The 55,000-nt window shown below is 33.0% G+C and overlaps 8 protein-coding genes across 10 annotated transcripts; 4 read left to right on the plus strand and 4 right to left on the minus strand.

Annotated features, from left to right (window-relative positions):
- Nucleotides 1-1,979: 1,979 nt before the first annotated feature.
- LOC105974199 (mannose-6-phosphate isomerase 1) lies at nt 1,980-4,886 on the plus strand. Of its 2 annotated transcripts, none has more exons than XM_012999267.2 (5): nt 1,980-2,438; nt 2,577-2,744; nt 3,596-3,808; nt 3,896-4,156; nt 4,365-4,886. In XM_012999267.2, exons 1-5 carry the CDS (start codon nt 2,094-2,096, stop codon nt 4,695-4,697), a joined length of 1,320 nt encoding a protein of 439 aa, XP_012854721.2. In that variant the 5' UTR covers nt 1,980-2,093; the 3' UTR covers nt 4,698-4,886. The 2 variants fall into 2 exon arrangements, with proteins under 2 accessions (XP_012854721.2, XP_012854729.2); XM_012999275.2 differs by having other exon boundaries at nt 2,001-2,438; nt 3,899-4,156.
- Nucleotides 4,887-5,121: 235 nt separating this feature from the next.
- Nucleotides 5,122-6,848, minus strand: LOC105976053 (small ribosomal subunit protein eS7-like). Its single transcript, XM_088821712.1, has 6 exons — nt 6,782-6,848; nt 6,197-6,282; nt 6,015-6,088; nt 5,799-5,922; nt 5,537-5,719; nt 5,122-5,434 (listed from the first exon to the last, which is right to left on the minus strand). The coding sequence occupies exons 2-6, from the start codon at nt 6,269-6,271 to the stop codon at nt 5,315-5,317; spliced, it is 576 nt and encodes a 191-aa protein (XP_088677838.1). The 5' UTR covers nt 6,272-6,282; nt 6,782-6,848; the 3' UTR covers nt 5,122-5,314.
- Nucleotides 6,849-14,287: 7,439 nt separating this feature from the next.
- LOC105974232 (zinc transporter) lies at nt 14,288-19,169 on the plus strand. Of its 2 annotated transcripts, none has more exons than XM_012999310.2 (11): nt 14,288-14,510; nt 15,205-15,397; nt 15,510-15,595; nt 15,890-15,971; nt 16,645-16,723; nt 16,844-16,974; nt 17,063-17,149; nt 17,336-17,439; nt 18,226-18,356; nt 18,569-18,710; nt 18,893-19,169. In XM_012999310.2, the coding sequence occupies exons 1-10, from the start codon at nt 14,452-14,454 to the stop codon at nt 18,679-18,681; spliced, it is 1,065 nt and encodes a 354-aa protein (XP_012854764.1). In that variant the 5' UTR covers nt 14,288-14,451; the 3' UTR covers nt 18,682-18,710; nt 18,893-19,169. The 2 variants fall into 2 exon arrangements, with proteins under 2 accessions (XP_012854764.1, XP_012854756.1); XM_012999302.2 differs by having other exon boundaries at nt 18,896-19,169.
- Nucleotides 19,170-19,272: 103 nt separating this feature from the next.
- On the minus strand, nt 19,273-21,296 carry LOC105974249 (protein ABA DEFICIENT 4, chloroplastic). Its single transcript, XM_012999321.2, has 6 exons — nt 20,934-21,296; nt 20,326-20,515; nt 20,105-20,205; nt 19,852-19,980; nt 19,641-19,729; nt 19,273-19,534 (listed from the first exon to the last, which is right to left on the minus strand). Exons 1-6 carry the CDS (start codon nt 20,970-20,972, stop codon nt 19,408-19,410), a joined length of 675 nt encoding a protein of 224 aa, XP_012854775.1. The 5' UTR covers nt 20,973-21,296; the 3' UTR covers nt 19,273-19,407.
- A 1,598-nt stretch (nt 21,297-22,894) lies between these two features.
- LOC105974221 (caffeoylshikimate esterase) lies at nt 22,895-25,426 on the minus strand. Its single transcript, XM_088821713.1, has 9 exons — nt 25,254-25,426; nt 24,905-25,110; nt 24,798-24,827; nt 24,532-24,658; nt 24,302-24,448; nt 23,941-24,071; nt 23,663-23,800; nt 23,469-23,567; nt 22,895-23,326 (listed from the first exon to the last, which is right to left on the minus strand). The coding sequence occupies exons 1-9, from the start codon at nt 25,288-25,290 to the stop codon at nt 23,117-23,119; spliced, it is 1,125 nt and encodes a 374-aa protein (XP_088677839.1). The 5' UTR covers nt 25,291-25,426; the 3' UTR covers nt 22,895-23,116.
- Nucleotides 25,427-29,209: 3,783 nt separating this feature from the next.
- LOC105974260 (uncharacterized) lies at nt 29,210-30,910 on the plus strand. The gene is made up of 3 exons (XM_012999328.2): nt 29,210-29,470; nt 29,600-29,654; nt 30,353-30,910. Exons 1-3 carry the CDS (start codon nt 29,355-29,357, stop codon nt 30,608-30,610), a joined length of 429 nt encoding a protein of 142 aa, XP_012854782.2. The 5' UTR covers nt 29,210-29,354; the 3' UTR covers nt 30,611-30,910.
- Nucleotides 30,911-31,140: 230 nt separating this feature from the next.
- On the minus strand, nt 31,141-32,745 carry LOC105975325 (ribulose bisphosphate carboxylase small subunit, chloroplastic 2). The gene is made up of 3 exons (XM_088821714.1): nt 32,384-32,745; nt 31,681-31,815; nt 31,141-31,587 (listed from the first exon to the last, which is right to left on the minus strand). The coding sequence occupies exons 1-3, from the start codon at nt 32,564-32,566 to the stop codon at nt 31,564-31,566; spliced, it is 342 nt and encodes a 113-aa protein (XP_088677840.1). The 5' UTR covers nt 32,567-32,745; the 3' UTR covers nt 31,141-31,563.
- Nucleotides 32,746-40,892: 8,147 nt separating this feature from the next.
- Nucleotides 40,893-42,288, plus strand: LOC105976066 (LOB domain-containing protein 41). Its single transcript, XM_013001353.2, has 2 exons — nt 40,893-41,340; nt 41,442-42,288. Exons 1-2 carry the CDS (start codon nt 41,151-41,153, stop codon nt 42,095-42,097), a joined length of 846 nt encoding a protein of 281 aa, XP_012856807.2. The 5' UTR covers nt 40,893-41,150; the 3' UTR covers nt 42,098-42,288.
- The last annotated feature ends 12,712 nt before the right edge of the window (nt 42,289-55,000 follow it).

A 55,000-nucleotide genomic window follows, 5' to 3' on the forward strand; every position in this document is an offset into this window, starting at 1 on the left:
TCAAACTCGGCTCACGCATTTTTTCGGGCTTCGGGTTTATATCGGGCTTATATCGAGCAATAAACAAATTACATATTTTACAACTTTGCAGTCGACATATTAAAGAAAAACAAAAAAAAAACTTCGCAGTCTAAGCGAAAAATCTAGACTATTCATTGAAAATCAAAATAAGCTTAAAAAATAAATAAATAAATAAAAAATCATAGTCTGTTCATTAAAACAAATAAAGCTTAATATTGCAAATATTTAATCCTTAATTAATTATACTAAAAAATGCATCTGAGGCCAAAATGAAAAAAACAAATCATAAAATAAAATAACTAGAAGCAATTCTAAATGTCCTTAACTCTTTTCGAAAATCTTGAGACCTAAAATAAAAAAAAGGACAACAAATATATATATATATATATATATATATATAGTCGGGCTTTATTCGGGTCGAGCCATGGTAAGCTCAGACTCGGCTCATAATTTAATCGGGCTTAATAAAACGGCTCAAACTCGGCCCGGCTCACAATTAATGAGGCTCGGCTCAAATAAAATCGGGCCGAGCTATCGGGCTTCGGGTAGGCCCGGCTCAATTGCCGGTCCTAGATATGAGTAATGAACTTGTTTCCATGGCGTGTGAGATTGAGTCAACCCAAACTCAACATACATGGCCCGATTGACAGCCTTATATAATTACACCTACGAAAAAAATTAGAAATTATTATTTAAATTTGCTCTGCTTGATTAATTTATTAACACGCATGGTTCCGTAACGACTTACATAAAGATTCGAGAATAATTTAGTGAAGAAATATTATATAAATCTAAGAATTATATATCTCTGCTAGAAGGCGGCTGTATGGAAGGAATCAATTATTATTATTATTATTATTATTATTATTATTATTATTATTATTATTATTATTATTTTTTATTATAAAATTTGTTATAAAATTAAAGAAGGTTCACAACATGCAGGATAATACAATAATAAATTGAAGGTGCGATATTGAAATTTATGACACCTTGGTATGATCAATATGGATGATATTTTTCTACCAACGTTTATGAATTATGACGAATTATTTATTATTAGGGTAACTTATAAAAATATCATTTTTTTTATACTTTAATTACTTATTTAACTATAATTTTTTAATAAGAAATACTTAATATTTTTTTTTTCTAAAAACAACAATCAGTCACAATTTGTAAAATGTAACATTTATAATAAATAGATAATTCTAATTTATTCGACTGTGTAATTGTACATCTCTTGTGTAAAACTAGCATGTATTTCATGTAGCACACATAAGACCCTTTGTTGCAAATAAAAATTAAAATAAAACATTTAATGAAAATATATAAAAGTACCAAAATGCCAACAGAAATAACCATCGAGGACCAAATAATAAAAAAAAAATGGAGCCAAATTAATATCAATCCACAAGTTGCTTACGGGGGGGACCACGCTGACATTGCCTAGAAATGTAGACCCGAAACTGTCAAACGCCGTTACAGTAATTCTTGACTGACTAACCCCACCGAGTCACCGACTCACCGAGTCATTGCCCACCGTTACCGTTAACCATTATCCACCATAATTACCCACCGTTGACACCTCATTGACACGTAGGACATAAATCCACCGCATGGATCTTAATTGACATTTTTCGGAAGCGAAAATTTACGGAATAAAAAAAATTGAATCGAATCAAAGGAAATTAGAAAATCTGTTCTTAATACACACTATATATAAGATATACAATAAATCTGATATTGTAAAATGTAATTTTCATAAAAAAAGTTTGATAACTTTGGAATTAATAATTATTTTCCAAAACAAAAATTAGATTGAAAAATCATAAAATGGAAAGTCAAAATTTTTAACGTTAACGTCAAAACAGTATATTCGTCTTCCGTCGTCTTTCTCTCTCTCTCTCTCTCTCTCTCTCTCTTCTTTCTCTCTCTAGCAATTTCCCTCTCAATCGTTGCCTTCAAAAGGCCAACTCCGCTCTCTTTTTCCAATGGACTCAAACTCTCTTTTCCTCTTCTACTCTTCATCATCTTCATCTTCTTCTCTGTGATATCTGAATTCGATTCCGATGGGGGCTGACAAACCAGGACTCGTCAAACTGAAGTGCGCCGTCAAAAACTACGACTGGGGCAAGGTTGGGGAAAAATCCTCCGTCTCGCGCCTCTACGCCAACAACAGCCGCGCCGAGGTGGACGCCGATTCCCCCTACGCCGAGTTCTGGATGGGGACTCACGACTCAGGCCCCTCCTACGCCGCCGTACCAAACGGCGATTTGGACGAGAGGAGAGACAACGGCTTCAAGCGCGAAAAATCCAACTCAGTGAGTTTGAAGGATTGGATTGACCGAAACCCTGCTGTGCTTGGGGATAGGGTTTTGGAAAAATGGGGCCCCAATCTCCCCTTCCTCTTTAAGGTAACAACAATCGATAATCTTCGTCCTTAATTTTTTTTTTGAATTGTTCGTAAAAAATTTCTGCGAATTTATTGAAATGATTGATGAATTTAAGATACCAAAAAAAAAATAAAAATTACATGCTGTTTTTTTTTTAAGGTACTTTCTGTGGCGAAGGCGCTTTCGATACAGGCCCATCCAGATAAGGAATTGGCGGTGATTCTGCACAAGCAACAGCCTGGGGTTTATAAAGACGATAACCACAAGCCGGAGATGGCGTTGGCGCTCACGGAATTCGAGGCTTTGTGCGGGTTTATTGGTCTTGAGGTAGTCTTATTACCTTTCCATCTCGCTAATTATTTCGTTAATTTTTTCGGTTTCTTTTTTGTTTCGAAAAATGTGTTCGAAGAACCTGCAATTTTGAATCTCTTGAAGATTTCCCGATATGGCTGATCGTTGATTTTATCGCGTGTTTGTATATATTATGTTTATTGGTTTTGAGGTAGTCTAGGTACCTTTTCATCTCGTTAATTTTTTCGGTTTTTTTTTCTTTTTTTGGAAAAAATGTGTTTGAAGAACCTGCAATTTTGAATCTCTTGAAGATTTCCCGATATGGATGATCGTTGATTTTATCGTGTGTTTGTATATATTGTGTGTCGAAAAAAAAATCTGTAATAAAATTTGTTGAAGACTTGTCTGGAAGATGAGAATTCTGATGTATGAAATTGTTTTATGATCATGATTTATTTTAATGCTTTGATGAAAATACGGAGAAAAATGAGCAGTCGGTGCGGATGGATTTTTTCTCCTTCCATACCGCGTGACGTCTTTCGGTTACTTATTCGCCGATCACGACAAAAGTTTCACGTGTTGGATTCCGTTCTTGAATAGACGTATAAAATTTTACATCGTCAATCAATGATGTCAGTTAAACCAATTCATTTTAGAGTCTTTATCTGTAAAATTATTTTCATGCCTCATAGGGTCGTCATTGATGATGTTTCTAGATGCTGAATTGAAAACAGAAATTAGAAACGAGAAGATAAATTAAAAGAGTACAAGCTGTTCCGAATATGGGAGTAATAAGTGGTTTTGAAGCTATATTTAAATGTGGACTTCATTGTAATTTTGGAAAATTTAAAAGCATTTATTTAAATGTTTTCTCTTTAATCTTTTAGGAACTCAAGTCTGTTATTCAAAGTGTACCCGAGATCGTTGAAATAGTCGGGAGTTCACGTGCAGACCAAGTGTTGCAAATAACCGAAAATGATGGGGAAAAGAAACTGAAAGAGGTCTTCAAATCTCTGTTTACTGACCTCATCTCAGTTAGCAACTCTGTAATATCCGAAATAATTCCAAAGTTGATAAGGCGATTGAATTCGAAACGAGAGGTAAATGTGAGAATTATACATTTTTTTTTCATATTTGTTTCTCATTCACGTTTCGTATGTTCGATTAATGTCGTCTTTTTCATGCAGAAGCTAACAGAGAAGGAGGAGCTGGTTTTGAGGCTCGAGAGGCAATACCCTGGAGACATTGGAGTTATAGCAGCGTTTTTATTTAACTATGTGAAACTGAATCCGGGTGAAGCTTTGTACTTGGGAGCAAACGAACCTCATGCTTATATACACGGTGAATGTATCGAGTGCATGGCAACTTCAGACAACGTTGTACGAGCTGGACTTACTCCGAAGCATCGGGATGTACAAACTCTCTGCTCGATGCTCACATACAAACAGGTGATGACTGGATCTTGATACCCTTGTCATATCTTGGAAACGGGACGAGGCTTTGAAATTCTCGATTACCTTCAAATATTATATTCCCCAAAAAAATAATATTAGGACTAACAATTGGCAGAAGCGACCATGCAAACTTTAGCTCTCTTGAATCTTGATACCTAATCGGCTAATCCCTTTGTCTCAATTTGCTTTCTTTCTTTTGCAGGGTTTTCCAGAGATACTTAATGGAGTTCCTTCGAACCCTTATACGGTGAAATATATCCCTCCATTTGATGAATTTGAGGTCGATCGATGTAATCTTCCGGAAGAAGCGTCTACCATTTTTCCTGCAGTTAACGGTCCTTCTGTCTTCGTGGTCACATCTGGTGAGGGAACAATGGGTGTGGTTTCTTGTAAGGAGTTGGTTAGGGAAGGTGATGTGCTGTTCACGCCTGCAAATTCCGAGATCACGGTAGAAACTATATCGGGTTTGAATTTGTTCAGAGCTGGAGTGAATAGTAGGTTCTTGGAGGATTCGGATACTTCGAAGACGTACTGAAAGCAGTAATAATGGGAGCCTTGCGTATTGCTGCCTTTCGATGTAATATTAGCACCCCAAATATAAATAAATAAATATATGCACTAGTCACATAAGAGGAATAAGGATATGTATATACATACAAGTGTGGCAAAATGGGGATACACAGTCGAATAAAGAAATAAAGTTTCGGTGCTCGATTTTTATCAAGTAGTTTTCATACATTTTATAAATGGAACTATGTCTTGATTTCTTCAATTCTTACAGCACTATCAAAACCTTAAGGCAATTTTCAAAATTACATAGTCGAATGTTGGAAGCTCCGAAATAAGATTTTCAACAAAGCATTTGGAAAATTTCGACTTTCGCTGAAAACACAAAATCGTGTTACAACAATTCAAACTATGTGCAATCTCAGCAAAGAAAATTTCTGCAAAAAATAGTATAAAATAAAGAAAAGATAAATAATTTGAATTTCAACAAAAGATAACCAGTTTGTTCCAACATTTCTCAACAAAAATGAGCATACATCTAGATTTCTCCAGAGTCAAAACTTCAGACAGCTCATAATATAAAAAAAGTGAATCTTTTAACAAATACGAGCACTAAAAATAAATCTAGAAGCGTTAAAGAGTTCTTCAAGCCTCAGTTATCGGAAATTCAAAGACGACATCTTTCCCTGAAAGCTTCCTGTATACCCCAGAAAAAGTCTCCAGCTTATTCTCGGTATCGTTCTTTGCCTTTGGGTCCAAGAAAATCTGGATTCAGACAAAATTAACATTAGTCCCATAAACATGCATACAGGATTATAAAGTACAGACAAAAAATACAACGGCAAAACAATAAAGCAATTCGTTTACCTTCATAATCTTTGTTCCATCAAGTCTGTATCGGATTCTTTTGCCAACAATCTCAGCAGGATAAACAATATCTTCGAGCATGGCATCATGCACGGCAGTAAGTGTGCGAGATCGAGGCCTTTGAGCAGCAGAGCCCTTCTTCGGTGGTCGCACGATCCTTCTTGTGGCAATCACAACAACTTCCTACATATTCCCGTATTCAAAAAATAAACGGCACTTCTCGATAGAATTTCTGTAATTATTATGTTCTGTAGTTATTTACCTTTCCGCTGAACTTCTTCTCGAGCTCCCTCACAAGCCTGAGGTGAATCTTGCGGAAAGATTTCCTTAATCTGTAAGGAACATGGATCACAACAGCCTTCTTGCTTCCAGAAACATCAATTTGCCTGCCCAAAAAATCGAAACCGAAATAGATCATTATCTATCGTGCTACGAAAGCGCATGCGGAAAACATAAAAAAATTGCGACGACGGCTTACAACGCAGAGTTGATGTAGAGGTCTTTCAGATCACTCTTGATTTCTTGATTTGTGTTTTCCAAATCAAACAGAGCCTAAAAACAAATACAGAAAAAAACATATTTATGTAATTATACAGAATTACTGCAGCACAAAAACAAGTTAATCCCATTAATTAAATTAGATTCGGTATATATATATACCTGGGCAACATTCTCCTCAAATTCAGTGGGCTCAGCATTCAGGTCCTTGTGAATCTTTTGTGCGGCGGTATACATCTTGAAATGCTGCAAATGAAAAAAATAAATCAATACACAGTTAAACCTCCATAAATTAATAAATTAATAGAGTCGGTATTAGAGAAATTCTATTAATTTAGCGAAATATTGAACTATCAAAGTTCATAATTTAGCATGTTCACAGCGAGTTGGGACCAGAAAAATTTATTAATTTATCGAGTATAAACAACAGACACATATAATTTTCTCACTAATAAAAAAAACATCACTATAAAAATAGTTAAATCATACATAAATTTATTGAAATGAAACTACTGATTAAAACTGAAGATCAAAAATTGAAGTGCAACAGAAGAATATAATCACTATCTAGTACAATAGATCCGCATCTCTTAACATCAACAGGTTTAACAATGAACAATGCGCTAGCGGCGAAACAATTCAGAGTACTGTGGTTGAAAATTTCTTCGGAAAAAAATCGAATTTAGGCTAAGTTTAACGACATATGGGAGAATTAAAATAAACCCATTTTCTCTCAGAGAGCGTACCTTTTGCAGCAGCAAAATGAAGTGAAACGAGAAACCGCAGGCAGGAATGAATCACAAAAAAAAAAAAGAACGGCTGTATGAACCCTAGTGTTTGGGACATTTTATATTCGAACAAAATTAATAGATTCACGGGCCCGTTCAAATGGGCCTAACCCATATGAGAAGGTTCAAATAAAAGCCCAATTGTACTTTTTTTTTTTTTTTGAGAGCATAAAAGCCCAATTGTACTTGGTTCTTTAGTTTATAGATACATTTAGGGTAAATAACATTTAACCCCCTTGTGGTTTCGACATGTTGCACATGACCTCCTTATAGTATGAAATTAGGTAAATAAACCCCTTGTGGTTTTGACATTTTGCACATGACCCCCTTATGGTATGAAATTAGGCAAATAAGCCCCTTGTGGTTTTGACATTTTGCACATGATCCCCTTATGGTATGAAATTAGCCACATAACCCCCTTGAATAGAAAACTGAAATAGACTAAATTTACCCATAAGAATAAAGGCTTTGTTTCTTAAAAAATTACGATAACAACATAATATAATATATTATATAGAAAATAGTAAATAATAATATTAAAACATTGAAATAAGTTGAATTATTTTACCTAATTATAATTGAACAAATAAATTAATAATTCATAATAATATACCGAGTTTAATCTTTTTATACTTGATTTGTAGCATATGAGATTTTCAAATTCATTTCTAAAATTGAATAAATTGTCAATCGTACAATACCTAGTATTATATACCTTTTGTGTTGTAAAATTTAAAAAGAAAAACACAATAATATAATATATTTATCGGTTTACAAAAAAAGTACATGAAGCTTTTCATTTTATAGAATAATTATCTCTAAATTTAAACAAGAAATTTTGACTTGGTAGGGGTACTTTAGTCTTTTACAGTTTTCTATTCAAGGGATTATGTGCTAATTTCATACAATAAGGGGGTTATGTGCAAAATTTATGGAATATTTATTTTGCACATGACCCCCTTATGGTATGAATTTAGGCACATAACCCCCTTGTGGTTTCGACATTTTGTACATGAACCCCTTATGGTATGAAATTAGGCACATAACCCCCTTGTAGTGTTGAAATTTTGCACATAACCCCCTTATTGTATGAAATTAGCACATAATCCCTTGAATAGAAAACTGTAAAAGACTAAAGTACCCCTACCAAGTCAAAATTCTTGTTTTAATTTAAAAATAATTATTCTATAAAATAAAAAGCTTAATGTACATTTTTGTAAAATGTGAAATATAATATATTATTGTGTTTTTTTTTTTAATTTTACAACACAAAAGGTATATAATACTAGTTACTGTACGATTGACAATTTATTCGATTTTAAAAATCAATTTGAAAATCTTTAACATTATCATTAATTATGATTATTATATTATTATGTTCTATATAATATATTATATTATAGCTGTTATCGAACATTAATTTTTTTAAGAAACAAAGTCTTTATTTTTTTATTTTTTTGGAAAAATCTAAAAAAAATATTTCTCTAAAGTTGAAATGAAAATTAAATTTACAAAAAAAAATATGTGCGGTAAAATAGAAAAAAACACAATAATATATTATATTTCTCATTTTACAAAAAAATACATTAAACTTTTCATTTTATAGAATAATTACTTTTAAATTAAAACACGAATTTTTGATTTGATAGGGTTAATTTAGTCTTTACCAGTTTTCTATTCAAGGGGGTTATGTGCTAATTTCATACCATAAGGGGGTCATGTGCAAAATTTCAAAACCACAAGGGAGTTATGTGCCTAATTTCATATCATAAGGGGGTCATGTGCAAAATATCAAAACCACAAGGGAGTTATGTGCCTAAATTCATACCATAAAGGAGTCATGTGCAAAATATCCAAACTACAAGGGGGTTAAGTGCTATTTACCCCTAGTTATATTATGAATCCTTTAAAAATATATGAAATCGGAAAAAAATGTGTAGAATATTCATGGAAAACTCTAGAGAGTCACTCTCTACCATAAAATTAAATTAATCACCCTCATTCATTCATTAGGATGTGAATTAGTATAAATAGAAATGAGTGGGCAGCATTCAGGTCCTTGTGAATCTTCTGGGCGGCGGTGTACATCTTGAAATGCTGCAAATAAAAAAAAAAATCAATATATATATATATATATATATATATATATATATATATATATATATATATATAAGACATAGTTGATTGATGTGTACATGTTTAAATGCAGCTAATTCATTCGCAGAAGTAAATACACATTATACACACATTAATTTTTTCCATTTTGTGTTGATTCCAACCAACAAACCCATAATTTTCTCACTGATTAAAAGCAAAAATCACGAAAAAATAGCTCATCATACATAAATTTTCTCGAAATGAAATAATTGATTAAAACTGAAGATCAGAAATTGAAGTGCAACAGAAGAATATAATCCTATTTGAGATCCCTTCACATCAACAAGGCAGAAACAATCAAAATTATCGAATGTTGGATAAGAATTAAAATATACCCATTTCTACTGTGAGAGAGAGTACTGATGTTGCAAAACGTATAAACCCTAATGTTGGCAGATTTTTATAACACATCCAAATTAATTGATTCGCGGCCCGTTCAAATGGGCCTAGCCCATATGAGAAGCCCAATTGTACTTGGTTGTTTAGATTTTACATTTTTACCCTTTTCATACATAATTAGGGCTTGTTTTTATTTTTTTTATTAATATTATTATTATTATTATTTTTTTATTATTATTTTTTTTTATTGTGGGTCTTCAGAGCTTCAACTAGTGACTAATCAACAATAGTTATTAATATCCGATCTTTTTTCCTTTTGTCTTTTTTTTTTAGGTTGTTGGGTGGTTGGAGCATTGATTAGCTGACGAAACATTAGATGATATCCGATTCTTTTTTTGTTTACTTTTTTTCTTTCGGTGGCGGAAGTAATTTTAATTACCAATACTACAAGGGGTTGGTAAGTTATACAGTCTTACCTCAGAGGTGCACATAATTTACCCTAATTGTAATACATAGGCGAATTCATTTTGCTATTAATCCACTTACGTACTAAGATTGTTTTCAATTTTATAGCTGTCGATATGTAACGTAAAATTGTATAAATGGCTAGATATGCGGTTGTATTGTTTGAAAAAAATTACACGCGATAGTCCACTACAATGTACTACAAAAATAGTTGACTTACACGTGATCCACTACAATGTAGCGGATTATATAGTTCACTACAATATAGTCGACTACATGTCCACTATAATGTAGTTAGCTACAATATATTTCTGCTAGAAATTGTTTAATTGATTAACATTCGACTTTGCTCAACTTGTTTTCTTTGGCGATATAAAGCCAAATCTGAAACTTTCTTCGAAATCTCGATCAATACTTGCATATATATACATTAGCATCTGCAAATGCTTTTTCGTTGAGGTAACTCATGTCAATTGAAAATTATAAGTGCAATTCTGAAATATGTAAAATGAAGAGGGTTTGTTCCAAGGAAAAATAATATGATGAGTTTGGTTCCACAAAAAGAAAAGATCTAGAGGGTATCTTAAAGGCTCCCATAAAAATAATTCCAACTCATGTAATATACCTATTTATTCTTGTACTAAAATGTGAAATCCTGCGTAACACGAACACGGAAACGACGATACGGAAAAATGGGGAAATGATGCGTCCGGAAAATGGGGATAAGGGAACTTGGGGGGTTTCTGTATATTTCGTACAAATATATTCAAAATTAATATTATAATCAACAATCAATTAGCAGTTGATCAATAAATCATATAAGGCTGCGGCTATATGCAAGACTAATTTTACTTGTGCAAGACCAAATTAAAATTTTCAATGTATAAATACGATAATTAAAAAATAGAAAATTCCAAATGTGCAATACAAAAAACTCAAAAACAAAAAAACCCCTATCATAAAATTACAAGACCAACTCTCATCTTCTCCATCAAAACCTTTCTTCTTCCTCATTTATAAACCCACAAAACCTAAACATTCAAAATCATCAAAACTCAACAAATCTTACAAAGATGGCAAGTATGGAGTCATAAGACATCAAAATAGAAGAATCTACGGTGGAATAATCCAAGAAATTATGCATTCATGTGTTTTTTTGGCTAGAATATCGTTTTTCCAAAAACAATTCCGCGCAGACGCAGTTGACATGTACATGTCGAATTTTAAGGCAAAAATCGACATTGAGATACCGATTTTTTAGTACAAAATCGACACCTTAGTGTCGAAATTTAATTGTTAGTAAATTAGTCCAAATATACTAAATTTCGACATTAAGGTGTCGAATTTATGGACATATATTCGACACCTTAATGTCGAAATTTAGTTGTTTCATATTTCGACATGTACATGTCGGATTTTATAGGTAAAAATCGACCTTGAGATGTCGATTTTGGAGTACGAAATCGACACCTTAATGTCGAAATTCAACTGTTAGCAAATTAGTCCAAAATTTACTAACTTTAGACATTAAGGTGTCGAATTTATGGACATATATTCAACACCTTAATGTCGAAATTTAGTTGTTTCATATTTTTTTATTATTTGTTATTTGGTCTTGCATGAGCAAATAAAAGTCAATTTATTTTATGGGTATATTTGTCATTTCATCTTAATAAAATGGAATCTTTTTAAATCTTTCTTTAATTTGATCTTGTACAAGTGGAATTAGTATTGCATATAGCCGCAACCATCATATAATTAATTAGAAAAGTAACAAAAATATTTAAACATATGCTATTCAAACATGTTTTTTAATTTTAACTCTCTAGAAATTGCAAAATGGACCATAAAATGCCCAACATATATCCTTTAAATTTATTAAATCAAAACTCAACAAATTTATTTAATATTATTTTTTATAGAAATAACACTTAGCTGACAAAAGCATTTATCAATGAGTGAGAAATTTGAGCTTGCCCTTATCTATAGAAACTATTTTAAAATTTATTTAAAAAAAAAACGATTCGATTTTTTCTAACATAATAAATATTTATGTTTTTCATTGATTTAAATCATTTCAAAGTTCACACATTTCTCATACTTAGGAGTATATTAGAATTTCCACGTATCATTTTTCATACAAGTTATGCTATCTTACACATATTTGAAATTTTAATGGATTTTATCATAATCTCTATATGTTGATGTTTTATTTTCGATATTATCTAAAATTTTAATCCATTCACATGTGTTTCAGTAATTTCGAATTCTCCGATAACTAAAATAGATTAGTGTCATTAGCTTAATTTGAGCCCGATATAAAAATAAAGTCAAAATATAGATGAGTCAATTTTGAACCTACGATTATCAAATTAAAAGTATATGAGTTTGAACTTGTAACCGTGAAGTTCGATAATATTTAAGTTTTATGTTACCAAAACTCTGTTCAGGTGACCCAATTGTCATCCTACTTATAGATGAAAAAAAATCTTGTACTAATGAATCTTGTAAAAATATATGAAGTCGAGAAAATATGTGTAGAATATCCATGGAGAACTCAATAGAGTGACTCTCAACCATAAAATTAAATCAATCACCCTCATTCATTAGGATGTGAATTAGTATAAATAGAAATAAAATGTCACTTATGAATTCACCCAACAATGTAAGCATTTGTGCAATATAAAAGCATTTGAATTAGTTGTGTTGTCTTATCCACAAATTCCACTTTATGCTCCACAATTCTAAGACAACAAGACAACTAATATAAAAAAACTAAAACACCACAACTAATACATGAAGAGGACTTATGGTTGCAATATCAACCAAATCCCGGGATCTAAGTTTTTCTACAATCATCAAAACCGAATTTCATGCTCTCAAATAAGATATCAGCTCCAAAATGGACTAATAATTTCTTGGCCTTTTTCATTAGTCATTTACTCGGTAGAGTATAAATATCATTCTAACACTTTTGCTCAATTATAAATTTCGCAACTTAAAGACTAAAAACAAAATTACAATCTACAGTTCTTGACCAAAGTAAAAAAAACGATCTACTCAACCCGCTGTCGGCTTACGATCTACTCAACCGTTGTCGGCTTAAATGAAAGGAAGCGAAGAGAATTTTACAAAAATCTAAGAAACTCGCTGATGTTTCACCAAAACTCTCCTAGATTCTCGTGGACAATATGTCAGTAGAAGTTATTTACTCTACATTTTGAGAGAGGGCACCGTGTATTACAAATAATAATAAATATGTTTAATATAATGAAAAATTTTCTGCCCTTAGTTCAAATTACCTTTGATAGCAGCGCATTCTTATTCTCTCAATTTAATAAAAGTCATTTAATATTTTATTGACATATTTACCTTTCCCAGTTTTCTTGGAATGCTTTGGCCTAGATGAGGAATCTATTAAGCGTAGAACACCAATGTTGAGGGATGTTGCGACTTGCGATATCACCGTTCAAAAATCCCATGACTCGTGGCTTTCGGAATAATATCTACAAAAGAAAAATATCTGCAAAAGAAGGTATCTGCAAAAGAAGGTAACGGGATTTGAGAAAGAATGGTTGTAGAGAAAAACTTGTAGTCAAGTCCCTAAGCTCTCAAGAACCAATGAACTTTATCCATGTTTGCCAGTAGGACGACCAATAGCTGGTAGATGATCACAAATGCCTTTACAAAGTCGAGATAACTCAGCCACGAATTTTGAGCCTCGCTGCATTAGTTGAAGCTCGTCCTTGAGTTGGAGTTCTCGAGTCTTAGATATATGAGAAAATGAGGCATCAAGCAGGGGCGAGTCCACCCTTGGGCAAGGGTGGCCTCAAGCCCACCCTCATTTTTTTAATTTTCCCCCTATATTATATCATATTTCTATTTACCCCACCCAAATTTTATTAACTAGCCCACCCAAAATTTCAATTAATGCAAAAGAAGCCCCATATTTTATTAATTAGCCTACCCAAAATTTAAATTAATACAAAAAAGCCCAAATTTTATTAATTAGCCCACCCAAAATCCAAAAAATCTCGGGGGCGCTGCCCTCGAACCTCTGAAAATTGAAGCCCCATGTACCGAATTCCTGGACTCGCCACTGGCATCAAGAGTGGTCCTGGCCTCATGAGCATGACATAGAACCCAAGTATTTTGCTCGTAGACTCCTCGGTACGAGAAGTATATTCCGCCTCAAAACCGTCCAACTCTTCTCAGCGGTTTGTCACACATGTCTTATGTTTAGTGTGGTTTAAACCTCATACGTGGTTTATTATTGCACGAGAATGGAGATTTACGCATTACGTCCATGTGGTTAGTTGGAGATTCATCAATTAGGGGTGAAAAAAAAAAAAAAAGTTTCCAAGCTCTTTTCTAATTGGCCCAACCGGATTCAGCCCAACAAGTCTACAGCCGGTGTTAAAAGTTAAAACCGAAGCCCAACAAGGCCCGACCCGACCCGACCCGACCCGATCCACAAAATCTGAAATCGGCCGAATTTTCTTGAAATTCAACTCCGGTTCGTGCAGTTCTACTCCATCGCAGCAAACAAAAGAACACATTTCCGCCATTGATCCTTTTGTTTTTCCCACCCAATATTTATGAATCAAACCAGTTTCCAATTCCATTAGCTTCATCCCTGCTCATAAATTGAAGGAGAAATCTGAAAAGATGATGTCCCCAAATCAAATCTCCGAAAATCGGGGCCTTTCTCGCCCCCCTACTTTCAGGTGAGCCGATTGCAACAAGTCTTGTGCGCTAATTAATGATTATTCGTTGATAATTAATCATCCTCATTCTTCATTTGTAGTAGCTTAATTTAATTTTTGGCGAGTTGATTGAAAATTCCTCGGTTCTTAGTTTTCGGGTTGGTGGAAATTTATTCTCACTGACTGAGTCTCCTGCGCTAATTAGTGATTATTCGTTGATAATTTTGCTAATTAAATCATCCGCATTCTTCATTTGTAGTAGCTTATTTTTTGTGAGTTGATTGAAATTTCACAGTTCTTAGTTTTGCGGGTTGTGGGAAATTTATTCTCACTGACTGAGTTTCCTACTGTATGAAACACACAAATATCACTACTGGTTGATTTAGGTAGCTACAGTTATATCAATTGCATGTACATGGATTTGAGAGACTGCATTTTGTTATAAGAAGGACTATTTGGTTATAAAATCAAGTTTAGAGTGTGTATTAGGGTTTAGAACGTCGTCGCTAAAGAACTCGAGAACAATTTTGGTTCAGTTTTTAGGGTTCTTGTTTTAATAAAAGACTAGTTTTTTCGAGATACGGTACCCACCAGAGTTGGATTCTGTTCTAGAGTCATTTCTGATAATGGGGGTGTGAAAATATATTTAAATGGGAACTGTGTCGATCCTTTTCATGTTTCTCATTTGATTAATCGGATTGTGGTTTGGACGCAGGCAAACCCCATTGCAGGTCATTCATTTTATCGGTAACCTCATGAGAATTTGGTCGGTCTACTCTGTGCATCGCTATTTGTCTCAAACGGGGGCTTCGGTTGTTTTGTTTATCTTCAGCTGTCTTGTTCCATCATCTATTATATTTTTACTTTTGCAAAGACCTTGGAAGGGCAGGCCTCTTTCTACTAATCAGGTCATTACGGAGCGTTATTTTTCGCTATTTCTCTCCTTGCTTGTTCGAACATGAGAGAAATTTGACGTGAATATTTTTGCTTACATGGTGTATCATCTTATCCTTTGTGTAGGTAGTGCCTTCTGTGATAAACGGGGGTATAACAGCCCTATACTTCATCCTGTGGGGAAAGGGGCTTAAAACTTGCGGTCCTCTCAGGTGAACTTTTAAATTCAAATTCATTTACAGTTGTTTGAATGCGTTTCTTCTGCTTCTATCACTACCGAAAGAAGATGAATACAGGAGATACTTGAAAATAATTTGTCATCTAACTTGCAATTATATCTAGTTTAAGTGAACTTCGAAGTCTGGATTTTCTGTATGCCAACAACTGAGCACAATGGGGCATGACCACCTTAATATAGTTAAATGATTTCTCTGAAGTCACAACGTATGCAAGATTTAAATGAGTTTAAAGACTGCCACTGAAGAACTTAGTGATTTTAATGTCAGGATCATATTGGCCGAGTACTCTGGTGCTGTTCTTGGAGTGTTATCCGCAGTCGTGTACAGGAGAGGCAATGTTTGGAAAAAGGTACTTTTTCGACATATGTATATTTCCATGTTTTACCCGATTTCACTAAAAACTCAAAAATTCAGTAGGAGATACACATGACATTATTTGTATCTTATTTTCAATTGCTAGGTTATTACTCCCTCCTTCCCTTAATATTTGTCACTTTGGCCAATTTTTCATATTTCAAATTATTTGTCATTTCACTATTCCAATGAATAATTAATTGCAATTTTTTCAATTTTGCCCTTTCTCACTCATAATTAATTGAAATATAATTATTTTAAAATCAATTAATGGCATGGGCATTTTAGTGATTTACTATACTTTTTGCTACTATCTATGCATATTTATTGAGTTTCTTAATATGTGTGCAACTAACAAAAGTGACAACTATTGAGGGAAGGAGGGAGTACTTTTCAATTGCATTGACAACTTGACATATATGAAGTGTAGGGACTTCCTTATGGATGCATGTTGAAGTGTCAGTTAAAATACATGCTAAACAGACTTCAATAGCGTGGTTAAAATGTTAAATTAATACCACCAGCTTACCATTAATATTTACCATAGGCCGACTGCTGTCGGAATCAAGAAATGTGGCGTACCATATATTTTTTTGGGAAAAGTGTTGCTCAATCTGTTTACTTGGCCGGCTATTTTAACTCGTTAGAAATTCCTTCTTGTTTGTCAGGTAGGTGGTCTCTTGGCAATGTTGGCATCATTCTACTTCCTGTCTCAAGGATGGGCATTCGCCACGGGATTTCCTTTTTATATCCTTTCCAAATTGAGCTACTCTTAATTTTGTAAAGTTATGTTTAGCTCTCACAATAATACGTTCTTCTGTAATTACAATTTTGACCCAGTTAATGATGAACTTAACTGAAAAATACCATTTAGTGACAGTCAAGATGCAGAGGTTCAGCCGGAAGAAGTTTTAGAAGTTAAAGATATGTTAATTCCACTCTTAGCTGGAATTTTATCTGCGTTAAGAAGAGTGATATCAAGACGTGTCTCTCTTAAGGTATTCACAGTTTTATTTACGGTAAAACTGCAAACCTAGAAAAGAGAAACTAGATTTGACATTTAACTGTCTTATTCTATTATTCCAGAATCAACTTAAAAGGCGGCTTAATGCGATAAGCATTGCTTCTGCTACCTGCTTTCTGTTCCCCGTTGCCATGTGGGACATGATCATTGTGAGTTTGATTTTCTGGCTTGTTTTTTAATTGTAATTGAATAAATACATGTTATTCTTCGTATTACTTGTTTTAATCATTTGTTTCCTTTTATCTCTTAACTCCTCCATTTTCCCATGTGATACAACCATGGCTTGGTCTTAAACCCATCTTTGATTTGCTACTTTTTCGTGTAAAAAAATTCAGGGTTCGACCAGTGTAGAATTGCCATTTTCTGCTTGGGCCTTTTCAAGTTTCGTCCTGTTCGGAATTATCTTGATATTTTATGTGGACAGTATAGCAGAGGAGAGGTAATCCACTGTGTCCTTAAAATGGACTTTCATTTAATTTTTTATTTAATGAATGTAATCTGGTTTATCAACACTAAATGCATAATCGACCTTCTCTGGGATTAATCATTCTCATTGCCTTCTATTCCTTTTGTTTTCCTCCAAAATAATCTGGTGCAAATTTTGCTAGATTAATCTCTGGGGGTTACGCCTTTCGTTTACGAGTCCCAGGATATACCCGGAAGATGGTATGAAGACTATTAACTGCAGAACCCCAAAAGAAAAGGGAAAAAAAACAATCTAATATTACTTTATGACTAATGGCACACTGATTACATGTTGATGAACTTACAATTACACCTGCATGGATGACTACTATCATCCATGCAGTGAGGTTGTATACAATATTAGGTTTCTTGCTTCACTTGAGGTGTGAAGATATTTAGCATCATGCATATCTAAAATATAGACACGTTCTTGTTGTTTTATGAAATTACGTCTGCTGGTCCTTTTCCATTACATCTGCTGATGTTCTCAATCCTTTTCGATGCCCCTCTAGAAAAACAAAGGTTAACAAAATTATTTTAACAAGTGATTACTTACATCTCTCGTTGTCGTTTTTTAGTCACATTCTTCTATATTTTTAGTGAATATAGGCATTGTATATCAGCACAACTGGTAGCATTTGCAGTTACTTATACCTTGACGTGTTATATATATATTTTTTTATTGAATGAAAATATGAGATACTGTAATCGCCAATCTGCACCGGTGCATGACGTATTGATATTAAGTATTTATTTGCAGATTGCATATGGTGTTTTCATCTCAAAGGCATTTACTGGTTGCTGGTGGCTGCGTCATTATCATGGAGATTGTGTACAAAATGGACTTTTCCCTGCTCGGGTTTTTACTTTGTGCAGCCATTTTGGGCTTTGGTATGAATTGCAGATTTTCTTTCAATTTATTTTTCTTTTGCTAATGAAGATACGGCCTTATGTGATGATTTAATTACACGGGTAAAACCAGGTTCATGATTACTGTAATTGGTTTATAATTAGTTTATAAGAGTGGGATTAGCCAATGTAGTAAGTCCATGATTACTGTAATTATCATGTGTCATTTTTCCTATTGCATGTCTTATTTTCAGGCATACACGAAGCAACTTCTTTGGACCGTAACAGAAAAGATACTCTGCGAAGTTCAGATACATCCGATGGATTTCACGACGACCGAGTTCAGATGTCAGACCTTCCAACATAAAAGCAAGGTCTGCTCTTCGTGCTTTTGATGTAAGTCAATGATCCCAACATATTTTTTTTTCGTTATATAGTAGCAATCACGATAATTATACACATAGGAGTTTGTCCTTTGAGACACTGCTCTATAGTGAAGAGCAAGAAAGTGAAGTTTCTTTTATTTTCTTGCATATTGAGCATTTCTGACATGGCATTCTATGAATCCTTAAAATCAGCAGTAGATCCAAGATGAACAAGCACTCTACAAGGTTATAGTAAGAGCGGCCACAAGCCAATTTTTTCAGACCGGGCAAAATCGGATTAGGAACATCGGCAAACTTTTGAGCTCATTAAGAAAGATGAGAATATTTAGGTATTTGGCCCCGAATATCGGTTAATGTACATATCATGCCCCTCCATTCTTGGTCTTTCCAATTTCACAACCATTATTTTTATACCAACGTTGAAACTGCAATTTTTTTCTCTCCTTTTGATAATTCCTTTCTTTTTATACCTTTTGTGTTCTCTCTCGTTTATCAATTTTTTTTTGGAAGTTGTGTTGCTCTGATTAAGATCGAGTTCATGGGCAGGCGAAGTTTGTTTTGTACAATTCGAATGCAGAACTCGTGTATGTAAAATAGTTTAAACTTCCTATGGTCTTAAAGATTGAAATACAAAAAGGATTGTAGGGGAAAAGCAGTGGTTGTTACAGTAGAGAACAAGTAGTCGTTTTTAGTCTAAATGAATTGATTTAACTGCTTGTAGTTGTAGCCTTTGTAATGAAATGAGCAAGAATCCCAATTGGACAGAACAGCAGGCAAAGTGAAACTGAATGTCTAGTCTCTATGTTGTCCTTGATCCCCTCTAAATATACCTGCCTGTGTTTAATTTCAAAAAAAAGCAATTCTTCATCACTCTCAGTGTGTGTTTTTGTGTGTGTTTTGTAGAGAGAGAGAGAGAGAGAGAGAGAGAGAGAGAGAGAACCTTGCAGCAAATAGATCCACAGCTAACAAATGAATCCAAGCAGAAGCCAATGTCATCTCGGCGGAGAACATCTTAGCTATACCCGGTAGCTGAACCACATGCGTAAAATTCACGATGCATTTTCATCAAATATTTTCAAGAAGTCTTAATTACGGAACATTATCGAAATCGGATACTCTATTTAAGTAGAAAAGAAAAAGGAAAAACAAACCTCCGGTAACCAGTATTTACTTGCAAACATGAGACGAATCGTCTCGGGTGTCCACGACAGGTAAAGTAGATAACCGTATAGTACACCAAGAACGATATACGGTATACTACTCGCCACTAATTTCTTCGTCTGCGTATCAATAAATAGAAACCAACTTAATTTTTAAACCATTATTTTAGACAATGAGAAATTTACATACCGATAAGGAAAAACAACATAAATTGAGTCTAAAAAAACAATGAGAGATGCTTACAAACTCGGCTCGAGGAGCAACAACCATGGAAGTGTAGAATGGAAGAACAGCTATCGTTCCCAAAGTGAAAGCACTACTCGCGATCTGAGAAGTTCCCACCCCTGCAACGAACCGTAAACAAAACTTCGATTTCTATCAATTCATCGACATAAGTAGGCATTTAACAAACAAAATCGAGGAAAATCACGAAATTGGGTTTGAAGTATAACGAAAACCATTACATGAAGCATATACCGCTGATCTTCTCCTGCAAATTTTATTTCTTCCAAGACTCGTTCTTCCCATGGTTCTTGGTACTACGAATGGTTGGCCAAATAGTTCAGCGTTCATTTTTGTAAGAGAAAATGCACATCTTCTTCGACTAATTTGTTTACACGAGTTTCTAGAGGGTAATCTGGGGCATTGGTCAATCTACAAGCACATTCTAAAACTGTTAAAAGAATTTAGAACTTTCAAGAAGTACAGAATCTCGAGTGGACGAAACTAGCTAGTGAAATGCAGTACCTCTAAAACGACATCGAAAACTAAAAATCTCGGGTTCGAGTATTCTAAAACAAAATGCCTAAATACTAATAAATAAAATACCTAAATTCAAGAACAGTGAAAAAGGGTTCAGTTTTGGTTTCGGTTTCGGTTTTTTAAAATGAAAAAAAAAGAAGCCCAAATGATGAAATATAGAGCAGCAGCATATATATGCATCAAATTCCATTAGGGACCAATTTGTAATTAAAAAAAACATAAATCATAAGAAAATGGAAGCAAGAATTTAGACAATGCATATTATTATCCTTAATAATAGTGGGAGAGAGAAATGAAACGACAGCCATACCTTGAGTTGAGAGCTGGAAAAGCAAGAAGATAACGCCATTCAAAACTATAGAGAGAGAGAGAGAGAGAGAGAGAGAGAGAGAGAGAGAGAGAGAGGGAGAGAGGCCCCAGAAAATGTATTTCTAGAAGAAGAAAGCAGAATTTGCAGTTGCTTCATTCAACTGAACAAAAAAAACTGACATTATTAATATAACTAATTTATATCATGTGAAGAAACAATTAATATTAATTATGACAGAGTGAAATAAGACAAGTTTGATTGGGTCTTCCATTTAAAGACCATGTGTGTAACAGTGTTAAGTGTGTTCTGTGTTAATAAAGAAACACAGAGCATGTTTCTAGGTGTCGGTGTGTTGTATCTACATATATATATATATATATTGATTGAAGTTTTAGCGAAAATCTGAAGAGGCAAGGTTATCGGGTGAAAACGGTGTCGTCTTCTTCCACGTTTTCATTTTGATGATAAACCTACCTCCATATTGCTTTCACATGGCTTTCTCACACTATCTTGTGCAGCCATGTCGGATTGTCCACGTGGCGCACATGCCAGCACCAGCTCACCACTACTTCGACTTTGTATTACTTTATCCTTAACACCGTTCGCTGTTAGTTGTCACACATTTGCCCTTAACACCGTTCGGTCTAAGCTCTGAAATTACAAAAACATCACACCTCTCAATTTAAATAATTATTAGAAAACAGAAAATAAATAATTTTTTTAAAAAAAAAATCAAGACAACCAGAAAGTATAGTCCACGACGGCCACCGCAATTTATTTTTATTTTTTATAATTTTCTTTTTTATAGTTATTTAAACTGGGAGGAGTGATTTTTTTTGTAATTTTCAGACCTTAGACCAAACGGTGTTAAGGTCAAAGGTCTGAAAACTAACAACGAGAGTCACATTGAGACAATTTTTCAAGTGCAAGGGGGCAAATCGATGCAATCGAGAGTGGAATGAGATAAAATAATATTGAGGCAAAGTACATAGGGTAAAAGTGGAATTTATCTTAAAAAAGTAATCTTATATCTAAGAACATCTAGTGGAGATGCTTTAGTCCTCCATCACAAGTTCTAACTTCTAATGCAATTCGTAAAATATTTAAACTTTAAACTACCCCTAAATAAAAAATATAGTTAAATTTACAAACAAGTCCTAAAGTAAGTTTGAATTACTAAAACCCTCTAATTGTTTCTGAAACTATCCCATTGTTAGTCCAAATTATTACTATGAAACTAGATGAAAATACACAAATAAGTTATTACAATCATCCCATCAATTATGTAATAACTTACACATTCATCCTTGCAATAATATAATGTCAAATTTATCTAAGAGAGGGATTTTTTCGTAAGAAAATACATAGTTGAGGAGGGTAATTGTAATTATCCAAATAAGATATTTTTTTTTGTAATTTGACATTACCTCAAGGAATGGCTGTAATTACGTGGAAGTTTCAACTAAACTTCAACTAAAAGCTTAAATTGGAATTAGACCTAAAGAAAATATATTATTTTTTGGAAGAAACAAATCTATTCCAATTATGTTAAAGAAATTTTGGAAAAAAATGGACATTGAAATAAAAAGGCTTGTTTCAAAAGAAAAAAAAATAATCGGATCAAAATCATCAAAATTTCAAATTCCACAGATATATAATGTAAAATGTATGATGTTTTGAATTATTTTAGAAAATTAAAATCGAATCGGAAAAAATCCAGAAATCAGTTTTTGGAATTCGGAATGAAAAGTATTGTTCCACGTTCAATAATTTTCGAATAGAAATCGTCGAAATTTCAGAATCCCTTGATATTCTGTTCTGAGTTATTTTAGAAAATTAAAATCGAAACAGAAAAATTAGAAATCAGTTTTTGGAATTCAAAATGAAAAGTATTGTTCCGATGTCGAAAATTTCCAAAATCGAAATCGACGAAGTTCAAAATTCCCTGTGCAAATTTTCAGCCCTAGTTTCACAATCCAAGACAATTTCTGAACACCAAATTTTCTGATCCTATTGTACAGAATATATCAAGAATCAATAATAGTATGAAGTTTTCTATACAATGTTTTAAATATCTAGAACACACACACACACACACACAACACACACACACACACACACACACACACACACACACACACACACACATATATATATATATATATATATATATATATATATTATTAGCAATGGCTATCAAGCCAAGATATAATATCACCAAAAACCCGTAGTATCATTTCATCGGGTTCTCCCTCGAGCAAAGAGTGAGATGCATCCTCGTATAAATTAAGCGTTTTGTCTGTGCTCTTAGCCTTTTCGTACAATTCCTTGCTTACCGATGGATCGGTCACTTTGTCGTTTTTCCCATGCAAGATTAACAATGGCAGAGATACCTATATACAAATTGTAAAGAAATGCAGGATATCCAACTTTAGTAACACTATACCATACATACATGAATATTATGATTATTATTAATATTATGCAATTACCTCAAAATTTTAATTTCCATTTCAAATTAAATCTTTAATTTACCTTGTCTAGTTGCTGCTCAATCTCTTGTGTGGTCTTTAACAACTCCAATGCTGTCCTTAATCTCGGTTTATGCTTGTAAGCGACGACATTATACGCCGTCTTAATTTATCATAATCCAATTAATAAAATGATGTTACCAATTAAATCCCATCACACAAAATTATAAAATAAAAAAAATAAATAAAAAAAAAAACCTGTTCTCTCTTCTTGACATCTCGGAACGCCAGCTCAGCTAAATCCTTCTGCGGAACGAGCTTATGTTTCGGAAGCAATTTGGCTACTCCGGTTAGAATTTGAGTTACTAGCCATGGTGGAACCATGTCATCTGCAATCTAGATTAAAAAAATCTTACATATATATCAATTAATCCGATAAATCGATGATTATATTCTCGAGGAATGCTTTAAATTTTACCTAAATACGCTATGTAGATCGAAAGTAATTTTATTATATATTTTATTTTTTCTATTACCTTGCACATTGGTGCAACAAGAACGGCACCATTCCAAGAATCGGGTTGTTTTAGGTGCACCTTTAGGGCTACTGCTCCACCCATAGATTCCCCGAAAATAAAACTCGGCAGCGTTCGAAAATTTGGATTTCCTATAAATCAACGACACTAATTACAAGCGTTCAAGAATTCGAGACGGAAAATATATATTTTTTTTTCTTCTCAAAGTGCAATGTGTAAAACTCAATATTAGTGAATTTTTTTCCGAATTTTGTGGCAGAGCGTTAATAAAAACAATAACTTTAGCGCGACGAACTACATACGAAAACGAAAAGATGAAAATCGAATATCGCACAATACGCAATTATGTTAATAATAGTACCTTTCACTTTAGAATAATGCTCAATGACGTCATCGACTATCCAATCGAACTTCGGAACATAGCCATGTAACCCTTCCGATAGACCAAACCCAGGGTAATCCATCGCGAAAACTCCGTAACCCGAACATGCTAATTTTCTTGCAATCCCTACAAACAATGCATATATTAAAAAAAATAATAATAACAATAATTTAATTATGTAGTTGTATTTATATATATGAGGTACATGCCTTCGAAGAAAAACGTGCATGTATCGCCATAACCGTGACAAAAACAAAGCACTGCTTTGGGGGAAACTTCTTCCGGAAGCCAGCTTTTCGCGAAAATTTCCAACCCTCTCGAATTCACCTCGTACGACTGCCGTAAATTCGATTGTGCTCTTTAGTATTACAATTTAACTTGAATTTAAACACATGATTGAAATATTGCAGTAGGGGCTTTCGTGGAATTTCCATGGGTAAAAATCGAATGTAAATTAAAAAGAACATTTTACTACCTCCATCATCTTCAATCCATCACATGGCATCTTCAGGACATGTAAATTCAAATTCAGATTCAGATTCAAATGCAGTAACTGATTATCATTTCTTCACAATTAGGTACCTTGAACAACATATGATCAATGGAAAGCTGAATGTGCTTGAAAGCATCACGTGCACGGCGCCTGGGGCCCACGTGGTCCATGTCAGCATCTAGAATCTTCTGCAGATCCTCACTCAAACTCACACCCTCGAATTTCACACTCTTCTTACCCATCGCCGCCACCTTCACACCTCTCCCACCACAAAACTTGGGCTTCACTACTTCTGCTTCATGCCCATATATATATATTTATTTATTTTCAAGATTAATTTTTTTTTTGAATAATAAAAGTATTTGAAAATAATAATAATAATAATAAAGAAAGAAAGAAATCTAGAAAATCAAGGTTATTGTGGGATTTTTGTTTTACCATTAATGAAATAAAGCTTTGCAGATTTCAATGCCATCTGGAATTGCAAATTGCAATCATGGAATATATATATATATATACATGTTTGTGTATGTATAATTTGGATTCGTGTTTGGTTGGGGGGATTTCATCTCACTCAAACTCTTATCCATCTTTCATGGGTATAAATGTTTTGGATGGTTGAGGAAACTCCTGCCATTTAATAATTATTTAATTAAGGGTAAATTACAACCTCTCCTGAATAATTGTTATATTGCGAAAAACCCCCTGAGTAATTATAATTATGTCTCAATTATGAATCTTCTTACACGCCCAACCTTATGGTATCAAATTCAATATAATCTTCTAGATTATGTGGAATATTCTCTAGTTTGTAATCGTTTTGTGCAAAAATGCAGTTTCTGATGCACTACAATCTGATGTATAGAAGCCAAAAACACATCTTATGATCATCTTGCTTCAAAATGTGGAGTTCGAATAGGATAAAACATGTACAAAATATAGAATATTCTATATAATATAAAAGATTCCACTAAACTTGGCACCGCAAATGTGGACGTGTAAGGTGATTTATAATTGAGGGGTGATTGTAATTAGCCAAACAAAAAGGAGTTTTCGTAATTTGACCATACCTTATGATCGTGGTTGTAATTTATCCAAGAAAGAAATACTAAATTTTGTAAAAGCCCAATAATCAACGCAAATGGTACTCATCCCAGCCTCCTATTGGGTCAAACCTATCCGAAAATTAGTGCTATGTGAAATAAAAGGCCCAATCAATTTTTGTTTATGAATATATTTTAAAAAAGCTAGTATTTTTTTTTTTCCGCCGGCGGTGTACGAGTTAATATTTCAAAAGTGAAAGTTAGAGAATTAATAGACAAAATAATAATAATAATAATAATAATAATAATAATAATAATAACAAGTATGCTGCCTAGAACACGTGTGTTGGTAAAATCTAACTGAAAAATAAGAGATAAAAAAAGGAAAAAAAAAATTGGGGTAATCACAAAAAAGCCCATGACAAGAGCACTTAATTAAAAGAGGGACATCCAACTTTTTGTCTTCCAAATAAATCCACCCCATTCAAACTTATTTGCAAATAAGGAAAATTCCTTTATATATACTAAAATTCAACTCCAATTTCATGATTTACACCCCAATTTAGCCCAATTTCATCAATTAACCAATTTTAACCCTAATTTCAATTTTGACCCCAATTTTAACCCTAATTCTTATCAATTCCACCCATTATGCTCTAACTTCTTAAATATTACACATTGACCCCGGATTTAAACAAATATATCACATTAACCCCCAAAACTTTTTTTTTTCAGAAAATAAATTTTTTTTCTAAAATATTTTTTTTCCGGCCAGATTCCGGCGTTGACCGCCGGAGACCGCCGGTCTCCAGTGTTGACTTTTTTTTTTTTTTTTTTGAATTTTTGAATTTTTGTTTTCCTGAAATTTTTTTCCGTTGACCGCCGGGTCTCCGGCGTTGACTTTTTTTTTTTTTTTTTTTTAATAATTTTGTTTTTTCTTAAAAAAAATATTTTAATTAACTTTACTGTCTTGGCTGCTAAATTACTGTCTCCGGCAGCTATTTAACTGTCGGAGACAGTAATTTAACTATTAATTGACTGATTTTTTTTTTTTTTCCTTCAAAAATATTTTAATTAATATTACTGTATTCGTTGCTAAATTACTGTCTCCAACAGTTATTTAACTGTCGGAGACAGTAATTTAACTGTTAATTGACTTTTTTATTCTTAAAAAAAATATTTTTAATTAATATTACTGTATTCGTTGCTAAATTACTGTCTCCAACAGTTATTTAACTGTCGGAGACAGTAATTTAACTGTTAATTGACTTTTTTATTCTTGAAACAAATAATTTTAATTAATATTACTGTATTCGTTGCTAAATTACTGTCTCCAGCAGTTATTTAACTGTCGGAGACAGTAATTTAACTGTTAATTGACTTTTTTTTTTTTTCCTTACAAAAAAAATTATTTTAATTAATATTACTGTCTTGTATGTTAAATTACTGTCTCCAACAGTAATTTAACTGTCTTAGACAATAATATTAATAATATTACTGTTCGGAAAAATAATATTCATAATATTACTGTCTTGACTACTAAATTACTGTCTCTGACAGTAATATTACTAAGAAAAGTCAAGACAGTAATATTAATTAAAATATTTTTTTTCTAAGAAAAAACAATTCAAAAAAAAAAAAAAAAAAAAGTCAACGCCGGAGACCGGCGGTCAACGCCGGAATCTGGCCGGAAAAAAATATTTCAGAAAAAAAATTATTTTCTGAAAAAAAAGGTTTTGGGGGTTAATGTGATATATTTGTTTAAATCCAGGGTCAATGTGTAATATTAAGGAAGTTAGAGCATAATGGGTGGAATTGTTAAGAATTATATTATTGAGGGTATTTTAGACTAAAGACATGGGAATGGGCTTAATTGAGAGACTGTTTTTTTTGTGGACTAAAATGCATTTAAGTCCCATGTGATGGGCCTTTTTGCCATTTGCCCTAAATAATTATCCGAGTGGATTAAATTTTGCTTGCAGATTTACAGAATTGATTTGCGGACGAAAAATAAGAAATAATTTACAAAATTACGAATATGCCATTAGAATATTTATGTTGAACTAACATTAATTGCATTTATATAAGACTGCGGCACTAAAAAATTTCGTGTTAAATCACATAAATATTGGCTACTATTTTGTTTTATCAGCAACGAAAAATAACATAGTACGTAGAAGTTTTACGTACACAGTACATTAGGTGATTTAAGTCCCGTTTGTTTAAGTTTATTTTAAACAACTAATAATTTCTTATATCTAATAAGTTTTTTTAAAATCAAATAATATATTACATCTTATTTTTAAAGTATTTGAATAAGTTCTTAAACATTTTTTAAAATCATTTGAACAACTTAATACTTTAGCCAAACACACGTTAAGATTCAGCTCACATGGCCCGATTGCCGTCACCGGTTATACTATCTATAGAAATTCAGAACAAACTTTCAGGATCAAAAAATAACTATAGTGACTGTCAAAGTCAACACTTCTCTAATATAAGTAAACGTGTTGTTTCGTTAAACACAATTTGCAGAACACCACGTGTAACAATATATGCGGAAACCAGAGCAATTGATTGGTTATTGTTTATACACGTGGCGAAAAGACATTGCCATAATCAAATTAATTTGAATTCTCTACTACTATTTAAACTTTTATTAAATTTTTTGTTATTTCAATAATCTATTTTACGTGAATATCATAATATCATCAGATACTATGTATTATTGACATATAATTAACGCAATAACATAATCTTTCATCATAATTGCAAATAAAAGTATATGGTAAATTACGTAAATCTCTGGGATAAAGTTAAATTACGATAAAACCCTTCTATATTTGGGTAATTACAATCGCCCTTTAACTATAAATCTTATTATACGTTCATCCTTGCGGTGTCAAATTTAGAGAAATATTCTAGATTATGTGAATTATTCTCCAGTTTGTACTCGTTTCATCAAATTCAAGCTCCATGCACATTTTTAAACAAATCATAAGATGTGTCTCTTGACTTATAAATATCAGATTGTGGTGCATCATAAACAATTTTTTTTTTTGTGCACAAAAAGAGTACAAACTAGAGATTATTCCACGAAAATCTAGAATATTCTATTGAATTCGGGTGGACGTGTAATAAAATTCATAGTTGATGGGTAGTTGTAATTATTCAAAACATGAGGATTTTTTTTGTAATTTGACCTTATCTCAGGGGTGTCCGTTAGAGAAAAATTATAATTTAACAAAAATAAAAATAAATAATGGTATGTGTATTTCCAAATTTGCCCCTATCACTTGTTCTATATGCTAACTTGTCCCTATACAATATACATGTAAAGTTTTCCTTGTAAAGTTGGCTTGTTTCCCCGAAAATAATCCACCTGCCATATTTCTCTCCCAAAAATCGTACTACTTAATTCACCCTAAAAAGGTTTATCGTACAAACAAATAAATCACATGTTTGATGTGAATGTGTATAATATATATCTGAAGAAATGAATTGGTGCGAAAAACCGGTGTCAATGGGTCGGATCGTTTGCCCCAAACCTCGTCGGGCCGGGCCAACCTCCGTCGTCAGCCCTTCCATGGTGCCTTTGAGAGTTCACATTCGGTAATTGATTTGTTTACTTTTATTTTTTTTTTCAATTTTTTTTTTCTGCGAGCCGTAAAAAAATTGTTGTTTATATCGAAGGGCAGATTTGTTCGGTTTTTTTGTTGATTTATTTCTCTGATGGAACAGTGACGATGCTGAGTTGAAAGCCGGTGCTGAATTGCTTGGGTTAATCCTCCAAAAGGTAGATTTCGTTTTGTGATTTGTTCATGATTTTGGATTCTGCGATTTGAATTCACAGTAGATTAATTGATCTGTAAATTTTATTTTATTTTGATGTAACGATTGATTTACATTGTTTACTCTGTGTGTGTGTGTGTGTGTGTGTGTGTGGAATGTGAATCGTGCATGGATCGATTGATTTACATGATGTTTTCATTTTAATTTTTTTCGGTTTTTCCTTTCGGAATGTTATGTGTGAATTGGGATCGAGTTCTCAAAGTGTTTGTGTAAATGCTTCTTAAAAAGTTTTCGGATTTCCTATCTGTTGATTTTGGTTTGTGAGTTGTGACTGATGAATTTTCAGTTAAATGTTTTTCGATGAATCATATGCTGTGTTCATGATTAAACCTCATTCAGGTAGGTTGCGTCACTAGTATAAAGACTTCAGAAATATTAGAATGTTTCGATTGTTGATCTGGCCTTTCTGTAGCGAATAGATATTCGTTGGAATAAACATAGCTGCAAGCATTTAAAGTGATGATTTTTATCCATTTGTTATTTCATCGACTTATTGATTCGTTCCCTTTTCTTGCGAACGTGACAAGTTATTTTATGGCTTTTGAGATCTAGAAAGATAACACGAGTTTCTTCATTAATCGGTGTTAATTGTTTGAGCATATCGTTTTTTACCTAATTAAATATTGCGTTTATTGTTAATAGGAGGATCTGAAAGCAGAGCAAAATTCTTCGCCGTTTCTGTTTGGATCTCCTCCATGCAGAACGTCGAATCCTGTAGTACAAGACAAACATTTTGGTGTTGGAACGTTTGCGTCCACATGCAAATCCCCTACAGATTCTGCTTTTCAACGATTGGCTCATCATACACGAGAGCACGTCGGGAAGAAACAAGAACCTGTAAGAGTGGAAGGTTTTAACTGTCAAAGCGCCGTTCATTTTCCACGGCGAATAATTCATTAACTGTACATAGTGAATGAATATTTGATGTGTACTGAAGGACGAAGGGGGGGACGATGAAATAAAAGAAGAAAAAAGCAATGAAAATTTGCTGTTTTAGAAAATAGTTTAGTTGAAATCGTACATATAATTTCGATGGGATAGTCGGAGCTTTTCTCGATGCCTTTGTAGTAAGTAGTCTAGTGAAAAGGTAATTTTTTGAGACAATTCTTAGTTATAACTGGGTTTTCCTAATTACTCCCAGAGGAGATACTTTGTAAACATTTTACTTGTAAATATAATAAAAGTTTACTTTTTTAGCTTCTTCAGGTAACCTATTTATGAAAAATTCTTTTCATTTGTTGTGTTAACGGGTTTTGTAGACGCTACACTCGAATGAAATATATTGGGTAGTTTTTGCGTAAAATACGAGAGTATATATATGTGCATGCGTATACGGTGCAATAATATCTGGTAGACTTCACCACGTGTAGTACAAGACTAAAAAAAAACCGTTTTAACGGTCGTTGCAACGAATGACTAGGATCCGAATATTTCTAAATAAATTCCTTCATTCTTAAAGAAACATGCTCACAAATACTACCACAAATCAAACACTCGAAAAACGAAAAAAAAAAAAAAAACCTCACTAGAAAACAAACATCTTTTAAGTTTTCGGCATAGTTGTTCCGATTAGAACACAATACCAAATACGTAAACAAGAAAAATAAATGACGATACAGAGATAGTGAAAGTCGGCAAATAGTTTTTTAGTAGCCTTCGGGTTTGTATGCAATGAAACTGATCGACTGGACCTGGCGCACGTTATCGAAACCGATGATTCTAATGAATGCAGAAGGGTAAGTCTTCTTCGCATCGTCAAGCTCCCTAAGCACTTGTGCTGAGTCAGTGCACCCGAACATCGGAAGCTTCCACATCGTCCAGTATCTTCCATCGTAGTACCCCGGTGAGCTGTTTTACTCTCGGTACACAAAACCGTGCTACACACGATAACAACCCACAAAATAATTTAGTAATTATATAATATAAAAATATTTTATAATTTTCAATGATATTTAATCAACCGCACATACCTCGAGCTCGAATTCAATGCAAGGAATTAATTTCTCGCGGAGAAGGTAGTCGACTTCCTTGGCTAGTTCCTCATCCGTTAGAGGTGGGAGGTACGATAGTGTCTCGTACTTCTTGTTGTTCACTGTGGGCCACACCTGCATAGTTGTTTCGCAAGTATTGTTTTTTTTTTTTTCGTGTTCGGAGGGGTAAAATGGACATTTCGATTCCTATTTGAAGAGGCTATGGAACTGAGATTGATCTAATTTTTTTGTACATTGTGGGATGAAATGATTTTGATGATATACTATATATATTAATGCAATCTTTAACAAATGTGTAGTATATATGTTAGATTATAAATACTATATTATATACTAGTTAATTAATATATAGATTGCATTAATGTATATAGTATAATGAGGATTTTGATGAGTATTAATTTCTTTTTTTGGAGGGAAAATCCTCATTATTTAAAAAAAATAAAATAATAATACATATAAATTTTGGATATATTTGAGATGTGTTCAACTTCAACATCTCGTTTGGATGACCCACACTAAAAAATAAAAAATAGTACTAGGTTGAATAAAATAATATTTTAATTAATTTAATAGATAAATAAAAACTAAATATTTTTTTTTAAAAAAAAATGACCAATTAATTTAATTTTTACTTCTTTCGCAACTCCAATATATATATAATAAAATACAAAATGAACATTACCTTCATACATTGCACTCTTCCACCATTACTGGCGAGAGAAGTAATGTCATCGGACTTTTTCGTGGCGGCGACAGGGAAAGCGGAGGCGGACTTGAGGCCGGTGAAAGGAGCCACCATGGTAGCCTGAGTAGGGGTGGCGCGTGCAGCAACCACGGCGGCAGAGGAGATAACTGAGGATGCCATTTATTTCTTTCTTTTAATTTGCTACTCAATTAATTAATTCTCTTGTGGGGTTATGTTATATTAAAAACTTTACACTATGGTATCAATTTATAGTGGGATTTAGGCATAATTGCATGCAAAGTGACAAAATAATTGAAAATTGACCGATCATTGGTTATTTCTTGGCCAATAATCGGATTATATGGTTTAATGTCACCATACAATATTTTGGTGGTAGAAATTTTATTTTGGAGGTTTAGCCTTATCAGCAGGCGCCACGTATTAGCTTGCCACGTGGCATGGGATTAGCAATCTTATCTAATCAAGAAACAAAATGAAAATGGGAGGATAGGAATTTGGGAGGGGTTAAATTTTTAAATTTTGTTTGGCTAATTATGGGACTACTACATACATCTTTAGTTAGTTAAGTCAAATGTGTATTAGTTGTTCTCTATTAGTTGAAATTAATTGAACTTATTCACCAACTACATTTCTCAAATCCAAAATTTTCGATTCGATTCATGTACACTTTGTTAACCACACGCCTGCAAAATATAAATATGAGACAAGAAATGTAGGAACAAATAAATTTATTATCAAAAATAAAAATGGGATTACGATTCCCGTAATTTCCCCTGATTCCTCTCCTAATTCGATTCAAGGGCTTATAAACTTGTTGTTGAATCGAATAAACATAAACACCTTGAATTCATATATGTAATGAATTCGCTGCCGAGACTGAAGAGTTGAGCTTGGAATTCGATATTTGTCTATGTGAATTTGTCTTTTTTTTTTTTTTTTTTTTTATTTAATGCACCAGGCTTTCTTTTACACGCACAAGCTAGGATTTTCTTGTTTTGAAGCATGAGTCGGGACATTTATAAAGCCCAAATATATTATAAACTTTGAAATTATTCTCCTAAATATTGTCATGAAATCCAAAGTCATTGATTTGCAAATTGCAACCTTATATATGTTGTTCTATGCCTTGCTTGAATTGGTTGAATTATTTATTTCAAATTTACAATAGTCTATCTATAAGCTTGTTTGGGTGATTGATTACACGTCCAATGGATCTCGAGTTTTTAATTACTGTTTTTTTTGTCTGATAATTTTAAATCATTAGTGCAGTTAAATATAAAAAATTACATAATTAGTGATAGTGAAATGCTCTTTACGGTTTAAAAATTGCTATTTACCGTTCAAAACAAAAAATATTTTATCTCTCTACTAAGAATGATAAAGTTCAAAACAAAAAAACACTGCACTGTCGGGCGCCCGAGATGGGCTTTTAAATGTTTAGCCCATTTTTTTCGATCGAAAAGACGGAATTTTCACCTCGTTATGTCCGCTATCCAGATCTTCATCCGATGAACTCATTTATGTTGGTATATCACACCAATAAGAATGATTTGTCATGAAATCGCCTTGAGAGCGTTTTTTTTTAGAGAGAGAAAGAGAGAGAGTCTTTGAACGGTAAATAACAATTTTCAAACCGTAAAAAGCAAATCCCTTAGTGATATGGGCTAGGTCGCTATAATAAGCTCAATGGGCTTATAAAGCACACCGTGCAATGAATTGTTCTAGCTTCCACGATGAAGCCCAACTCGGAGAGCAGTTCTTATCGTTTTTAATTTTATAAAAAAAGGGGTAAATTATAACCACTCTTGAGAGATATGGTCAAATTACGAAAATCTCCCTTCTGTTTGGATAATTACAACCACCCCCTCAACTATAAATCTTCTTGCACGTCCATCCTTGAAGTTTAAAATTTAGTGGAATTTTCGAGATTACATGGAATATTATCACTTTTGTACCCGTTTTATCCCATTCGAATCTACATTTTGAAACAAGACGATCATAATATGTGTTTTTTGGCTTGTAAATATCAGATTGTGATGCATAATTGTATTTTTACACAAAACGAGTACAAACTAGAGCACATTCCACGAAATCTAGATGGTTATGTTGAATTTGACACCATAAGGGTGGAGGTGTAAGAAAAAAATCATAGTTGAGGGGGTAGATGCAATTATCCAAACAAGAGGGGTTTTTCGTAAATTTACCATACCTCAGGGGTGGTTGTAATTTAACCAAAAAAAAGAGAGAGGGGGAGAGAGAGAGGGGGAGAGAGAGAGGGGGAGAGAGAGAGAGAGAGAGAGAGAGAGAGAGAGAGAGTACCACATGAATAAAATGTAGGATAAATTACGGCCACTCCCCCTGAAGTAAGTCTAAATTACGAAAGCCCCCCTTATGTTTGGGTAAGTTCTCACACGTCCACCTTATTGTGTCAAATTCAACTGAATGTTCTCTAGTTCGTATTCGTTTTATGCAAAAATAAAGTTTTTGTTGCACCATAATCTAATATTTACAAGCCAAAAGATACATATTATGATTATCTTGTTTGAAGATATGGAACTCGAATGGGATAAAACGAGTACAAATCGAAAAATATTCCACATAATCTACAACATTCCACAAAATTTGGTACCACAAATGTGGACATGTAAGAAAATTCATAATTAATAGATGGTTGTAATTATATTACTCAAATAAAATAGGTATTTTAATAATTTAACCTTATCTCGTAGAATGGCCATAATTTACCCTAAAATGTCTAACTAATTACTAAGCCTCAGAAGTCTAGAATTTATGATCAACTATTTTTGCTCCCATATATAAAAACGTGGTAACGATTAATAATATAATACAACAAGTAATAAATATAGAATAGCAACCAAATTTGATTCTAGCCAGTCAGCACTTAGCACAATTCATGAAATTATGCGTGTTTTAAAACAAAAAAAATATTGTACCACAACTTGCCTAGTAGCATGATTCGTGCGTTATTCGGTGGATAATCACTTTTGCACCAAAAAAGCCGAAATTATGGTAACTCAACGGCCCGTTAAGGTAGCGGACCCGAACCTGGTGCCCACAAGGAACCAACCCTCAGTGGAGTTGAAATTCCCACACTGCGGCCCGTTAAGGTAGCGGACCCAGACCTGGTGCCCACAAGGAACCAACCCTCCACACTGCGGCTGCCAGGATTCGATCCTAGGACATTGCACCAACTTACCACCTCCGAAACCAGTTGAGCTACACCCATGCGGGCGTGGTGATGCGATCTCTCGAGTATCATAAATATTTCTCTACTGAACGTAAGATCTATTCTTTAATATTTTTCTCTTCATTCAAAACCCTAGCACAAAACGACTATTTAAAGATAATAAAACCCTAGAATCCTAATCTAACTAGGAAAGATAATTACCTAAACTAATTAAATACCTAATAATCTCCTAACCACTACTAACTCACGGCCATCTATAACCCTAAACAACTATTCTAGTTAATTAATAATTAAATAATGACTAACTAATAATTAACGATATATTAAATAATAATATATCGTATCAAACCACCCCTCTTGAAATGAACCTTGTCCTCAAGGTTCCAATAATTGCAGCTCTCTCTTTTGCGCTTCCACCTGTGTTTGACTACATCGAATTGCGTCCCGAGTGAATCCGAAAAACATGACGAACGATCAAGATTTTTACCACATTGTTTAGGTTGATCGAACGAACTCCTCAAGGCTTTTGGGAAAATTCTCAATATTTTTCCCGATAAAAAAGCCTCTTCAATTACCTTTTCAGATTCCGGTTCATTCACAATCACCAATTCTTGTTCGTCTTTTTTCCTTTCAACAACATGAAAATCTCCCAATATCCATTGTAGTTCTTCATTCTCATCTGTGGTTAATTCCTCATCTTCGTCCCAAATTATCTCTGTTAACTCCGATTCTTCTTCTTTCGGCTCTTCGTCCCACTTTATATCAGTTGAATCTGATTCTTCTTCTTCCGGCGAACTCACAAAAAATTGGGGTTCTTTGAAAAAATCACCGTCGTCCTCTTCCTCTTCCTTTTGCGGTAGGCTTGGCATTGGCGGCGGCGGTGGATCTTCGAAAAAGTCATCATCATCCTCGTCCTCTTCCTCCAGCGATAGGCTCGGCGGCGGCGGTAGTGGTGTTGTTGGTCGGCGGTGGCGGTCTCTTCGGCTCTTATGTTGGCGCCGTCCTTGACTTTGTTCGAGCAGTTTTTGGAGACCAATCCGTATCTCCTCCACGGATTTTTCCAATCGCTCTAAACGTTTTCTCTCGGACGACATAATTTCGCAAAGTGTTGATGTAATCTCAACTTTGCTCCAGCGTAGCTTTGATATAATCTCTGCCTTGCTAACGAAGCGTTGGTGTTAATCGCAACTTCGCTCTGATACCAATTGATGCGATCTCTCGAGTATCATAAATATTTCTCTACTGAACGTAAGATCTATTCTTTAATATTTTTCTCTTCATTCAAAACCCTAGCACAAAACGACTATTTAAAGATAATAAAACCCTAGAATCCTAATCTAACTAGGAAAGATAATTACCTAAACTAATTAAATACCTAATAATCTCCTAACCACTACTAACTCACGGCCATCTATAACCCTAAACAACTATTCTAGTTAATTAATAATTAAATAATGACTAACTAATAATTAACGATATATTAAATAATAATATATCGTATCACGTGGATAATCACTTTTTGTTTTTAGGGTTGATTGCTAAAAATTTGGATGTCAATTCAAGAATTAAATAGTTTGAATATTTTAAGTTTTAACCTTTTCTTAAAATAAAAAAAAAATTGTACTGAACCTAATTGTTCGATTTTACATTAATGTGTGGAGATTAGCGATAAAAATTCACCTAGCGTAATCTTCACCGCATTTAACATGCAACTAACCTTAATCCAGTTGGCTTATTCATTAGATTGAGTTTATGTGATTTAAAATACTAAATATTCCCAAAAGTTAGTAACCAGGTGCGTGCAACCCATAGAATTGGACCATTCATATCTAAACACTTGTAATAAAATATAATATAATCCTAGTGGTAAGTGGATATACCTAAATTATTACTACAATAATACTAAATTAAATCCCAATTTGGGGGGTTTAGGTCAAAAACCGACCCCTTGAGAAATGCAATAGTCATCTTGTGAGTTCAATTAATTAATTATTTAATTTAATTAACAACATGATTTAATTTTGAAGTCAAATAATGTGATCTCCGAAACTTTTATGAGTCCTTTTCCTCCAAAATTCTCAGCGGCAGCCCACGTGTAAAAAATTGTTTTCGGGGAGTCAATTTACTTCTCTATTTAATTAGTAAAAATATTTCACTTTTTAAAGCAATAATACTCAATTAATTGGGAACAATTTTTTTTTTTTTTTATTATTTGTATGAAGAAACCGCAAATAATATAATATAATATAATATAAGTGCACTAAAACTTACTTTTTTTAATAATAGTTTGCAACACTTTTGTATAATAGTTTGCAAAGACGATTATTTTCTTAAACAATGATTTCAGTGGATGATTAAACGTTTGATAGTAATGCAGCGTCCCCGGCTTATTTTTAAGAACATTCATGATTAGATCTTAATCTATTATTTAAATCATAGACAGATAATATATAGGCAAATTATGGTCACCCGTCTTAGTTATGGTCGAATTATGAAAACCCCGTCCTGTTTAGGTAATTGTAGTCATTCTCTACTCTATATTATCTTACGAAAAATCCCCTCCAACGGTAAATTTTAGGGATGTCAATTCGGTAAAAACCGAATCGAAATTTCAGTACGCCAACATTTCATATTGTTTACCGAACTGAATATATGATTTGGTTCGATAAACAATCGAATTACATAACTTTTATATAAACATATTTAAAAGGAGAGGGTGGTTGTAATTATAAAAAAAAATATTTTTTCTTAATTTGTATGCTTAATTAAAATCAATGATAAAACAACAATTTAGTATAAAACTATAAATTAGGGATAATTACACTTTTGGTCCCTCATGTTTGGCCCGATTTCACTTTTGGTCCCCCTTGTTCCAAAGTGAACAAAGTTCACCTCTAAGTTTCAATTTTAAACACTTTTGGTCTATGCCGTTACATGTCCGTTAGCAAGTAACGGAAAACACTATTTTAGGGTGAAAAATGAAATTTTAAAATTTTTAGGGGCTGAAAAATAATTATAAAGTTAAAATAGACTACTTATAATTTTTAATAATAAAATAATAAATTAACGAAAATTATTTTTTTAGTATATTTAATATTATTATAATTATACTACATATAATTAAATTTTTAATAATAAAAAAATCAACTAAACAAATTATTTTTAATCATACTTAATATTATTTTTAATTATACTACTTATGATAAAAATATTAATAACAAAAAAATAATTAACTAAACAAATCATTATTTTATTATAATTGTACTACTTACAATTAATTTTTTAATGATAATTTTTTTTTGCCAACAAGGTTTTAGGGCCTCTTTAACACAAGGAAAAAGTGTGCCCCAACAATGGCAATAAAAAATCCGAAGAGACCCTATCGAGTCTTTTGTTTTTAATAATAAAAAATAAATTAACTAAATAAATTATTGTGAATTATATTTAATATAGTTTTAATTATACTACTTATGATTTATTTTTTTAATAAATAAAAAAATTAACCAAATAAATTTCATTATACTTAATATTATTAAAAATTTAATTATAAGTAGTCTATTTTAATTTATAATTATTTTTCAGCCCCAAAAAAAATTAAAATTTAAAATTTCACCCCAAAATAGTGTTTTCCGTTACTTGCTAACGGACATGTAACGGCAGGGACCAAAAGTGTTTAAAATTGAAACTTGGAGGTGAACTTTGTTCACTTTGGAACAAGGGGACCAAAAGTGAAATCGGATCAAACATGAGGGACCAAAGGTGTAATTCTCCCCTATAAATTATATAGTAGTAAAAAGGATTAACGTGATTTGGTGAAACCAAGTCCGAGTTTATGGGATAAGCTCAATTGAGCAGTGGCGTGCAACAAACCGGGGTAGTACGAGTTGGCCCACAGGTCTAAATCGGGCGCCCACAGACCCACCCGAATACCAGAAACCGGTTGCCTGTTTTGCAAAAAGCGGTTTTGGGGAATTCCAGAAAACCGGGAGGCGGGTGGGTCCCGCACACGCAACCCATTGGCATCCGCGATATGTGGCGATTCGACCGCAATCTGACATGCCCTGTGGCCTCCACGCGCCGGCCCACATTTGTTCCCGTATGCATGGCGCCGCGCCCCAATGCTCCCCCCATGGCACTTCACGTGCTGGTTCCTTCTATACTAGTATTTGCTTTTATCGTTACCTATTTTCATTTTCTCTTACTTTCCTCCCCAAAACTATACATAATATGCATTTTACGCCCTTGAAATTATACCCAAACACATATTTTAGATCTCTTTTGTTATTTACAACTTTTGATGGGATAATGATGACAATGTTTATAAGGAAAATCAAAATTCCCCATATTTTGTATACTATTATAAGTAGTTATTTATTTTAAATATGTGGGCTTATAGTTATTTTGATTTAATATGTATTTTAAAAGAAAAATAATGATTGTGTGACAAACAAAAATAACATAAAAAAAATGTGAGTTCATCTACTTGATTCTAAATTCACTTTAAATTTACAATGACAAAAAACTATAGTACTAATCATAATTTCCAGTTCTAAATTTCACTAACACTACAATTTAAACCAAGATTTAACAGCATGTTGTTAGTATACATGTTAGTATGAGTTTGACATCAATTGTCCATACGAAGGAGGCTCAAGTATACATACGATCCATAATTAAATATCGTTAATGCTTGTGTGTATTGAATACAACTTTTCCAATACTAATTAGTTTTGGGACAACCGATAGCGTTCGAGACTCTACAGTGAATAACAAATATATTTTTTTAAATAATGGATACAATGCATTGCACCATGTATTAATATAATAAGGTACTCTAAAAGCAATATATTCTTATGACGTTACGGATGACATTTTGTGGGTATAGTAAGAACAAAATCATAAGTAAATTAATTATCAAAAAAAAAAATCAATTTGGATAAGTTTACTCACTCACATAATTAACCAGGTGCAGGGGATAGTTGTCATTTTGAGCTTATCTACGGTTGTATGTATATATATAATATATATATATATATACAGGTTTGCATGATGAGCGTTTGTTTGGCCAAACCCCCGACCAATGGGAAGAAAAGTTGGCGGTCATCGACTGGGCGGTTTGTTACACGCGCCATCTGTGGGCGTGAACACTCATCACCCCCCACATGGATTATTTGATGTTTTCCATGGCGGGGTTTGACATTAGTGTGGGGGGTGGGGTGGGCCATTATAAAAATGTTTATATAATGAAAATTGTTCAGTTTTTGTACTATTCTCTCTATACTCAATACTGATTCAGCCAGCCGCCCACCCCATTCCATGAATGTGGAAAACCTCCACTCCACACACTATATACATATATACACTCTCTCTCTCTATATATTTATTCTCTCTCTCTCTCTAGATCTCTATATATAAATTGACGGAAGTCGAAAACGTTTACTAATATATTCCAAACCCTCAATTTAAACTCTCTTTTCCTTTTTTCTCTTTATCAATAATTAATAATTAATAATCGTAAGAATCGAATCGAAAACGATGAGGATGAGCTGTAATGGATGCCGAGTTCTACGGAAAGGCTGCAGCGACGACTGCAGCATAAGGCCGTGTTTGGATTGGATCAAAACCCCTGATTCACAGGCCCACGCCACCGTCTTTCTCGCCAAATTCTACGGCCGCGCCGGTCTGATGAACCTCATCAATGCCGGCCCACAGCACCTCCGCCCTGGTTAGCACCGCCGCCGTAATTTTATTTCTCTATCATATTATATCTCCGCCTCTGCCAATTTTTTTTTTTCTGATGGTTTAATTTTGTGGTTGTTGCTGCAGCTATTTTTAGGTCTCTGCTGTACGAGGCATGTGGGAGAATCGTGAACCCGATATACGGGTCGGTCGGGTTGCTATGGTCCGGGAGCTGGCAGCTATGCCAGAACGCCGTGGAGGCGGTTCTGAAAGGGGTTCCGATAACGCAGATACCAACCGACGCCGCCGAGAATAAAGCCGGGCCGCCTCTCAAGGCCTACGACATCAGGCATGTTAACCGGCCGGAGGATAATCTCTCCGGGTCGTCCAACGATCTTCACCGGGTCAGGAACCGGTTCCGTTTCAAGCGGGATGGGGCGAAGCCGAGGCGGAGCCGGGTGCGGGTTCGGGCTGGGGAGGTTCGTAGGTCGCCAAGCCATGAGTCTTCGTTGAGCCACCAGTCTGAGGCGGCGGCGGCTGAGACGAATGTGGAGATTGAAAATACTGCTCGGGAGAGCGAGAGCTTGGCTTCGGCTGAGAACGCGGAGGCGGCTTGTGAATCGGCGTCGGAGGATGAAGGAGAAATTGAGCTGGATCTGACTCTCGGATTCGAGCCGTTCAAACGCGCGTTGAAGCCGAAAGAAATGGCCGTGAAGGCGGCGGAGGATGACGGCGGCGCTGGATTATGTAAAATGGAGCTGCGGCTTGATTGTGCTGTTCGTGGCTTCAACGGCTCGGATTAACTATTTTCATTAGTTTTATTTTATTTTTCCTTTTCTTTTGGATCTTATGTAGGACGAGTTTAATGTTTATTTTATTTTATTTTAATTACTTATATTAGAAGAGTTGTACAAAATATAGTAGAGTTGGTACATTAGTGTAGCTGGAACAAGTTTTGACTTGGTCAATGAAATTTTCAAATTTCATTTCTTTATACTTACTCAAATTCTAAGATGTAGTTTTTGACCATCAGTCAATCATATAGGTGCACTAGTCAATCATATAGGTGCACTGAGAAAACATGGATTATCGTTAGCTTACAAATCATAAATTGCATTATACTAACTATGTGTGACAACCTCGTCTAACAACCGTTGACAAAAGGAAATAAAAACTTATTTGATTGTTTTCTTTTTGATGTCAAATAAGATGCAAGATGTTATTAACATAATTAAAATAAAAGTTAAGACATGTTTTGTATCGTAATAATCAAATGGAGTCGTAAAGAATCTATATAATATATAAAAGTTGAATTCCATAGCTAATTGATTGACATTTGGCAATTTCAATTGATGACATGTCCTCAATTTCATCCATGTGGCGAATTGATTGGTGGAAATAAATCATCAAAAAACATGTCATCATTTTCCAAAATTAAAGGTAATTAAATATATTTAATTATTTTATTAATCTATTTATACCCTACCATTTATAAAGTGCTCTAAATATATCAACTTTCTTGGAAACCCTACATAAATTTATTTTTGAATTTAATTTTATAATTAATTTAATTTGAATTTAGTTAAATTCGATTTAAAATCTTCCCTTATTATAATTGCATGATTGGTGGTGTTACGATTTTTTTTAATTTTAATTCATAAAATTGGATTTATATTAAAAAACATATTGCAAAATAAATTATTTGATATTATACATTTTACATGAACATGACTAGAGAATATGTATTTTTTTACTAATTTAATATTATATATTAATATTATCTGTAAAAAAGAAAGATACATGTTTGAATTTACTATCTTGCGAAAATTGACACTATTTGTTATGCAATGTGTAGAGTAATGTACTCCCAATTATTTACCATATTAAAAATTATACTACATGAATTTCATGTTATTATTTAAATAATTATTTTTTCTTTACTGAATCCAGTGACAATAAATTTTACGATAGATTTAACCTTTTAAATTATATACTAATTAAAATACAAATTTTATCATGAGTATACTAATAAATTGAATAACCTAAGTTAGTTTAATCAATTCATAAAAAAAACGAATTGATTTTATATATTTCAAATTATAATAATTCTAAATATTTGGAATTAAATTCGTTTATCCACTTTATTTAATGGCTAACATTAAGAATATCAATTGTTATGTTTAAATAATGATCGTATATACTATATATTGTATTCCACTAATAACTATTTCATTATAACTCTAATAAATATAATGAAGTAAATATCTACAACAACTCCAACTCAAAAGTATCAAAATGAGTTTGCAAATATTTATGTGCTATTTAATATTTTATTTTGATATTTATCTAAATGTATTTGCTTCAACCATAGATATTAAATAGTTGTTAATTAAATATATCTAATTGCCACATGTTATTTTCTAAATGGACACTGAGGTGGTTAAATTCATAACTCATGTTTGATATTTTATTGTGCATGATTGCATAATGTATTTTTACATTCTGAAAGATGAAATATCAAAATACCTCATTTCATAACTCTATTAGAATTAAAAATTACTATTTTGGAGTACAAAAATTACTATTTTGGAGTATAAAAATTACTATTTTGGAGTATATATTTATTAGTTTTAGCATTTCTATTAGTATTAGTAATAGTATTAGTATATAGTATTAATATCACTATTAGTAATAGTATTAGTATTAATACTAATATTAGTATTAATATCAGTATAAGTATCCGTATCAGTATTAGTATCGATAGCAGTACCAGTATCAGTATAAATATCAGTATCGGTATCAGTATCAGTATATGTATCAGTATCGGTATCAGTTTCAGTATCAAAATCAGTTTGAATATCAATATTAGTATCAATTTCACTATCAGTATCAGTATCAATATTAATATTAGTATCAGTATTATTAGTATAATATTAGTATTAGTATTAGTTTTTTTATCAGCATCAGTATCAGTATGAATAACAATATTAGTATCAGTATTGTAATAGTATTAATATTAATATTAATATTACTATGAGTATCAATATGACTATCAACATCAGTATCAGTATTAACATCAGTATCATCAATATATGTATCAGTGTCAGTATCAATATCAGTATCAGTATCAGTATCAGTATCAGTATTTGTATCAATATCAGTACGTATTAGTATTAGTAGTGTTAGTATTAGTATTAGTATTAGTAATAGTATTAGTATTAGTATTATCATTAGTATTAGTATTAGTATTAGTATTAACATTAGTATTAGGAGTAGAATTAGTATCAGTATGAGTACCCGTATTAGTACGAGTATAAGTATTAGTATTAGTATCAATATTAATATCAGTAGTACTATTATCATTACTATCAATATTAGTATCATTATTAGTATTAGTATTAGTATTAATATTGATATTAATATTAGTATTAAAATTAGTATAATATTGGTATTAGTATTAGTATTAGTATTAGTATTAGTATTAGTATTAGTATTAGTATTAGTATTAGTATTAGTATTAGTATTAGTATTAATATCAACATCAGTATTGGTATTATTATTGGTATTGGCGTAATTGGCGTATACATCTTATCTCTTTTGCAATATTTATAAGTTGTGTTGTTGTTTGAGTAATGTGAACACTAATTTAATGTTGTTAGTGATAAACTTGCAGGTTATTTGAATATCTATTGTATTACCTCTATGCTACTGTGTTTGTTGTTAAGTTAGTTATTTTGCAGATGATTCACATAGTGTAGTAGATTGCATTCCATGAAATAGAGTTATACCATATGTTTTAAATTATTTCACTTAATCTTCATATCGTGCTTTGCGCCATTCGCGTATTTTTCTTTGCAATATTTAATTGAATTTCATATGTTATTACTCTGAATTAAGAGATAATTTTTTTTATTTCCTTCCATTTTGTTTTACTTTAATTGCTGTTGTTATAAAAAGATATTCGTTTAAATATTATTATTTTTCCCATTTTGAAACTGATATCCGTGCAATGCACGGGTGAAGTACTAGTTTTTTATAAAGGTAAATAAATTGTATCGAAATTTCCTTATGATGAAAACAGAAAAATTGAAACAAATTAATAAATTGAATAGTAAACCGTAAGGGGATTACAATATTAAACGCAAGCTCATCTTACAATAAAAACGGATTGGAACATTCATAAATAACAAGATTTTATAGATAATAAGAAATTTGAAAAGAAATATTAAAGTAACTTGGATCAGAAGTTCATAATGATAATTATCATCCAAATTTCTTATGCCTCATCACCAAATCTATTTAAAGGGATGTAAATATTTTGCTGCATCACCGAAAATTAAAATGGAGTTGCCCATTCTAAAATTTTTCCTATTCTTGTTTCTCAGCTTCGCAGCCCATGCAAAACTCACAAATGTTGATGATAAGCTCATTTCGAATATATGTTCCAAGACGAAGGCCCCGTATAAATGTAAATCTTATTTGGAAATGGTTCGCAAGGAAAAGAAAGAATCTTCCCTTGAGGGTGTCGGGGTACACTTTCTCGACATTGCAATGAACAGAGCCAAAGTATCCACTGATTTGTACAATCGCTTGATTAAATATGATTACATAGCTAAAACAAGTTATATGAAGGCGAAATTCGAAAAATGTATCGTACAATATAAGTGGGCAGCGGACAAGATAAGTGAAGCAAAAACACTGTTGAAAATTGCAAAATTTTCACTGGCGAGAGACAATTTAGAAGAAGTGTCGACAGTTCCTATTTATTGTGAGAATTTGACTAGAACTGAATCACGTGAAGTTATTGGAGCAAACGATGAGTCTGATTATGTTTTCGACATTGCTTTGGCTGTTGTGAGAGAATTGGAACGAGGTAGTAGAAAATCTACTACGGCTTCGCTTACATAAACAACTAGAAAATCAAATAAATAATGAAATAAATAAGATGTAAGCATTAAGTAATTAATTGTTTTTTTCTTTTGACGAGAGCATTAATTTGTTGTTGATTATACCGAGAAAAGAAAAGTTAATGCAAAATTGGTCGGTATTTTTCTATCTTTTTATTGGTGAATTATAATATTCTATATATAAGTAAGCTCTTTTTTATATAATAACATTCTCATCCAATTTAAGTTAAAAAAAAACTTTGTACGGCCATAATATTATTTAAAAAATAATAATCTAATTATACCAACAGTGATAAAAAAAAAATAAAAAAAAATTTAGCCCAATATTGAATCAGCAAGTGTCCAATTGGCTACCCTATTTAGGTAAAGGTCAAAAAAAATTAAATGGATGAAGCTGAAATTGGCACATGTTTTAATAAATTCAGCTATTCTCTTCCAACTGAGTTTGCGGCTGTGTCAAGCCCAACTCACATTAATTTATTTGTTTTTTAGCCCATTAATTCAATACAAATCTCCCTAACCAAATTTTATTTGTACATAAATGGTCCCAAACATTATATAAATTGCATTTTGCACCCTGAGAAATGACCATTTTGGCATAGTCCACCCTCAAAATTAATAAAAGACATTTTGCACCGTCGAATTACGACTAATTAAGCAAATTATATATGTTTTAATTTTGTTTTTTTGCTTTTTGAGAAGAGGCAAATTATAACTGCACAGGGTGTATATATATATATATATATATATGCTAATGCTCGTCTCAATTAATTAGGGTTGATCTTTTTATTCTAAGCAAGTTTATGGAAAAATCTCTAAGTATAGGATCAGATCAAGATCAGGGGCGAGTCCATCCTCAACTAAAATTTATTCCATTAAATTATATTACATAATGATAATTATGTTTGTATTCAACCCACATCATTTGTATTAATTCGTTCACTCAAAATCCAAATTAATGCAAAAAAAATTCATAAATTATTTTCTTCTCTTCTTTAGCTATTTTCTAATTTTGTCATATTTTATGCAAAAATCGTAAATAGGCGCTGTCCCAAACGCTCCATAACAAAAGCCACCATTTAACAGATTCATGCACTCGCCACTGATTCGGATAGTATGCTTCAATGTGAAGTCCAGCTGAAATTGGAATTATAATATTAAGTCATGTGTACATTTGGAAATCCAAAACTAAGTACCAAATGTAATGTTGTGGCATCTAATTTTATTGCAGGGTTACAATACGGTTGTTAAATGCAATTCAAATCCAAAACAAAATCTCTTCCACCATATATCTTCTACTTGTCATTTCAAATGATGAAAAGTTTGTACATTACACTCAAAGATGTATTTGGATACATATTTTAAACATGATAATTAATAAAACAAAATTGTTCTATCCTCAAATTCTAAGACATTTAATACGCTAACAAGGGAATGACTAAAATTAACATTTTTTTCTTTGTAATCAAGGAACTTGCAGTCAAACATATAGGTGCATTGAGTAAACATTTACTCTCGTATAATAGCTTGCAAATCATACACACTAGGCTAATTATGTGTGACAAACTCGATCTAGTTACTGTTAACAAGGGGATTTGAACCTAGATCAATCGACGCATGCTTACTTATTTTGAAAGTCCGGGTATAATATTTTGGTATGCTGGATAATTACGAAAATAGGTTCACCGTGTCTAAACAATAATCGAATATAGAAAATTGAGAAAACAAGCCCATTTATCACCTATCTCGTCCAACCTCTCTCTTCGCTCCGTTCTTTCATTGCGTAAATAAAAACTTATTTGATTGTTTAACTTATTTGATGTCAAATAGGATGCTAGATGTTATTAACACAATTTTAAAAAAAATAAGATAAGTTTTATATCTTAATAATCGAATGGAGTCATATAGAATTTTGTGTAAAATTAAGATAAATCGTATCGAAATTTCCTTATGATGAAAACTGAACCAAACGGAAAAATTGAAACAAATTAATGAATTGAATCGTAAATGTAAATCGTAAGAATCTCAAGACCATAATCATGGCGAGGACGACATTTAATAGCAAAACTAATAATAGTTCCATTCTATTTATTTGCATTCGATCTAATGGCGATTACATTCAATGCAATGCAAGCACATATCTTACAATAAAAATAGATTGGAGCATTCATAAATAACAAGATTTTATAGATAACAAGAAATTTGAAAAGAAATATTAAAGAAATTTGGATCACGAGTTCATAATGATACTTATCATCCAAATTTTCTTATGCCCCATCACCAAATCTATTTAAAGGGATGTGAATATTTTGCTGCATCACCAAAAATCAAAATGGAGTTACCAATTCTAAAATTTTTTCTATTCTTATTTTTTCTCAGCTTCGCAGCCCATGCGAAACTCACAAATGTTGATGATAAGCTCATTTCAAATATATGTTCCAAGACAAAAGCCTCATATAAATGCACATCTTATTTGAATATGGTTCGCAAGGAAAGACAAGAATCTTCCCTTGAGGGTGTCGGGGTATACTTTCTCGACATTGCAATGAACAGAGCCAAAGTATCGACTGATTTGTATAATCGCTTGATTAAATATGATTACATAGCTAAAACAAGTTATATGAAGGCGAAATTCGAAAAATGTATCGTACAATACAAGTGGGCAGCGGACAAGATAAGTGAAGCAAAAACACTGTTGAAAATTGCAAAATTTTCACTGGCGAGAGACAATTTAGAGGAAGTGTCGACAGTTCCTATTTATTGCGAGAATTTGACTAGAACAGAATCACGTGAAGTTATTGGAGCAAACGATGAGTCTGATTTTGTTTTCGACATTGCTTTGGCTGTTGTGAGAGAGTTGGAACGAGGTAGTAGAAAATCTACTACGGCTTCGCTTACATAAACAACTAGAAAATCAAATAAATAATGAAATAAATAAGATGTAAGCATTAATTAATTGTTTTTTTTTTTTACGAGAGCATTAATTTGTTGTTGATTATACCGAGAAAAGAAAAGTTAATGCAAAATTGGTCGGAATTTTTCTATCTTTTTATTGGTCAATTATAATTTTCTATATATAAGTAAGCCCTTTTTTTATATAATAACATTTTCATCCAATTTAAGTTAAAAAAAAACTTTGTACGGCCATAATATTATTTAAAAAATAATAATCTAATTATACCAACAGTGATAAAAAAAATAAAAAAAATTAGCCCAATATTGAATCAGCAAGTGTCCAATTGGCTACCCTATTTAGGTAAAGGTCAAAAAAAATTAAATGGATGAAGCTGAAATTGGCACATGTTTTAACAAATTCAGCTATTCTCTTCCAACTGAGTTTGCGGCGTGTCAAGCCCAACTCACATTAATTTACTTGTTTTTTAGCCCATTAATTCAATACAAATCTCCCGTACATCTCCCTAACCAAATTTTATTTGTCCATAAATGGTCCCAAACATTATATAAATTGCATTTTGCACCCTGAGAAATGACCATTTTGGCATAGTCCACCCTCAAAATTAATAAAAGACATTTTGCACCGTCGAATTACAACTACTTAAGCACCGTCAAATTACAACTAATTAAGCAAATTATATATGTTTTAATTTTGTTTTTTTTTTTGCTTTTTGAGAAGAGGCAAATTATAACTTCACAGGGTGTATATATATATATGCTAATGCTCGTCTCAATTAATTAGGGTTGATCTTTTTATACTAAGCAAGTTTATGGAAAAATCTCTAAGCATAGGATCAGATCAGGGGCGAGTCCATCCTCAACTAAAATTTATTCCATTAAATTATATTACATAATGATATTATATTTGTATTCAACCCACATCATTTGTATTAATTCGTTCACTCAAAATCTAAATTAATGCAAAAAAAAAGTTCATAGATTATTTTCTTCTCTTCTTTAGCTATTTTCTAATTTTGTCATATTTTATGCAAAAATCGTAAATAGGCGTTGTCCCAAACGCTCCATAACAAAAACCACCATTTAACATATTCATGCACTCGCCACTGATTCGGATAGTATGCTTCAATGTGAAGTCCAGCTGAAATTGGAATTATAATATTAAGTCATGTGTACATTTGGAAATCCAAAACTAAGTACCAAATGTAATGTTGTGGCATCTAATTTTATTGCAGGGTTACAATACGGTTGTTAAATGCAATTCAAATCCAAAACAAAATCTCTTCCACCATATATATATCTTCTACTTGTCATTTCAAATGATGAAAAGTTTGTACGCATTACACTCAAAGATATATTTGGATACATATTTTAAACATGATAATTAATAAAACAAAATTGTTATATCCTCAAATTCAAAGACATTTAATACGCTAACAAGAGAATGACTAAAATTAACATTTTTTTCTTTGTAATCACGGAACTTGCAGTCAAACATATAGGTGCATTGAGTAAACATTTACTCTCGTATAATAGCTTGCGGCTAATTATGTGTGACAAACTCGATCTAGTTACTGTTAACAAGGGGATTTGAACCTAGATCAATCGACGCATGCTTACTTATTTTGAAAGTCCGGGTATAATATTTTGGTATGCTGGATAATTACGAAAATAGGTTCACCGTGACTAAACAATAATCGAATATATATAGAAAATTGAGAAAACAAACCCATTTATCACCTATCTCTTCTAACCTCTCTCTTCGCTCCGTTCTTTCATTGCGTAAATAAAAACTTATTTGATTGTTTATCTTATTTGATGTCAAATAGGATGCTAGATGTTGTTAACACAATTTAAAAATTTTTAAGATAAGTTTTATATCTAAATAATCGAATGGAGTCGTATAGAATTTTGTATAAAGTTATAATAAATCGTATCGAAAATTCCTTATGATGAAAACTGAAACAAACGGAAAAATTGAAACAAATTAATTATTGAATCGTAAATGTAAATCGTAAGAATCTCAAGACCATAATCATGGCGAGGACGACATTTAATAGCAAAACTAATAATAGTTCCATTCTATTTATTTGCATTCGATCTAATGGGGATTACATCAAATGCAAGTTCATCTTACAATAAAAATAGATTGGAGCATTCATAAATAACAAGATTTTATAGATAACAAGAAATTTGAAAAGAAATATTAAAGAAATTTGGATCACGAGTTCATAATGATACTTATCATCCAAAATTTTCTTATGCCCCATCACCAAATCTATTTAAAGGGATGTGAATATTTTGCTGCATCACCAAAAATCAAAATGGAGTTACCAATTCTAAAAAAATTTCTATTCTTATTTTTTCTCAGCTTCGCAGCCCATGCAAAACTCACAAATGTTGATGATAAGCTCATTTCAAATATATGTGTAGACACGTAAATTTAATATAATTTATATTATATTAAATTGAATCCCAAGATTATAATTTATCTTGCAAAATAAGTCATGGAGATAATTATCAATTAATTATTGGCCAATAGGATTGTTTCTTCTCTTCCAAGTTATAAGAGATAAATATCAATTTAAATTGAGTCAATCAAATCACGCCACGTCATCAAGTAGACTTTAAGTAGGACTCTTATTTTACCACTATAAATAGGGACCCTCCCTACACAATTCAAAACAGAACTCAAGAAGAAGAAAAACCGTAGGAGAAAATTCTCTCTACAATATTCAAGTCGTTCTTCATCAAATTCAAGGCGTTCTTCATCAAATTCAATCGAGGGCGTTCTTCAACAAATTCAAGGCGTTCTTCATCAAATCGAGGGCGTTCTTCAACAAATCAAGATCGAAGGAAGATTGAAGGGCCAAATCCATCAAGAACTCCAAGATCTTCAAGTCAAAACCCGTCAAAGTTCAACGTTTGATCCGAGATTCAAGTCGCAAGACCCTTGGAAGACGTTATTCAAATCCAAATCAAATCCGAAGAAGATCAAGTCAACGACCCGAATCCGAAATTCAAAGTCAAACAAATATTGTTCTTGAGAGAAGAATCAGAGGATTAAATTAGAGTTTGTAACCCGCAATATTTATTATTTTAATTCAATAAATTATATTTGTGCAATTCTTTCTTGTTTGTCTAAATCGCAGATAAGAATTTTGTTGTTACAAATTTTGGCACGCCCGGTGGGACATCTCTACCTCTCATCTCTTCTCTCTCTCGAAGATCCTCAAAGTGTTGCAGTGACTGCTCTACGTTCACAATGAAGATTGCTACTTCAGATTCATCAAGTGTGGGCTTAGGTACAAGGAGTATGGCTAAGAAGCTACAACCATCCTCTGAGACTAACTCGACGCCTCAAACCATTCAGAAAAGCTTACCACCTCTTGTCAACACAAGCGCATACGTGGAAGGTTCAAAACGAGAGATTTCACAGCCCACGCCTCGTTCAACATCAAACTACTCAGAGGTGGCATCCGTCATGACAACAAACGCTACAACCATGGAGGAGCAAATTGCAAGTTTGACAAAGGCCATTGAGGGACTCGCAAAGCATGTTCAACAACGAGATTCTCAAATTGCCGAGTTGATCAACAAGATGGACAAAGCCGATGCTAGTCAAGCTGTGGAGAATCAGATAGAGGTTCAAGACGAAGTCGAGACATCCACAAAGCAACAACCAGTTGAAAACGATAAGGCTCCAGCTCAAGAACTTCAAGTTTCTCCAGAAGGGATGATTCATGTAGATCAAGTGATGACGCTGATCAGTGGAACCATCAAAGACAAGTTGGAAGGAAGCTCGAAGTCTCCATCAACCTATGTCAAGCCATACACGCAAAGGATTGATGATCTAAGGATGCCAATGGGCTATATACCTCCAAAGTTTCAACAATTTGACGGCAAAGGCAACCCCAAGCAACATGTGGCACACTTCGTCGAGACTTGCAATGATGCCGGGACTTACGGAGATCACCTCGTCAAGCAATTCGTCCGATCGCTCAAAGACAACGCGTTTGATTGGTACATTGATTTGGGGGCAAACTTCATTGATAGTTGGAAGCACTTGGAGGAAGAATTTCTCAACCGCTTTTACAGCACTCGAAGAACAGTCAGCATGATTGAGCTCACCAATTCCCGCCAATGGAAGAAGGAACCTGTCATCCACTACATCAACCGTTGGAGAAATTTGAGTCTTAATTGCAAGGATCGACTGCCCGAGACATCAGCTATTGAACTGTGCATCCAAGGAATGCAATGGGGACTCCGATATATCCTTCAAGGAATTCAACCTAAAAGTTTTGAAGAGTTGGCCACTCGAGCACATGATATGGAATTGAGCATAACTGCAAATGAAGTCGAAGAACCATCATTCCAAAAGCCGTACCAGCTCAATGAAGAACATGTCGAAGAAGAACAAGAAGATCATGAGGATGTGGGCAAGTCTTTTGAAGAAGCAACATCCTATGCAACATGTCCAAATTAAATAAAGCACTCCTTGACACGAGTTTAAAAGGTCTACATGTCCAAATACATTTAAGCACTCCTTGACACGAGTTTAAAAGGTCTACATGTCCAAATTAAATGAAGCACTCCTTGACACGAGTTTAAAAGGTCTACATGTCTTAATCAAGTGAAACACTCATTGATACGAGCATAAACTATCTATTTATCCAAGTCAAAATCAAGGTTCCTTGATATGAGCATAAACTATCTATATATCCAAATCAAGTCAAGGCTCCTTGATACGAGCATAAACTATCTATATATCCAAATCAAGTCAAGGCTCCTTGATACGAGCATAAACTATCTACATATCCAAATCAAGTCAAGGCTCCTCGATACGAGCATAAACTATCTATATATTCAAATCAAGTCAAGGCTCTTTGATACGAGCATAAACTATCTATATATCCAAATCAAGTCAAGGCTCCTTGATACGAGTATAAACTATCTACATATCCAAATCAAGTCAAGGCTCCTCGATACGAGTATAAACTATCTATATATTCAAATCAAGTCAAGGCTCTTTGATATGAGCATAAACTATCTACAAATCCAAGACAAATACTCTTTCAGCACGAGTTTAAACTGCAAGTGTTTCTCCTTGTCGACATGAGTATAAATTGTGCACGACATCCCTCAAAAGGATATATTTTGAACTACGTTATGACTTGATCCCTCTATAGGGTACGTAGGCAACTTAGAATATCTCTAAGTCCAGTCATGATTTCAAAAGATGTATGTGCTTTGCTAGATCAAACTGCAATTGAAGTTAAGTAATTATCGAGACTCATTCACTCCAAGACGCATTGTCCGTGAACAAGTCTCGAGGGGGCATTTGTAGACACGTAAATTTAATATAATTTATATTATATTAAATTGAATCCCAAGATTATAATTTATCTTGCAAAATAAGTCATGGAGATAATTATCAATTAATTATTGGCCAATAGGATTGTTTCTTCTCTTCCAAGTTATAAGAGATAAATATCAATTTAAATTGAGTCAATCAAATCACGCCACGTCATCAAGTAGACTTTAAGTAAGACTCTTATTTTACCACTATAAATAGGGACCCTCCCTACACAATTCAAAACAGAACTCAAGAAGAAGAAAAACCGTAGGAGAAAATTCTCTCTACAATATTCAAGTCGTTCTTCATCAAATTCAAGGCGTTCTTCATCAAATTCAATCGAGGGCGTTCTTCAACAAATCAAGATCGAAGGAAGATTGAAGGGCCAAATCCATCAAGAACTCCAAGATCTTCAAGTCAAAACCCGTCAAAGTTCAACGTTTGATCCGAGATTCAAGTCGCAAGACCCTTGGAAGACGTTATTCAAATCCAAATCAAATCCGGAGAAGATCAAGTCAACGACCCGAATC

The sequence above is a fragment of the Erythranthe guttata genome, chromosome 8 (genome assembly GCF_056151865.1).
Source record: "Erythranthe guttata isolate IM_541 chromosome 8, IM_541, whole genome shotgun sequence".
In the NCBI taxonomy this organism is placed as follows: Eukaryota; Viridiplantae; Streptophyta; class Magnoliopsida; order Lamiales; family Phrymaceae; genus Erythranthe; species Erythranthe guttata.

Coding starts and splice junctions, on each gene's coding strand:
- LOC105974249 (XM_012999321.2), bottom strand. CDS start 20,972: ATGGCGTTATCTTCTTGCTTTTCCAGCTCTCAACTCAAG. Junction 20,516..20,933: donor TTTCCAGCTCTCAACTCAAG/GTATGGCTGTCG, acceptor ATGTGCTTGTAG/ATTGACCAATGCCCCAGATT. Junction 20,206..20,325: donor ATCAGCGGTATATGCTTCAT/GTAATGGTTTTC, acceptor GGTTCGTTGCAG/GGGTGGGAACTTCTCAGATC.
- LOC105974232 (XM_012999310.2), top strand. CDS start 14,452: ATGATGTCCCCAAATCAAATCTCCGAAAATCGGGGCCTTTCTCGCCCC. Junction 14,511..15,204: donor TCTCGCCCCCCTACTTTCAG/GTGAGCCGATTG, acceptor GTTTGGACGCAG/GCAAACCCCATTGCAGGTCA. Junction 17,150..17,335: donor CCATGTGGGACATGATCATT/GTGAGTTTGATT, acceptor AAAAAAATTCAG/GGTTCGACCAGTGTAGAATT.
- LOC105974260 (XM_012999328.2), top strand. CDS start 29,355: ATGAATTGGTGCGAAAAACCGGTGTCAATGGGTCGGATCGTTTGCCCC. Junction 29,471..29,599: donor CCTTTGAGAGTTCACATTCG/GTAATTGATTTG, acceptor CTGATGGAACAG/TGACGATGCTGAGTTGAAAG. Junction 29,655..30,352: donor TTGGGTTAATCCTCCAAAAG/GTAGATTTCGTT, acceptor TATTGTTAATAG/GAGGATCTGAAAGCAGAGCA.
- LOC105975325 (XM_088821714.1), bottom strand. CDS start 32,566: ATGGCATCCTCAGTTATCTCCTCTGCCGCCGTGGTTGCTGCACGCGCC. Junction 31,816..32,383: donor GAAGAGTGCAATGTATGAAG/GTAATGTTCATT, acceptor ACAACTATGCAG/GTGTGGCCCACAGTGAACAA. Junction 31,588..31,680: donor GCATTGAATTCGAGCTCGAG/GTATGTGCGGTT, acceptor TATCGTGTGTAG/CACGGTTTTGTGTACCGAGA.
- LOC105976053 (XM_088821712.1), bottom strand. CDS start 6,271: ATGTATACCGCCGCACAAAAGATTCACAAGGACCTGAATGCTGAGCCC. Junction 5,720..5,798: donor AGAAGAAGTTCAGCGGAAAG/GTAAATAACTAC, acceptor GGGAATATGTAG/GAAGTTGTTGTGATTGCCAC. Junction 5,435..5,536: donor ATGGAACAAAGATTATGAAG/GTAAACGAATTG, acceptor GTCTGAATCCAG/ATTTTCTTGGACCCAAAGGC.
- LOC105974199 (XM_012999267.2), top strand. CDS start 2,094: ATGGGGGCTGACAAACCAGGACTCGTCAAACTGAAGTGCGCCGTCAAA. Junction 2,745..3,595: donor GCGGGTTTATTGGTCTTGAG/GTAGTCTTATTA, acceptor TTAATCTTTTAG/GAACTCAAGTCTGTTATTCA. Junction 3,809..3,895: donor GATTGAATTCGAAACGAGAG/GTAAATGTGAGA, acceptor TTTTTCATGCAG/AAGCTAACAGAGAAGGAGGA.
- LOC105974221 (XM_088821713.1), bottom strand. CDS start 25,290: ATGGCATTGAAATCTGCAAAGCTTTATTTCATTAATG. Junction 24,449..24,531: donor ATGCACGTTTTTCTTCGAAG/GCATGTACCTCA, acceptor CATTGTTTGTAG/GGATTGCAAGAAAATTAGCA. Junction 23,327..23,468: donor TTGAGCAGCAACTAGACAAG/GTAAATTAAAGA, acceptor ATTTGTATATAG/GTATCTCTGCCATTGTTAAT.
- LOC105976066 (XM_013001353.2), top strand. CDS start 41,151: ATGAGGATGAGCTGTAATGGATGCCGAGTTCTACGGAAAGGCTGCAGC. Junction 41,341..41,441: donor CCCACAGCACCTCCGCCCTG/GTTAGCACCGCC, acceptor TTGTTGCTGCAG/CTATTTTTAGGTCTCTGCTG.